General features: G+C 37.6%; 3 protein-coding genes across 3 annotated transcripts; 1 reads left to right on the top strand and 2 right to left on the bottom strand.

The window, feature by feature from the left end:
• Positions 1 to 23,442: 23,442 nt before the first annotated feature.
• LOC113316269 (NAC domain-containing protein 67-like) lies at positions 23,443 to 24,762 on the bottom strand. Its single transcript, XM_026564484.1, has 2 exons — positions 24,441 to 24,762; positions 23,443 to 24,230 (listed from the first exon to the last, which is right to left on the bottom strand). Exons 1-2 carry the CDS (start codon positions 24,760 to 24,762, stop codon positions 23,443 to 23,445), a joined length of 1,110 nt encoding a protein of 369 aa, XP_026420269.1.
• A 32,033-nt stretch (positions 24,763 to 56,795) lies between these two features.
• LOC113316268 (F-box protein DOR-like) lies at positions 56,796 to 57,368 on the top strand. The gene has a single exon (XM_026564483.1). The coding sequence runs from the start codon at positions 56,796 to 56,798 to the stop codon at positions 57,366 to 57,368; it is 573 nt and encodes a 190-aa protein (XP_026420268.1).
• Positions 57,369 to 58,960: 1,592 nt separating this feature from the next.
• On the bottom strand, positions 58,961 to 59,854 carry LOC113316267 (F-box/kelch-repeat protein At3g06240-like). The gene has a single exon (XM_026564482.1). It carries the CDS (start codon positions 59,852 to 59,854, stop codon positions 58,961 to 58,963), a length of 894 nt encoding a protein of 297 aa, XP_026420267.1.
• Positions 59,855 to 72,089: the final 12,235 nt, after the last annotated feature.

The following is a 72,089-nucleotide window of genomic DNA, read 5'->3' as shown; positions in this document are numbered from 1 at the left end:
GCGAATATACTAAAGAAGAAGTTGGAAGGACACAATAAAGGATGGTGCGAACAGATCCACAATGTCTTATGGGCGTATCGAACAACACGAAGATAAGAAACGTGGATGGCACCATTCTGTTTAACGTATGGGGTAGAAGTTGTTTTACCAACTGAAGTCATCATACCAACAACAAAGAAAAAATCATGTGATAAGAATCTAAACACAAATCTGATACTAGCAAAGTTGGATGACTTGGAGGAAACTAGAGAGGCTGCTTTGCGACACATGGAGAACTATCACAAAACATTGACAAGGGCATACAACAAGCGTGTCAAACCAAGGGAATTTCAACCAGGAGAGCTGGTATTAAGAGAAATACCATGTTATCAAAAGGGAGGAGATGTAAAGCTGGAGGAGAAGTGGGACGGCCCATATATAATGATACAGGTGTATTCGTACTCCTTTAGGGAACTTAGTTAACCTGAAGCTAAGTTGAGGGAAAAATCCTACCCTAGGTAGGAATCCTTGTTTAGGCAGAATTCCTAGTTATGGAAGAGTTTATTTTTAGGCAATAATCTTAGTTTAGGAAATAGATTCCTAATAGAAATCCTTGGTCGGCTGAGTACGATGAAGGTTATAAATAGAGGGATTTGGCTAACAGCTAAGGACACATAATACTAGGCACAGAAAACCTAGCAAACAGTTTAAGGTTAGTCCACTGTTTAGAGAAGATTGTGAGCGTAACAAAGAGAGAATTGTAATCGATTTCTTGTCCATAATCTAGAGAAGATATTTTCTTCGAAATTACTACTTGTGTTCTGTTTTATAAGTTACTCGTCTATTATTATTCTGAATTCCGCCTTTATAGTAACAATTACCAAGGTATAAAGATCATACGTATCAAGTTGGCATTACGAGCAACGTTAGTTTCTAGGGTAAATCCCGTGGTTTATGGTTTTCACTAGATCACTCTACATAAATCTTGGTGAGGTACTCAAGAAGCTAGAAGACGTTAAGAAAACAAGGGGATCAAAGATGACAAAGTAAAATGATGATCCTAAGCAAAGAGAAGCACAAACTATCGAAGAAAAAGTGGCTACGCTGCAAACAGACATGAAGTCGATTCAAACCACCCTTGCAGAATTGAATGAATTTATTCGTTCTCATACACCCAAGCCGAAGGCAAAGAAAATGATTATATCTTCACCTGTAACTTCGGAATATGAGGATGAGGAAGAAGAAGAAGAAGAAGAAAAGTGATTTTCTTAAAAGTCCTACATCAACTAAACCTCATGGTAAGAGTCTGAAAATTGATTTTTGTGTTGATATTCCACTTTACGATGGAAGTGTCGATGTAGAAAAATTGGATGACTAGATTGAACGTCTAGATTCGTATTTTTATTTCTTTGAATATGGTTCAAAGGAAAAAATTGAGTTCGCGGCATTGAAGCTAAAAAAGCATGCTCTAACCTGGTGGAAATCTTATCAAAGAAAAAACCTAGATAAGGGGAGGATTGTCGTGGAAAAGATTCAAGGAAGTTGTAAGGAAACAGTTTTATCCGGTTGGGTACCTTGAGGAGAGATGGTTCAAGTGGTACAACTTGAAGTAGACTTACAACCAAACCGTGCAACAATATATTTCGGAATTTAAAAATCAAGCTATGGTTTTGGATTTATACTTGAAAGATCATGTTATCTATATGAAGTGTATTTCCGGGTTCTATGAGTACATACGGAAGGAGTTGAAGATGTTTTCGGTGGATACTATCTCCGAAGCAAGTATAAAATCCAATGCCACTGAAAGAAGGCTTAAGAAATCTCATTTAAAGGGAAATACTACGGTGAAATCTGTAGGTACCACTGTGAAAGGAGGTGAAATGAGCAAAGAAGAAGGGAAGTCTAGTGAGAAGGAAAGTTTGACTTGCACTCATTGCAAGCAAACAGGTCACGTAGTCGACAAGTGTTGGGTTAAGAACCCTCATCTAAAGCCTAAAGGGTTGCAGAGGAAAGAAGCCAAGAAGGCAGCACTAGTCGCTCAAAATCCAAAAGAAGTCCACAGACTAATGGAACCCAATTCAAAGATTTCTCTTATGACAGGGAAAAAGAAAGTCCTTCAAAAGATGATCTTAGGGAGAGACTATTCACAGTGAAGATGCAAGTCAAAACATCACAAGTTGATGTTGTTAATGACCCGGGAAGTTAGAAGAACTTACTTTCAAATTCTTTGGTGCAGAAGTTAGGATTGAATACTATCAAACATCCAAGACCATACCCTTTAGGATGGCTTCAAAAGGAAGGAGGCTTACAAGTTTTACAGCAGTGCATGTTCAAATTTTCTCTAGATGAGTCATATACTGACGAAGTTACATGCGACGTAGTTCCTTTGGATGGCTGCCAGGTAGTACTAGGTAGTCCTTACCTATGGGATAGAGATGCAACTCTACATAGGAGGGAACAAAAGTATACCTTTACCAAAGATAGGGAAAGTTTTGTGATTCGGGCTATAGATTCTCCTCTTGAGGGAGCAAGCTTAATCACAGCCACTCAGGCTAAGCGTGTAGCTGCATATTTTCTGACTACTACACCCAAGTAAGATTAAAGACTAAAAACTACTTAAACATACAAGATTCATCATGAACAAGATGTAAATAGCATGAAATGTAAAGATTGACACAAGCATATAACGTGGTTCGGCCATGAAGACCTACGTCCACGGAGAAGAAGATGTTTTCTTATTGATTGTAAGGTCTTATCCTTGAAAGTGTTACTGATCTCTTCTTGATTTCTCACTTTCTCTCGATCTAAATCTCTCTCAGAAATTCTCTGTAGAAAACCATCTAAGATTACATAAGTTGTCCATCTCCTGGTACATGGACTGGTATATATAGACAAAATAAACTCGTGGTCGCTTGATCGTCCAAGTTGGGTGAGATGTCATCCTTCGTCCTGGCTCCCTAGGACTCTTTCTACACCGTCCCTCGCGATGGAATACTTGGTTCTCCCTTGGATCGTGCCGCCATTCTGTGGAGAACCTCGTGCTCCATCGCCTCTGGGTCGTAGTATAGATCGTCCGAGTCTTCTGTCACGATGCCCAACTACCCAAGTCCTGTTCTTATCCTTCATTAAATGCGGACTTGATTTTTAGACTTGACCGTCTGAGCAGATTAGACCTTTATACACACGCGTCATTCATGTGACGCTTGTGCAGTTGCCTCGATTGAGACAAATCCTTCTCTCAACGAATGATTCGGCGCTTCAACCTCATCATCTCATCATATATTCACCCCTTGGGATGTTGACACGTGGTCGTCGGGTATTTTACCCACAGATTTTTCTCATTTTCTTTGCAACTTTCCGAAGGCGTGATGGGAAGAAAACTGTGTAACTGTCCCACCTTTCTCGACACGTGTGTACCTGTCAGCTCGTTTTAAGATATCTATTGGTTCTCTCATATTTTCTGGGAACAAGATGTCTTTTCTTTTGTACTTTTCCTCCAGAATTCTTATCGTCTAGTTTGTCGTGCCTTTGACCTTCTTGGGTTCGGGAGATCTAGTTAGTTTTCCAAAGATTTCCTCTTCTATTTAAGAAGGGCCCTTTTGTGACGAGGGTATGGTCTCCTTTTTTTCTTCATTCTTTTCTCAGATGTATGCTAAATTTTTTCCTCCTCGTCCTCCATGGGAACATGGTAGTTATTCATGTATTTTTTTACCATGATGGTATGTCCTCTCATTCATGTATTGTTTCATTTTTCCTTGATCCTGTTCTAGATCATAACCGATGTCTTCTCGGAGAGACATATCTCTTCGCATGACATTTTTAGTCTCATCTGTTCGGCAAGTGTCTGCGCCTCCTGTTATGGGATCTCATATTTATCAATGATTTTCCTTTTACGAGCAAGCTTCGAAACACTCCGTGTGTTGTGTTTCTTCTTACGACTGGCCTTGGGAACACTGTACGATATTTGGAGGTGCTAGGGTGTAAAATACTATTTCTGTTTTCAAACGTATGTATATATACCCTGCCCTTGTTTTATACCGTATCACCAGAGGCTTGTCATATATTTAAAGCGGTGGGAAATCGATTGGCGGATTGCTCCAGTCCAGAGTATGTGCGAAGATAAGGGTTGTTTGTGCCCCTGCTCGTGGATGTATCTTCGGACGAGGAACTAGTAGGTGAGTAACCCGCTTCTCCAAGTGAGGCGCGAGCGTGATGCTCTTGTCCGAAGGCATTGTGTAATTTTTAGCTCTGTACTGTTCAAAGTTGGTTTATTTGATTGCTTTGTGCAAGTTTTGTGGCTCAGAGGAGTGGACATATGTAATGTTGGTCCAATCATGGATGTCAAACCGAAGGAGTGATCAGTTCCTGTATTTGGATGAGGCACCGCTTATAGTATTGGAAGTTTATACATAGGATCTTTTCCTTCACGCTTTCTCATACATATATTATATATTGTTTTTTTTTTGTTTTTGGTTCCCTGTTTGGGGATAGATTTCCCCCATATGGATTGGAGGTTGATACCTCGGTCGAGTGATACTTGACCCGTCCAGGGGCAGGTATCTCGATTCTGGATATCTCATGTTGTGGAGGACATCACCCGATTCCGTGATCGTGGTGGCATTACCTAGGTCTGTGTCCGTGTCGGGTAGCTTAGGTAAAGTACCTGCATCATTCTGTGCAGAATGAAAGGTGTGGCTAGCACCGTGCCATAATGGTGTATACGCTTTTGTGGTATGCACGTATGGGATGAAGTAATAATCAACAAAAAACAAAAAAGGGGAAAACAAATGAAAAAGAATAAAAGTAAATCAAAGCGGAAAAGAAAAATTAGCCCAAAAGGAGTAGTTTTATTATTTGTCAAAAGAGAGAGCTTGTTAGGCTCTGAGTACATTCTAGGAAGGTTCTATGACTTGTGTACAAGTAGGGATCGTGCCCCATTCTAGGACCGTCGGACGGTCTTCCTAAGCATTGTAAGCTTTTAGGTATTTGATGTTCCATGGGCGTTCAAGTTCTTCTCCATTGGATTTGAGCAATCTGTATGCTCCATTCCCTGCCTTAGATAGGACTGTTAGTGGGCCTTCCCATGCGGGTGCAAATTTGCGTTCCTCGTGTTGGTAGGGTGGAATCTCGCGCCAGATTGTATCTTCCCATGCGGGTGCAAATTTGCGTTCCTCATGGTCTCTTATGTGTCTTAAAGCTGAGGCCTCCACCCATTTAGTGAAGTAGTTTGTGGCCACGATTAAATACTTCCTTTTTCCAGTACTGACTCTTAGGGATCCGAGAATATCCACCCCCCATTTGGCGAATGGCCAAGGACTCAGGACGAACTTTAAGTCCATTGAAGGTGCATGTCTTCTTTTGCCAATTTTTTGGCACTCTATGCAAGTTTTTCCATTTGTTTCGAGTCGTCGTTCATGCGAGGCCAAAAATACCCCTGTAGTCTCACTTTGTGAGCGAGGGATCGTCCTCCACTATGGTTTCCTTCCAAGGGGATGGAGGGGAGTAAAACCCTTTCAATTCTGACATTGGTAGCGTCAGGGCTGACTGTCATAGAATCTATGAATGCTAAGGCATCAGCATATCTGTTGTTGATTCGATTTAAGTGGAGGAACGTGATGTTTGGTATCTGCTCGATATAGTGCTTAGCGAGTTGAAGGTATCGCTGCAAACATGGATCCGAGGCTTGGTACGTTCCATTGATCTGTCGGATAATGAGTTGTGAATCGCTTGTGAGACGTACATTATGGATGCCCAGCGCGATGATTACTCGGAATGCATGTATTACTTCCTCGTATTCGATTATATTGTTAGTGGCAGGGAACTCGAGCCTTAAGTTATAGACGATCCTTCGACAGGTTGGGGTTGTAAAAACCATTCCGATACCTGAACCTTCCGAGTTACACGATCCATCGATGAAGACTTCACATCGGTTGGGGTCCTCGAATTAAAGTAGTTCGGGAGGATCCTCTAACTTGTCTTTCAGCCCCGGGATTTCCTCGATCTCGTCAGTATTGTCCATCGAGAAGTCCGCTAAGAAATCTGCGACTACCTGGGTCTTAATTGTTGTATGGGCTTGGTATTTGACACCGAATTGTTTGATTTGCCACCCCCCACCCACTTGGAGATTCTACCTGCTCTGTCGGCATGGTCTAGTACGGATTCTATGGGGGCTTTAGTGATGACTATTACAGTGTGTGCATGAAAATAAGTGCGCAGCTTCTGTGTTGCGTAGACCAGAGATAACACTATTTTCTTGATCTTTGAATAGTTTTTCTCAGCTGACATCAGAGTTTTGCTGATGAAATAAATTGCTTGCTCCACATCTTCATCTATGTGAGTGGGTACTGCACTAATCGAAGTATTAGTTGCTGATAGGTAGATGTAGAGGTTTACTCCTAAGTTGGGCTTTTGGAGAATTGACAAGGTTGCCAGATGTTCCTTGATTTTTTGAAAGGCTTCCTCACAAGCACTAGTCCAAGAAAACTTTTCACCCTTTTTTAAGGTGTTGAAGAAATCTCTGCACTTGTCAGAGGATCGGGAAATGAATCTTCCCAAGGCCGCCAGCCGGCCATTCAGTCTTTGTACATCCTTGACCATGGCCGGGGAAGGCATTTCCAATATGGCCCGTACCTTCTCAGGGTCAACCTCGATTCCTCGTTTGTGACCAAGTATCCCAAGAACTTGCCTGAGGTTACTCCGAAGGCACATTTTGCGGGATTGATCTTCATGTTAAATTTTCTCATTTGTGTGAAGATTTCCCTGAGATCATGTGCATGATCTTTTAGGAGCTTGCTCTTAACAAGCATATCGTCCACGTATACTTCTAGGGTTTTGTGTATCCAACCGTCAAATATTTTTTCCACCATTCTTTGGTAGGTGGCCCCTGCATTTCTTAATCCAAATGGAATCTTGGTATAGCAGTATAGGACGCGAGGGGTGAAGAAAGCGATATTCTCTTGATATTCCTCGGCGAGGGGGATCTGGTTATAACCAGAGTATCCGTACGTCAGAGACATCAATCCGTATGCTGAGGTTGCTTCTACATGTTGGTCGATACTAGGGAGTGGGAAGTTGTCCTTGGGGAAAGCTTTATTAAGGTCGCTAAAGTCGATGCAGATCCTTACTTCCCCATTTTTCTTTGGTACAATCACCATGTTAGATATCCATGTTGAGTAATGGACTTCTCGTATCACCCCTAAAGCTTCCATTTTCTTTAGCTCTTTATGGATGGCTTCATGGTATTCTGGTGCCACTTTTCTCATTTTTTTCCGCATGGGTTTGTGCTTTGGGTCAATTTTTAGGTGATGACAGCACACTTCGGGGTCTATTCCTGGCATATCTTCCATACGCCACGCGAAGACATCGGAATATTCCCTTAGAACCTGTATTAGTTTCTCTTCTTCTTCCTTGCTGAGGAGTGTCCTTATTTTCACCATACCCGGGTTTTCGGGTGTTCTGATGTTGACCTCCTTAGTTGGCTTCGAGGACGAGAAATTTGATTTTAATTCCCCTATATGGGAGAGGTTTTGTATTGGTCCCATGGGTGAGTCCGATAGGGGGTTATTTTCTATTGCGAGTTTGTTGCCTGATGGTCTCGTCTCATTCGTTCGAGCAATGTAAGCATCGATTTCGACCTGATTTTTGGCAATTTTAGCTCGTTTCTTTTTTGCTGTGGCAGAGTTTATTTTGTTCTCTTCGTATTGAACTTTCGTCTCGTAATAGTATTTTGCTTCGGCGGGATCTCCAACGATCTCTGCCACTCCATCAGGCGTAGGAAATCTCAGCCTTTGATGGTATGTCGAGGCTAATCCTTTGATTCCGTGGATCCAGGATCGTCCCACGATGGCTGTGTAAGGTGATAGTACATTTACCACGCAGAAGGTGGTTAGAGTGAGGATCTTTCCTACCCGAATTTCTAACGTTACCTCACCCTTTGGGCGGGTTGATGATCCGTTGAAGCCAAATATGTTATAAGTGGCGGGTACGAGACATTCATCTTTGAGGCCCATTTGTTTAAATGTTTCATAGAACAAGATCTATACAGAACTGCCGACATCGATCAGGATTCTGGGCATCTCCCATGGTAGTGCTTTGTTTTTTATATCATCGCCCTCGTGCTCGGGGAGTGCGATGGCCATCGTGACCACTAGTGGGTCATTATGGTTTTATCCTCCTTCTGGTGCTTCTGAGGCTGAAAAGGTAATGGGAAGTTTCATCCATTCCTCCAATTGGGGTTCTCTTGCTGTACTGAAAACTTTATCTCCGTTGAACTTTCGTTTGTGAAGTCGTCCAGTAGTATTTACGTCTCGTACGAAGGTGGATATCGCCGAATGTGATATGGTGTTACAGTATAAGTACCGTACCTCGTGGTGGATCTCCACACGATGTATGGGTACCCCAGTGGTCGGTGTCATACAGTAAGTCCTAAGGTGCTCAGCTGCATCTCTTATTCCTTTGAACGGGGGTGTGAACATCGGTAGGGAGTATTTCCTTGGGAATGACAATATTAATAGATTTTCGAATAAGGGAGATTGTCCCGCTTCTCTCATGACTACTGCCAACTTCTTGTTCTCCTGCTTCCCTATAGCTTCTCTATACATTGCCTCGAGTCGGTTGACCCGGGTTTGGAGTTCGTCCTCATCTCGCCTGGTTTCAGCCTTCTTTCTTCTTCCCAGAGCTCTCTCAGGCGAGAAAGATGGTTCATGGGGGAGATGCCTTGATCTCCCTGAGTCATCGTTCGATTGTTCAATGTACACTAGTACAAAAATGGGCTTATGTATGAATCGAAAAATTAAAACCGAAAATTGATTTTACAGAAGAATTGAGTTTGGAGTTTCTTGAATCTAAGAATTTCCGAATTGAGAATCCTTTCTTGAATTGAGTTTGAATCTGAGAATTTATAGGGTTTCATTTTTTTTCTTCTTCTTCGAAGGTTTTCTCATTTTGAGATTCCTATCCGGATTTGATTTTAAGAAAAAGGGAAATTACTGAAAAATGAAAATGAGAGGCGATGGTAAAGGTAATGGTACTGAGAGGCGAAGGTTTCTATGGTATTGAGAAGTTGTAGTTAAGCTTCCTCTTTTGGGGTTTCGAGTAGATTGAGAGGCGAAGGTTGCGAGAGACCCACTAATAGAAGTTATAAAACAGACCCACCACACTAGATAATGGCTACTGGCTAGTTAGGGACTCAAACCGACAACATCGTGTGTTTGGGAATGCTTTATGGTGTGGCAGCAGTTTTGTATCAGAACTGTCACTATAAATGGAAGTGTGGCGTTAACCATAGAACAATTATCTATATGATTACACTTCGGTAACAGTTTTTGTATTGAACAGTTGCAGTAGCTTGAGCATCGTAACAATTTATAACTGTTATCATACATCATTGTACAGTAACATATTTATGAAAAAACTGTCACTGCATAATTATTTAGTAACAGTTTAAAAACTGTCACCATTGTTCAGTACTATTGGTATGAGTTTTGGTAAGAAACTGTTACCTATACCTAGGAGGAATATCTTTTGTAACAGTTAAATCGCGTGAACTGTTACCAAAGCCTATATTTGTACTAGTGGTATGACAAGATTTAGAGCGAGCTAACCTCGAGCTCTACCCTCGCTTTGGGTTTGTGGCTGCGAGATTCTTGGTCTTGTTTCGTTTGTGTTTGGGATCAGCATCTGATGACCCTTCGGATAGGCTAGCCTCATGGTCAGGCACGCCTCTACTTCCCATAGGAAATTGATCCGTTGTTTCCTTGTTCGAGGTGTCAGGGATGTTAATTCGTTCGTCGTCTTGCAGATGCTCGAAAGGGTTTTCTTCCTCCGGGACTTCTTCAATGGTGGTGAGTGGTACCTTCTTTTTTACTTTGCGTTTTAGCCTGCGGTTTCTCCGTTCTAGCTTTCTATTGCGCCTTTCTAAGTTCATCATTCTCTTATCCTGTGCCTCTTGGGTACTCAGGATGGCTGCAATTGCAGCATTAGCATCGGCGAGGTCTGAAGGGTTGTCCTTCTTGACCTCACCATTTGCTGCTTTTCTCGGAAAGCAGCTCAACCCTCCTGTCTGAGTAAGACGAATATCGTCATGCTTCTCTAAGGGGTTTCCCTCGCCTTCAGATCTAGAATTATCAGTTAGTCCTTCTCGATATTTTTCATCGGGTTGTTCCTCGCCTGGGATCAGAGACTCGCTTGGCTCCATATCGTCGAGTCTTTCTGTTTGGGCTCCACCATTTTCTCCTTGGCTCGCACGAGTATATCGTCGCGTTACCATTACCTTCCCTGCAACATATGAAATAATACTTAATTTGTATTTTCTTTTAGAAAAGTGGGACCCTATATTTGCAGGTCACATGCAATTACTAAATCATAGTTCAGACTGGACAGTTTAGTACATGAAGACCTTGTAGTAGATTTTGGAGACATGTGAAAATGTCAAAACATCCATGTTTGCATGAGGTGTTGATGTTGGAGAAAAGGTATTTTTCCAGTCCCCTCTTTTCGAGGAAATATCTCCTTCAACACGCCATACCCCTATAGGGAAAGAATCTAATTATGACGATTGAGTACGTTTTCCCATTCTAGGAAATATATCTCATCATCTTTTAACTTATGATTTCAAATAAAATTTTGAGTTTGATGACTGATTATATACTCATTAACCCCTCCCCTTGAATTAAATTTAAATTTTTAAGAAGGAGATTCCAAGATTATGGTGAGTTTGATGAAGAACATCATGAAAAGTTCGTCTTTTTCAACTCTCATAAGGTGATTTCTTCCTTATATATCTTACTGACTAGCATCTCTTCCCAGCTCTTTCATGGAGGAGATCGTTTGAGTACAGAAGTGTTTAAAACTTCATATCTACTCCGATCTACAACTCTCCTGAGCTACTTGAGGAAGACTCTAAAAATCTTGAAAATAACAAGGAATCTTAAAGAAAAATAGTGGAAAAAATGCAGATATGTTGATCTTGAGGTTCTTCTAGACTTCTTAGATCGTGAAGATCATTTTTGAGTCCGAGCTCTACTCATTCGTCTCAACAGAAATATACTTTGTAGTGTGAAAACACTTCTCTTACAGAGATTATGAAAATAATATAGAGTTGTTTTTAGGGAGGTAGATTAGATCTTCATACCTCCCTGTTTCTAGCGCCAAAATGTAGCTGCGTATTTTCTGACTACTACACCCAAGTAAGATTAAAGACTAAAAACTACTTAAACATACAAGATTCATCATGAACAAGATGTAAATAGCATGAAATGTAAAGATTGACACAAGCATATAACGTGGTTCGGCCATGAAGACCTACGTCCACGGAGAAGAAGATGTTTTCTTATTGATTATAAGGTCTTACCCTTGAAAGTGTTACAGATCTTTTCTAGATTTCTCACTTTATCTCGATCTAAATCTCTCTCAAGAATTATCTATAGAAAACCATCTAAGATTACATAAGTTGTCCATCTCCTGGTACATGGACTGGTATTTATAGACAAAATAAACTCGTGGTCGCTTGATCATCCGAGTTGGGTGAGCTGTCATACTTCGTCCTGGCTCCCTCGGACTCGTTCTACACCGTCCCTCGCGATGGCATACTTGGTTCTCTCTTGGATCGTGTCGCCCTTCTGTGGAGAACCTCGTGCTCCATCGCCTCTGGGTCGTAGTATAGATCGTCCGAGTCTTCTAGCACGATGCCCAACTACCCAAGTCCTGTTCTTATCCTTCATTAAATGCGTACTTGCTTTTTAGACTTGACCGTCTGAGCAGATAAGACCTTTATACACACGCGTCATTCATGTGGTGTTTGTGCAGTTGCCTCGACTGAGACAAATCCTTCTCTCAACGAATGATTCGGTGCTTCAACCTCATCATCTCATCATATATTCACCCCTTGGGATGTTGACACGTGGCCGTCGGGTATTTTACCCACACAAAGTTCATTCTCCTTGTAATCCGTTCTCTTGAGGAGAAGTCGAGTATAATTTGTTTAGCAGCCTTGTCTGCACAACAAGAAGATGACCTAGAAAGGTTGAAGTACAAGGATTTATTTTCGGATGTCACGGGATTACCACCAAAGAGGAGTTTGGAGCATGAGATCATGTTGACCGGGAGGGTTCTCTACCTAATGTAGGTATTTATCGCACGACCGTAGAGGAATCCAATGATATCAAGAAACAAGTCCAGGAACTTCTAGAATTAGGAATGATAGTGCCAAGTACTTCACTTTGTGGATCAGCGGTATTGTTGGTACCACAGAAAGATGGAGGCTGGAGTATGTGTATTGATTATAGAGCATTAAACAAGATCACAATCAAGAATCGTTACCCTCTACCTAGGATATGCGACATGATGGATCGGTTGGAAAAAGCTCGAGTCTTTACAAAATTGGATTTCAAATTCGGATACCACCAGATGAGAGTTCGAGAAGATGATACATGGAAGACTTCTTTCAAAACCAAACAAGGCTTGTTAGAATGGTTGGTGATGCCTTTTGGTTTGTGTAATGATCCAGAGACGTTTATGCGTTTGATGAATGATTTGTTACGACCTTTTATAGAAGATTTTGTGATTGTTTACTTGGATGATATCCTAATATACAGCAGAACTTGGGAAGCGAATCTTTTTCACGTTGAGAAGGTGTTTAAAGTGTTAATGAAGGACAACTGAAGTTGAACGTAAAGAAGTGTGAGTTTGGGAAGGAGGAGTTAGTATATCTCAGATTCATTGTTGTGGTGTACAACGGAAGATTGATCCAAGGAAGGTTGAAGTGATCACTAAGTGGCCTCGACCTAGTACCGTAACTGAAATCAGGAGTTTCTTAGGGGCTTGCACCTACTTGCGTAAGTTTATCCGGCATTTTTCGAATATTGTAGGACCATTACATGGTTTGAAAGGAGCTAAGGCCAAGTTGGAATGGCAGCAAACCCATGAAGACGCTTTTCAGTTACTAAAAAGGAATATTTCAGAAGCACTAGTGTAGGCATTGCCTAACTTACAGGGTACTTTTGAAGTTGAGACCGGCGCTTCTAACTATGCATTGGGAGGAGAGTTGTTACAATATGGTAAACCAGTGGAGTACCATTCAGAATTTTTCTCAGGTGCTATTAAAAACTACGCACCTTATGACAAATAATTTTATGCTTTATATTAATGTATCAAGCATTGGCGAGTGTATCTTTTAGGTAAAGAAGTAGTGGTACATTCAGATCACAAACCATTGGAGTATCTACATGCACAGACAAAACTACAACAAGCCCGGTACATGAAGTCGATGTCTTACTTGATGGCTTTCAATATTCTCATCAGGTACGAGAAGGGAGTAACAAAGAAGTTTCCATATATGTTATCTCGACATCCAATTCAAGCATTATTGGTGGCCATGAGAATTCAGTCAATTGTTTCTCAAGAGTATGCAGAGTCATACACATCCAGCAAAGACTTCAAGAAGGTGCACTAGTAGAAAAATGATGATCCGTAACATTTAAAAACTGTTACTGTATTATTTCCGTAACAGTTTTAGTTTTTTCTGCGGTGTTACTAAAGCCCCTGTTACGGAAAGTTTATAAAACATGTTACGGAAAGGCTATTGAAAAATGACTCATAAATTCTAAAACTATTACTGTTGGTTTTCAGTAACACTTTATAAAATATATGTTACTGAATAATTTCTACTGTAACTATTTTACATAAAACTGTTACCATTAGCAGTTTATTGTAACATGTTTGGGAACAAACTGTTGCCATTGTTTGAGTAACCGTAACAATTTTTATTGAAACTGTCATAAAAACTGACAGTTTTTACTGACTACCATCACCTCCACCACTAGCACCACCACTACCTCCAACCACCAGCACTGGCACAACCATCAACACTAGCATCTTCACAACCGTCACCACCATGTCCACCGCGTACACTACCATGAGTTGGTATTCTTGGACATGAAATATAAATTCTATAAAAGTACACTTCACAAGATTCGACCTTGAGACCTATTGCATTAATTATAACTCTTGAACCACTCTTCCATGTTTTCCTTTTGTTTAATGTTATCCAAATAAAATATTTACTCTCATTAGATAGTAAACTATACCTCCACCACCTTCGTCGTCACACCACGCAACTACAACACAATTTATATTTTTAATATTCCTACATATTTTTACAACTTGTTTATTATTTTGTATTATATTTGATTTTTCTCAAACCTTAGGTAACCATCAGTACGAGCCATGCTAGTTCTTGTGCTTAGAACTAAATCAAGATGTTAAATTAATGTCAGTCCATAAGTAGTTATTTTTTTGAACCCGATACCCAAAAACTAGTTATACAAATAAATAATTTACAGAAATGTCCTGATAATGTCAACTATGGTAACATATTAAACATGTTGCAGTAACATAGATATATAGTAACATTTAGTTTAAAAATCGTTACGATAATGCTAACTATGGTGACATATTAAATATGTTAAGGTAACATAGGTATATATTAACAGTTGGTTTAAAGAACTGTAATGGTAATGTCGACATACGAAATATGTTAAAATAACATGGGTATATAGTAACACTTACTATAAAAACAGTTACAGTATACAACCTGGATGACATTATGTAACAGTTCTTACGAAAAGTGTTACTGTTATTTAACTATCTAGCATTTAGTAACAGGCATTTTACGAACTGTTACTTTATAAAAGTTTGAACTGTTACTAAATGTCACTTTTCTACTAGTGGTGTTAGAAGGTGTAAAGAGTGGTCTGAAAAACGAGTATGAACTCCGAGATGGATTGTTATACAAAGGTCAGTTACTTTGCATACCAGAAGATGGATATCGTTTACATTGGTTGAGAGAGGCACACACTTCCCGAGTTGCTGGACACTTTGGGATGAACAAAAAATCTACTTAACCTCCGACGTTATGTCTTTTGGATGAAGATGCAAGATGATGTGGCTAAGTTGGTTAGAGGGTGTAAGTTGTGCAGCACATCTAAACCTTCCAACAGAAAACGTGGGCTATATCTCCCATTACCAGTACCATCAAGGCCTTGGGAAAGTATTTCTATGGATTTTCTTGGTGGGTTACCGAAGAACAAGTCTGGTCATGATTATTTGTTCGTTGTGGTCGACCGATTCAGCAAGATGATCGCATTAATTCCATGTACAAAGACGGTAACGGGAGCCGGTGCAGCAAAGCTCTTCTTTGAGCATGTGTGGAAGCATTTTGGTTTACCTACTTCGATTATTTCTGATAGGGATAGTCGGTTCCTTAGTCATTTTTGGGATTCTTTATGGAAGATGATGGACACTAGCTAGGTTGAAGAAGAGTACAACTTTTCATCCACAAACAGACGGACAAATAGAAGTGGTCAACAGGACTATGGTTCACATGTTAAGGGGATATAATTCTAAGCATCTTAAAACTTGGGATGAGAGTTTACCATATCTACAGTTTGCTTTCAATAGAGCAGTTCACAGTTCTTCAGGAAAATCTCCTTTCGAGACGTGCTATGGTTACTTACCACCTAGCCCTTTTGATCTAGTATTTTCTAGTGACAACTCTATGGGGGGGAAGGAAGGAAGTGAATGACAAAAGGCAAAAAAGTTCTTGGAGAAGATATCTCAGATTCATGCAACTGTTGAAGCACAATTAATGAAGTCACATGCCAGATACAAAGTAAAGCATGACAAGCATCTTGTGCCTTGTAATTTCGGTGTTGGTGACTTGGTATGGTTAAATTTAGGTAAGGAACTACTGAAGGGGGAAGGTACGAAGTTGAAGCCATTGAGGTATGGACAATTTCGTATCCTCGACCAGATTGGGGACAATGTGTTTCGCCTGGATCTGCCACCTTATCTAGGAATGTATTTGGTTATAAATGATGAATACTTGAAGTTGTTTGAACCACCATTACTTGATGATGACGACGACAACACTATGATCTTACCACGAGTAGAAGACTTATGGTTTGATAGAGAAGAATCACTCAAGGAAGACTGCATATTCAAGCGAAGAGTGACTAAAACACGACAAAGAGAGAAGGAAGCTTTCCTAATTGGATGTAAAGGTCAAGTACCTTGCAAGGACAAGTGGTTTAACAAATAAAAAGGTACTCTCGAGTTCACTAACCTTCATTTTTAACTCTCACAGGAGTTCAAGTTCTTAAAAGGGGGACCCATGATACAGGTGTATCCATACTCCTTTAAGTAACTTAGTTAAACTCAAGCTAAGTTGAGGGAAGAATCCTACTCTAGGATGGAATCCTTGTTTAGGCAGAATTCCTAGTTAGGGAAGAGTTTTGTTTTAGGAAATACTCTTAGTTTAGGAAATAGATTCCTAATAGAAATCCTTGGTCGGCTGAGTACGATGAAGGTTATAAATAGAGGGCTTTGTCTAACAACTAAGGACACAAAATACTAGGCACAGAAAACCTAGCAAACAGTTTAAGGTTAATCTACTGTTTAGAGAAGATTGTGAGCATAACAAAGAGAGAATTGTAATCGTTTTTTTGTTCATAATCTAGAGAAGATATTTTCTTCGAAATTACTACTTGTGTTCTATTTTCTAAGTTTCTCGTCTATTAATATTCTGAATTCCGCCTTTATAGTAATAGCTACCAAGGTACAAAGATCATACGTATCATATAAGCAAGCGAATTGTACGAAATGGAGCGTACGAGTTAATGGACAAGGATGGAAAGGATGTCGAGAGAAAGCTCGATCATCCATGGAATAGATTGTACCTTAAAAAGTATTATCCATAGGAGGTTTAATAGAGTAGTTATCCGAAAGAAGAAGAGAGAAGCTAATAATGTATGCGCGAAGTTATGAATAAAAAGAAAATATTTGCTCCCTTCAAAACAAGGATCTATACAAATACAAATAGAAGAAAAAGGCAACAATAAGACCTCAAAATAAGACCCCAATAGGGGGCAATAAAATTTAAAACCTCTAACTAGGGAGGCTGGGTAACCAATTGTGGCGTGCACCCTAGTTCACACTTGTGCAAGAGGAAAAATAAATGAGCCCTAACGCGCGTCATAATTAAGAGAAAACCTAGTAATGCATGGATCAGGCGAAAGCCGTACCAACCCTGGGATATGAGTCATGGAAGGTGGGGGCGAAATAAAATCCTATCTGGTAGAGACTCCTTAGTCGAAAGGCTAAGGTACTAAGTTTTCTATTATGGAGTGTAGAAACTCGACCAGGGCTCCGCGGTACATGGTTGAGATAAGGGTGATGGGGGCGTCTGGAGCGTACCTCGCTGCTCTTAGCAAGTCCTGACAATGATACACTTGGTCCTCAAGAAACCCCACTTAGGGTGTGGTCTCGAAACCATAAGCCACATAGGTTAATGGATAAGAGACCAAGAAATCCACTGGTTGTTGCATCACTGGATGGGAGGATCCCACCCCAACCCGGTAGGGGTACGTCTCCTTGAAGGGGCAACCAGGGGGGAGATAAGGACGACACCCTCCACTAGGAGCTGAATTGTGTCAAAGACGTTAATATCACAAGGCTTTTACTCATGTGAGTAAGTAGACTTATTGTATTAATGCACATTCACATATCCTTCAGAGGCAATAATACGAACGATGATAAGATAGGGTCAAGGGGTCAATCCACGAATACGTAAAGACGTCCTGCGACTCTATCGCATGGCCAAAACGATATCCTGAGGCAAAGATTATCCCTATCATCAGGAGAGGATGATTAAGACCTCTACTTAGGGAGGCTCAATAAGACCTCACTATCAAACACCAAGAGACCTAAATAAATGCCCATGTCATAAAAATCTTTGTTTTATAAAAAGGGTTATATTCGCATGAATAAAGTTACAACATATTCGCTTATATATTATATCTTAAACCCGCATGAATAAAGTTTTATATCATATAATTGGTATCATCTATTCGAACAAGTAATATCCTATATTCGCAGAAGTATTATCCTATATTCACACAATTAATATTCTGTATCCTTTAAAGTTTTAAATCAATGAAAAGTTCATTATCCACCGTACTCATAATAGAGGCAAATAGGGGAATTACAGAAAGAAAGTATTATTCGCATGATTAGAAAATAACCTTGTATAGAAACAAACCAGGGAGAAAGTATTGCTCGAATACTTAGAAAATAATTTGTAGAGTTGTATGCTTAGAAATTAACCTTTAGAAACAAATTTGTTTTTCCTAAATGTGCAGCAAAAAACAAAAAAGAAGCGAGGTCCAAACGAGTTCAAACACATGGAAATAGAATGAAGCTAAGGGTCATTCAGAGGAATTTTATCATGTGGATGAATGGCTTCAATCTCTTCAGCAGTAGGAGAGCTTGGAATAGAGGCCTTCGCAGAAGGTTCAACATGGGGAATATCTTGGCTTTCAGCTTGAGGAATAACATCAGTGTTTGATACATCAATAAGATTACCGCCAACACCATTACCTTCAGGATGATCTTCAAGATGAGGGATTTCCTCATCACAACTGACATAATCATAGTCACTATCAGGCTGTGGAATAGATTCATTATCAGAAATGTCAAGAGATTCAATTTCCTCCAGAGGCAGCGAATTGGAAATACATATCCCATCAGCATAAGCCTTAGCCTGAAGATGAGCCTCACGTGCGACGTCCTTCTAGGAATTCTTCACATAAACCTTCATCAGCTGCTCAATATATATTTGCCTCCTCTCTTCCCTATCACGAGAAGATGAAAGCATAGAGGCAAGATCCCTAACATCCTTGCGAGATTTTGCCAAGTCAGACCTCAACTTTTGGACAAGGAGTTGATTGTCCTTGTCGGAAACTTCAGAAAAAAAATACTAGAATTATCTTAGAAATCACAAAGACGTGCGAAGGAAACAACATTTGAAAGAAGATGAAAATACAATTAAAGGTAGTCAGCTTGGTGCGACTACCTTCCGTTTGGGAAAGATAATACTGAGAAAGGGCCACAAACTACTACTTCTCATAACCTCCAAGTGCTTATCATAATCATAACCTATCAAGCCTTTATGACGCAAGCGAATTTTATTATCATCTTTAACAAGAGAGGCGTGTTTCTTTTTCAAGATACCATGCGAGCTTTCCAACCGAGTGTGATGTTCGCGAAGCTTCTTCATCTCGACAGTCATTTTCACCTTGTTATTTATAATCTTGTCATTTTCTAAGGACATTCTCCTTATATCCCTGTCATATTGGTTTCCCAAAGAATGAAGAGATTCCTCTTGCTCAGTACAGGTACGACGAAGGGCGAGATATTGCTGGCTATAGTTCGCCTTTTCCTTCAAAAGGGATTGATTCTCTCCCATTAGGGTACGATTTTTCTCTGATAGAGTTTGATTACTTAAGTCAGTATCATATAAAATCCCAGAAATATGGGATATTTGGGATTCAGGGAGTCAAACTGAGCACTAAGGCCATGATTTTCATTATTCAAGTTATCGATTTGATCTACTAAATACGAGCGATCACTAAGCAATAGATTCAGCTGATGTCGCATCTCTTTATTCTCTGCAGTAACATCCTCGGAAGAATGTTGAAACTCATGTCTCTCCATAACTCTCTTTTGGAAAAAATCTATATGTTCACACGAACAGAGGCAAAGAAGGGAAAAGGTACCAGCGAATAAATAGAAAGAGCAAGATGTAATGGAGTCACAAAACGAATAAAGGGATGTGTAGAATATACCTCTACGCTCTTGATTTTTATTGCGAAGTTTCTCGGCTGTAATCTCCCCAACGTGAACATCGGCTCTCAATTGGGCATTCTGATGAGTAAGTTCACGAACCGTAGAGCTGGATTCTGCAAAACCGTCGGCTTGAATAAACCGGCGAGGGGATTCCAAACGATCGAAGGAAACATTCATGGATGAATCCATTTGAGCGAAGATCTCGCTCCTATCCGATTTATCCAAAGAAGAATTACCCAACCGTTTGATGAGATAATCCCATAAACGAAGTTGAGATGGGTCATTGGAGGATGAGTGTGCGAGCTGAACAATATCAAGAAGATTCCTAGTCCTGAACCAGCATCATCGAAGACGCCAACCATAGGAGTGGCAGATTTCGCTTGAGAATGACCAGCTGTGCGAAGAGGAGAAGTAGTCAGAACAGTGCTTGTGGAAGAAATAGCAGCAACAACATCTTAAAGAGAGGAGACGGAATGATCCAAAAATATGGGAGTAGCCGAAGGAGTAGTAATATGAATGTTTAGCATGGATGCAACAACTTCTTCAGTAGTAGAAGTTATGGCATGAGTCACCGACGCTAATTCCAGAGACGTAGAAATTGTTGGTGGAAAAGAAAAGATAGGTGGCAAGGTTGGAAGAATAAGATCCTTACAGGGATTCTCATACGGAGAAAGAGATGACGAGCCGGCAGGGATGTTCGTTGGAGAATAGATGAGAGACGATGAAGGTGTGGTATTAGTTGCCTGATAGGAAGTGGCCAAACTTGCCAGAACAACAAGAACAGTCTCACCAGAGGGCACTTGCTGAGAAGAGCTAGATCTCTTTTTAAAACTCGGGAGGCCCATGCGAGTATTAAGATTAGGAGATTGCTTACTCTTTTTGTGCTTCTTCTCTTTCTCTTTCGCATCAACTTGCGAATTACAATGCAGATAAGAAACAGAGGAAGAAAATATTGTTTAAAAGGAATAAGGTGTTTCTTACTACCTTGTCATGCGAAGGCTTCCTCTTGAGAGACTTGTCACTTTCGCGCCTCAAAGAAGGGTTAGGGTTTGGAACGATAAAACGAGTTCCCGCGGAAGCGGTTTTGCTGCAACAATACCAGTAGGGGAATTATGAATAACAACACCAGAAATAACAGTGGATGGTAAACAGCAGCAGATCAACAATGACGGCTCACGATTACAGACAATACCAAAAATAAGACGTACCCAACAAAAAGCATAACAAAAGAAAAAAGACGAACCTGTGAGGAGTATCCATTGAGTTAAAATAAGGATTTGAAGGAGACGAAAATTCGAAAAGAGTTTGTGAAGAAGAGGAACTAAGAAGAAAGTCTCTCTCTCTTTTTGAAGAGGGGTTAAATAAGGAAGAAGACAACCGTCTATATCAAGTAAAAAGGGATGACGTGTCAGTAAAAATTGCAAGGATGAGGACGTGTAGACGGTTACATGGAAAAACCGGAAGTTTGTCGGTTGAAAAAGAAGATGAAGGGTTAACAAAATGCGACAAATCGCATAAAGGGTGCGAAGAAGGTGATGAAAATAGTTCACTCATCGCTATTTCCAAAATAAAGATCGATAAGAGAAGAGGCAAAATGTAGGGGTTAAATATCGCACACATGAATAATCGTGCGAGACAACTGAATTACTAAGGAGCGAACAGAGTTCGCACATAGCATATCTTAAATGACGGAATCAATGGCGTCACAAAGTCATGAGCAAAGTGTGAGAGCTATACGAAGTCCAAGACTATGTGCGAGAAGACATAGTATACAGGAGCGAGCAACTCGCATGCTAGTTCCGAAAATAGGGGCTTTATTAGCTGTCCTCCACTATGTAAAATCCCTATATATAAGACCAACTATCCTTGTGGTAGGGAGAGATCTTTTTGAGAGTGGAGATAGAATTTTAGGAGAGAGAAAGTTATTTGTTTCCCAAATTAGGGTTCTATCTATCATCTTTGTATTGATTTCTACAGTTAATAAAACTATTTCTTAGTGTTCTTCATAATGTTTTCTTAGTTTGATACATAGATTATTTAAGAGATGTAGGAATAGGATTTTCTACTACTACACATCCGCCGAGGTAATTAATTTATCGGTGAAACGATGTATTAGCTTACTGGATTTTTTTAAAATTCATACACCATAGTTTTCAATCTAAATATGTTTTGTGGATATTCACCGAAAGACTATGTTGAATTCAGCCATTTGGTGTAGTTTATCGTTTTAGCTTTTTCACAATACAACGAGTGACCCAAAAATCTAAGGATAAAGTTTTTACTGTTCGATTTTTAAATTTAGAATAGAGAGCATTCAAATGAAATCATTAAACCTCAATCTTTCCTGTAACCCTCTCTCCACAGTTTTATTTGCGAAAGAAGACTATATAAAAAACAATAAAATGATCTTCAGAACTTTTATGGATATCAAAATTTGGAGAAAGTCTAAAACGACAAAATTTTTAATCAACTTATGAAGCTGGAATAAGTATTATGGGCTTTGAAAAATTTATTCTGCAAACTCATAGTTCTAAAATATTTTATTTGGTTCCAAGATCACGAGCATAATTATATTTATTAGATTTTTTTTGTAAAATAAATTTTAAAACAAGAACCCAATATATTATAAGCGACAAAAAAACCCGTGCGCGTAGCACGAGTGAAAAACTAGTTTTTTTAATATGACAACATCACCAGAAAAGACAATAGAAGTAAACCAACTGTGATACGGCGAAGTAAGCTTATTTTAGTGAACCTGGAGTCCTGTATCATCTTGCTAGAAGATTTGCATTGGATGATATTTATGTATGTGGATGATTTTTTATTTTTTTCCCTTTCTTTGCTGAAGTGTTTTCACTTTTTCATTCGTTTTCAAGGACCTAACTGTCAGAGTGTTTTTTGTACTCCGTTGTAGCTAGCTGTGACTTAAAAATAATAGTCCTTTGAAAAGAAATAAAAAAGCGGTTCCATGACATTCTTGCTCCGAAATGACAATAGTTACCACGAAAATACTACAAGCGCCGGAAAGTAGTGGGAGAATGTAAACCGCAGTTAAGGACGAAATACCCAATTTTCTTGCAAGGGAAATATGAAGAGCCGATGGTGGGAACTGACAAGAGTAGGCGGTCTTCTCTGAGAACGAACCATTTGCAGAGAGTTTCCTTTCCTTAACCTATGTGGCTATGTCCTCACCCAATGCCATTGGGCCAGTAGAAGAAGAGGGTAGTGTTGAGATACTCTGTTTAGCATACATATATCTGTCTGCTTAAAGAACTTGTAGCCTAGTGTTGATTGCTAAACCCGTAAACTGGTGTCATTGCCCCCTTGGTTCAGCTTTGAGCAAAGGTTGAACCTGACGCTAAAAAACGTTTGTTCAACGACTATATTCTGTGAGGAAAATGACTACTTTAGTATACTCACAACAGTTGAAGATGGAAAACAAATTCTACTCGATGATCTTTATTGGAAGAGCAATATATACCTTAACCCTATTGCCAATGCTAAACCGTATCAAACTTAATTATATGTCTAGAGCAGATGAAAAGCAAAGTTCTACAAATGCTGCAACCTTTTGTTCAACGACTAAATTATGGATGAAAATGACTACTTTAGTTGCAAGATCCTTTTAGACGCAGGCACAATAGGTTTAGAAACATGCAATTTAAGCACAATTGGATAAAAAAAAAATTCATTCAAGTACATACTTAATCTTACATCAATAAATACGTTCATCCAGTTCAACCAATTAATACTAGCCAGCTACATCCAATATTTTATCAAAAATTAAAACAAAACCCCTAAATCGGGTAAAAGATCATAATTATCTAAACCAGAGAAAAGTTCTTCATCAGATATTACCCACGACTCGTTTTGTGGCTGCGCAGCTTCTGAAGAAATTGTTCCTAATATGTTCTTAGTACCCTCTTGATTATGATCTGGAGCAGCAGTGTTATCCCCGCCAATAGCTCCGAAACTACCAGCTCCCACTGGTCCAACAGCTGACAAGAGTGAGTCTGAGTCAAAGAAAAAATCCAAGTTGGGGACGCCGCAGTCGACAGGATCACCACTCGACTGTAATTGCTGTGTCTGATCAGTTGGAAGCACGGCATCCTGGATTACTGGCACTGGTCCTTCATCTTCAAACAAAATACATGTATTATTCATGAACCAGTCTTGGAATTGCGCATCATTCATTTCCGGTTCTGCTTGACCATGAACTGGCAGTTGATTATCTTCAAGGGCTGGTACTTCTGGTACCGCATCATGAACTTCAAAATCATCGTTACCTACTAATTCACTGTTGTTGACCTCATAATTACTGCATGATGATGCTGTCTGTGATGCTGATGATTTTGAGAATTTGTTGTTGTTTTTTTTCCTCGTGATCTTAACAATAGCATAATCTGAAATTTTATCATCTTTCTCGACCGAATACTCTTCCATGTTCCAAGTAACATATCCATCGCTTGTTAATGTTAAATACTTCCTTTTCTGACCCTTAACAGCATTGTCAGTAAGTGACAATTTCCTCTTCTCTACTTTATACGGTGGGTATCCATAGATTTCTTTACCTGTAACACCGAAAACACAGATCATGATTAGGCTTCAAAAAGATACGTAGGTTTGTTTGGTTTTTGCATGGGGATTTATTATACCAACATATTTCAAGAAAATATTCCAAGCCGACATGCATGCATGCAACCAAGAATCAAACCCTAAAAAATAAAGTAAAACTATTAATACCAAGAATCAAGATTTGATGGAATTTTATGATATATTACCTCCATTATCCCCAGTCCACGTTCCGCCTCCGGCTGTTCTACTAATTCGAGAACCATTCTCCCATCTTTTCTTCAACTTAGTAAAGAAATACAACGAACTATCACAGTTTTCATCATAATAGGCATATCTTCTATAATATTTTTTACCCTCTTGGAACGTCTCCTCCAAATCCTGTGGCGCTTCTCCATAAATTTCTGTAGTTTCATAAATATGATCACTTGGAAGAGGTTTGCTTTCAATCTTGGGAATCAAATAGTGTTTTATGATCACTTCATCGCTTGGATTGAAGCGATAACCAGGTGGTGCAAATTTAGTACTCATTCTTTCTTTCTCTCTCGATCGCTAATTGAATGAACCAAGAATAAGAAAACAAACTTATCAATCTCTTCTTCGCTCAATCACAATGTCATATGGTGCCGCTGAGGTCCATATTTATATGGAATCACGAATATATACTGAATCCTTCTAGGATATTAGTTTGCTGTTTAGACCATCTTCCTAAACATGTCGAGTACTTTGGGTTCGTCGGTGGAGGGGGGTGCTAACCGTGACCAAGGCAAATCCATATCGGAAAAACAGTTTCACGGGCCAAATCCATAGTCCAGTCCAATACGTGGTATTTCTTTTAGCCAAATCGAAACTGGGTTAGGTCCACAAAACCTAACTGCTCATTGGCATCTCAAAAGAATCCACAGTAGTTCATATATATTTGCCGATGAACCGCGCGCCGTCACTCCTATTTAAGTTCAGATGTATATGTCAACTTCAATAACCATCTTTTGACAGTCTAATTGCCGATCGATATGCCAGTAACATTAACATGATGAAAAAGCCTTCATGTATCAGTCTAGTGGGTATTGCGTCGACATCACTAAGCCTTCATGTATAAACTAAGCTTGATTATCTGACTTTGTTTAGAACTAGTTACCAGAACTCACTAGTAATCCTCGGGAATTTTCGCTTGCGTGGTTGTAGAGTTTATACTTACGAGTGTTCAGATCTTCAGCTGTAAACATAATCCGTGTATTATAGTTTAGTACTTTTTTCCTAATGCTAATAATGGTACTGGGTATGATGTTAGTTTTTAACCTAGAAAAGATAACTTGAAAATAGGTAAATTCCTGCCGGTATGAAGCTTTGGATACTGTAAGTAAATTGCGGACATGGTGTTTATTGCTTATGAATTTTGTTGAGTTATTGAATGAGTTGTGATTAATCAAATGGTCAAAAGAGGATGTGATTAAGAATATTTCTTTTGGCTAATCAACTACACGTTGGTTATTTGTTCGGTCCGTTTTTGATACGTAATCTAGTCGATGTTCCGCTTTGGGTTGTGGGGCTGTTAGTATGGCGTAAAAGCAGTAGCGCTATCCTCTGGTCTGGTGTGACGCAGGTGCAAGTAAATAAAAGTATGATAAGTGTAAATGAAAATTGAGCTGGTTGGACTTACCGATACCTGGATACCCTAATCATCTTTGAGTAGAATCTCCGTCTTAACAAATGCGAGAAGAATGCCAAACACTAGAAATATAAAGAGTCTAAAACATGCCGCACCGTCAAACAAGTGCAAATGGTCTGTTTCAATGAAGGGATATCTAATAAGTTAGCTAATGGTTCAACCAAAAGGACCCGTACTGGCGGAAGCTCAAGGTGTTAGGCTCAAGGTGTTATGCAACCAATATTGACAAATACAAACCGAGGCTCGATGAACGGGAAACCTTTGTTGGATCACCAAATTGCTTGAATCTCTCAACTACATTGCGCTGAAGTATATGACATCTGCAGCATGTCGGATGATTTCTTTTCAATATTTACGGCCTTCCTAAAAAAATTAAACATGTCAGAAAATATGTACAATGGTACTTCATAACAATTGCAAGAAATTAAATGATGCACATAAATGCCAAATATATGCAGCAGAGATTTAGCTCGGAAGCAGGTAATCAGTATTCTCCTTCCAATCGAGCAAAAATAAATAAATAAGGGAAATCTCCTTTCCTTCCACGTGTCTATTAATTCGAAAATAGGTCATTTGTCCAAATATTTTTAAAACATGCTTCTAATGAACGAGTAGATATTAGTATGGGTGAAATGGACACCAAAAAAATAGCAAGGATGAAACTAAATTCATCCTGGCTTAAACTTAAAAAATAGCCAGGATGAAACTGAACGTTTCCTCATGTAAATTAAAAATAAGAAAAAATATTTGAAAATGGATAGGATGAAACTGTTTACATCCTGGCTATTTTAACATCTTTGTCCATTTAAACAGTATCAAAATCTAGATGTCTTTTTCACCCAGAAATTGTTGATTTTGATCTTTTTAACCAATTTTCTGTCTACTAATTGCTTTAGAATTTGGGTTTTGTTTCCCTGAATATTTTCGAAACAGCAAATTCATACTTGGAGTGGTGAGACAGCACAAACACAACAAGTACAAGGGTTAGTAGATGGGATTACATGTAAACAGCATATTTTACAAGCTAAATGGATTTTTCACTTTTTCTAGTATGGCGAGAAAAACAGTTGATTTGATTCACCTGTCTGTAGTCCTTGCAAATTTAGTCATCTGTGCAAATATATGTTTAGATACTTATTTGTGATTGTTGTCAGAACGCATCCTAGCCGTTACTCCTATGTATGTCTGTGAGTTAATCTGTCCAGTGTTGTAATGCCATCTGTATCTTGACAGCTGATCCAAGTGTCTTTATCTTCTTTTTTACAGCAAAAGGGCAAATTTAAATTAAAAAATTTTGAGCCAACAAATAGCGACACCAAAACACACAAATTACACAGATGAGTTTACTACTAGATCCCAATTACAAATCAGGTTAGACAAAGTAAAACCTGAAAACATATCAGAGGCTAACCCCCAATTGAACAACAAACACTTTATGTCCGCAATCACTTGATTCACATCTTTCACAAGGTTATTATAAAGCCTAGCATTGCGTTCTTTCCAAATGCACCACCAAATAGCAAAGGAGAGTAAACTCCATATCTTCCTAATCATATTTTTGGATCTCTTTACCTTTTAATCGCTCCATTCCCAGAGATTAGACTTAACATTATCAGAAAGGACCCATTTGATATTAAAACTATTAAGAAAATAGCTCCATACCTCAAAGACGTAACTACAATGAATGAATAAATTCTCATTTGTCTCCACCATCTGATCACAAAAGAGGCAGTTGGAATCTTGAACCATTTCGGCTGCATAAAGCTTATCCAGGGTTGGAGCTCCACTGTAACATAATGTCCAAACTAAAAAGGAAACCTTTAGAGGTACTTTTGAGTTCCAAAGCTGCTTATCCGGGAACGTTAGCAAGCCTTATGTCTCAAGAGCCGAGTATGCACTAGCCACAGAAAAGTTGTCACCATATCTCCATTTCCTTGAATCTTCATTACCTGATACAGACGGTTCACCAATGAGCTGTAGAATATTCGCTACCTCGAGCACCTCCCGTTCATTCAAATGTCTAGAGAAATGTAAGTTCCATGCACCCTCTGGCGAAATCATTTCACTAATCATTGCATCTTTTCTTCTTGACAGGTGATAAATATCAGGGAAAGATGTTTTCAGTGTCTGCCCTCCAACCCACTCATCATCCCAAAAATGAATACTTGTTCCATTGTCTAAAGTCAATATGGAGCCAGACTTTACAAATTCTCTGGATTTCATAATTCCTTTCCACAAGCTGCGACAAATAAACGTATTAGTCAAGTGAGGGAATAAAGCATCATATGCACCACCAAATTTCTGATTTATTATCCTTGTCCATAGAGCATGTCTTTCAGACCCATATCGCCAGACCCATTTAGCATGTAATGCTTTATTCACTAATTTCAACTTTTTGATACCTATTCCACCTCTACATTTTGGAAGAGAAACTTTAGACCAAGAAATCCAACTTCTTTTCCTAGTAGAATTACAGGAACCCGAAAGAAATTTGCGAATAATTCTTTCAATATCCATAGCAACAGCAACTGGCATTTGAAACATAGCTAAATAGTAAACTGGTAAGCTAGACAGTACACTCTGAATCAATATCAATCTCTGACCCTTGGATAAGTACGTCTTATTCCAACCCGCTAATTTCTGATGAAAACGTTGAATTATCTCATTCCAAACAGACTTGCACTTTGATTTGCTGAAATCCAGAAATAAGTCCATCATCCGCCGCTTTTTTAATCATCAAATACAATACCTCAGCCACCAAAATGAACAGGAAAGGTGAAATCGGATCCCCTGCCTAATACCTTTCTGACTTTTAAAAAGTTCAGTTGCTTCACCTTTCAACAAAACAGCAAACCTAGGGGTTGTGATACACCAATTTATCCAACTTCTCCACTTGGAACCAAAACCAAATTTCTGAAGGGTTAAATCAACACAATTCCAATTCACGTTGTCAAACTCTTTCTCGAAATCCACTTTACAAATCAAACCAGGGTCTTGCTGTCTAATTTTGGAATCGATGAGCTCCGAAGCTATTAGAATACTGTCTGAATTTGCCTTCCATGAATGAAAGCGCCCTAAAAATCAGAAATAATACTGGGGAGAACTAACTTCATTCTTTCAGCTAACATTTTGGAGATTATTTTATAGATACTACCAATTAAACTAATAGGTCTATAATTACGTAAAGACACTGCACCAGCGCATTTGGGAATCAAAGTAAGATTAGTACAGTTCAATCTCCAATCAATCATGCTAGACAATTCAAACTCATTAATCACCATCATTAGATCAGATTTAATCACCTCCCACGCGTGCTTATAAAACTCCATTGTGAAACCGTCTGGACCCGGGCTTTTATTTGTGCCAAAATAAAAAATCAATGATTTTACTTCATCTTCAGAGAAAGGCCTTTCTAAATGCATACTGTCCGCAACAGAAATAGTAGGCATAGTGAGCTGCTCAAAGTCAGGTCTATTCCTATGAGACTCAGAAAACAAAGAAGAATAAAAATCCTTTGTTTCTTTTGCAATCAAAGTTTTATCAAAACATAAAGCATCAGCAATTTTAAGGCAGTTAATGCTATTAAGTTTATATTTAAAACTAGCAATTTGATGTAGATATGCTGAGTTCCTTTCTCCATCTTTTGCCCATCTCTCTTTCGCCCTTTGAGCTGCTCTTCTAGCAATATTTAAAGCAATAGAGGAATGCTTAATTTTAGCTTGTTCCCTTTCAACAATATCTTCATCAGAGAGCCCTAAAACTTCCTCAAGGTTATAAAGCATATCTATTGTAAGCTCCAAATTATCCAGTTGAGCATGCAGATTACCAAAAGTATCTTTTTGCCATTTTTTCACAAAAAATTTCAAAGCTTGAAGCTTTTTGGAAAAGATATAACTAGGTTTACCTGAGAAGACAATATTGTCCCACCAAATCTTAAGACTCTCTAGGAAATCAGGATGATGAAGAATGAAATTATCAAGCCTAAATGGAGATTTTAACTTGTCACCGGAATTGCAGCATAAAAGAATAGGTTTATGGTCTGATATAGGCCTTCTAAGCCTAATTTTCATAGGCACAAGGCAATTCTCAAGAAAATCATAACTCAGTAGAAATCTGTCTAACCTGACCAGAAGTGGTGGTTGCTGCGAATTAGTCCAGGTGAATCTTCCTCCTGCCATGGGTAAGTCAACCAGAGAGAAACTGTTTACAAAGGACTTGAACAATCTTCTGTTTCTCATAGCTCCACCAGGTACATTTCTTTCATCCGGCGAGAGAATTGCGTTAAAATCTCCACCAATATTAGCCATGGGTCTTCAAACAAAATTCGAATATCCCTTAGTTCTTGCCAAAATTGGTTGTAATAACCTGAATCAGAAGCACCATACACCGAAGTAAAAACCCAGACAAAATTATCAGCAACATTGCGAAATTTTATTGAGACAGAGAAAGCCCCAATGAGATAGTCTTCCATGATTAGAATTCCTTCTTTCCACATCACGATTATTCCACCAGAAGCACCTTCCGAAGGTAAAAACACATAGTCGCACCTGTTACTACCCCATATGGATCTGATTAAACTATCGTCCACCAATTCTTTCTTCGTCTCTTGAATTGTACAAATAGTTGGGTTGTTCTTCAAAATTGCGTTTCTAACAGCAACAATTTTAGGGTCTTCACCCAACCCCCTAATATTCCAACTAAGAATTTTATGATCCATTTACCTCTCACAGTTGCCCTTGAAGCTAATGGATTGAAACTAGATTCCAAATCAAAATTTTCACCATCAGCAGCACAATTCACGGCCTCAATTTGCTCATCCTCCAAAACATTACATGGAAGTCCCTGTAATTCAATCTCTGTATCAATCTTCCCGAGACCATCATCGTCTTCGTTTAGGGGGATTTCCATATCAGTAGTTTGTTTCGAATCTCTCTCCATCAACTCTTTACAAATCAAACCCGAATTAGGATGATTTGTGGAAATACCTAGATTTTTATTGAAACGAATTTGGTGGTTTATTTTCTCTTGCAACTCAGGATCGATTGCACTATTCTCAGATAGAATATCAGGACTTACCGATGTAGGAGAAGAAAACAAAGAAAGATTTGATTCGGGGATTGAAAAATATCCAACTGACTAGAACCAGCAACGTGGTCAGTCTCGGATTCAAACACCCCACCCTCCTTTGATTTGACGGGTATTGATTAGCCGGACAATGGGCTGGAGTAACCAAATTATGACCCGTAGCTTTACCCGTATATTTTTTACGAACTGTAACCCAAGGGATACTCACCTCTCCATTCTGATTTGAAATGTCCAGTTGGTTACTCCTTAGCTGAATCTCAGACACCCTTTTCCAAACTTTCTTTAAATTTTTTACCGCTGAATTCGAATTTGAAGAATAATTCGAATTTAAACTGAGCTTATTTTCCGGCGACAGTTTCGAGTTTGAAAAATTAGAGTCCTGAGAATCATCCAAAAACTCTTTTCCATTTGAATGAATTGACCAAGGAGATTTGGTTGACTCACTCTCCTCTCTGATCACCACCTTTGATTTGAGCTTGGGTAACTTATGCTGATCATGATGTGATGGATATAATTGTTTTTGATCTTGGAGCCACTCGATGCTTAACCAGACGCCATTAAAATTAATCGCAGCTGGGATTTTACCCCATGGAGAACAAACAACAATTGCTCAGCAGTCACTTTAATCAAACAACAACAATTCAGCTTGCTAAAAGAACGAGTAGCAGAATGTAACTCCACCACCTTACCCCATGGAGAACAAATATTCTGAAATGTTTTAAAATTCCAGAGATCAAAAGACAAACCCCGAATACTAATCCAATGCACATTTTCCGTACTTTTGGCTTGATTAATAAAAGCATCATCGTTCCTCCAATGACGAAGAATAAGTCTTGATTTACCTATCTTGATCGATCTATTTATCTTAAAATAATCAAAAAGATGGCTAAATTCTTAAAAGTGCCACTCTTGGAAATGGGTTTCCAAAAGTGCCACCCTAAATCCAAACCTACCAAAAATGCCACTATATGACATTTATGCCCCTGATAGTAGAGGACCCTTAGTTGTTTAATATTATTTCCAATTTTCAAAACTTAAAATAAGTGTTTTTTCGGGTGGTTTTCGGTGCAAGGTCTTGATGAAAAGGTCAGGACTCTTTACCGGACCCAAACATTTTTTAAACAAATCTTATTATATGAATTGAAAATTTAGAAATCACTTTTTTTAATGGTATTTAAGTATTTAGGGTCCCCTAAAGGGGGTCTGGACTCCGAACAGGACCTTTTTGGACCCAACTCTAGTCTTCTAATAGAAATAAAAATATTAAAATAAGATAATTTTTGTTAATATTTTATTGTCAAGGTCCAGGACCTTTTACTGCACCCTTTACTAGACTCTTGGTTTAGTAATAAAATAATCTTGTAAAGGGAGTTAAATAAGGTTTTTAGGGTCGGGACCATGGGCTTGTTGGGTCTGGATCATGTCACTCCGGACTAAGGACCTTCGAACTCGACCACCTAGGCGCCATGTAGGTGACAAGTAGGATGAACGAAGTGAGAACCTTTTTCTACTAGGGTCATGACCCACGCTGTCGGGACCCTAACGCTTCACCTTCACCTTCCTTACATCCCGTTACAGGGTGAGGACCTTCACATTACTTCACCCCTTGCACCTCGTTACACAGTACAACCGTTGTCATATGTGTTTTATTAAAAATAATTCTTTTAATATAATATTATAAAAGCCTTTTGTTATTGGTCAATATAAGCGGTCCTTTTCTATTGGTTAACTTGGGCGACACCTTTCAATTGGTTAATTTGTGCGGCAGCTTCCAATAATTCTTTACCCTCATTCCCTCACTTTTCTTCTTCCTGCTCTTTCATCTTCTTGAGGTTCTACTGCTCTATCAGGGACACCTCTTCTTATTATTCTATTTTTCTTCTTCTTATTTCACCATATTATACATTTCTTGTCCTTTTTATTGTGTTCGTATCATGGCAGCTGCTACACCATGAAAGCTAGGGTTTTATATTTTACTAAGCATCCAACTGAGATAGAGAAGGAAGGATCTATATAGTGTTCAATATGTGAGTTTAACTTTTAACTCTTTCAAATTCGATATTAAATTTTGGTTAATTTCAATTTCAAACTCAAAGTTAGGGGTTTTAAATATGTACATTGGGAATTTAAATCCATGTTTATTTATATAGTTCACGATGAAATAAGGTATGGGTTATCTTTAATTTTGTGGTTTGGTTACTTAATTTATGTAGGGTTTATGATACAGGATGATCTTAATTTTGGCCTCTGTTTATTTAGGATGTGTTAACCGTGGCTAAATTTTTTTATGGTTAGGTTACAGGAAAATAGTTAGTTGAAATAGGCATGCGATCTAGTAGATCATCAGTATTTGTAATCAAGGGTTTAGTTGTGTGATTTAAATGTTCATTTAGGAATTGATTGGTAATTCACTTTTTGCTTAAGAAGTTTATATTGTATATAACTGATAGTATGTTTTGTAAAATGCAGTTGCTTTTAGAACCCTAAATTGCCGTCGCCATAATGATAAGAAAAGCTTCTCTCATCCACTACAATGGTGAATGGGTGCACAAAGAAGGTAACGATGACTACAAAGGTATGACACATCTTGCAGGGGTACCTGATAAGCACACTTTTGAGGATGTGAAGAAGAGAGCAATGGATGTTTTAGGTTTCGTGCACAAACCTTGTTTGATGTCTATGGCCTCATAGATGTCCCGGGAACCTCATTTAAGCAAAGGATTAAGATTGTTAATGAAGAAGTGTTGATTTTTTATGTTTGCCAAACATGTGGAGTCCCAAGCTTTTACACAATCAAATATGGAGAAGAAGTAAAAGTAGATATTCCTCCCGTGACTCCCAAAACAACTACTGGAGATTACAGCGGATCCAAGATGCTTCCCCACACTCCCTTTACCCCTCTTAACAATCTCACGTCGTGTTCCAGTGAGTATTATTAGTCCAAGAATGAAACCATCAAGGGAGATGGTGGTGTTAAAGGTACGTTTATTTGTCCCTCTTATTATTGTACTTTTATATTATGTTTTTCCTGACCAAATAGTCACACTAATGTTGAACGTTTTGTTTTTTCAGCAAGTACTAGTGGTCCAAAGGATAAGAGATGTCTTGAACCAATAATGACTCCATCAGCCAAGAAACTCCGCTGTCTTCATGATGCACGAACAACTCCAGCGCCGGTTTTGGATATTCCTAAACCCCCGAAGGATATGAAGTACAATGATCTACGTGTGGGTAACACTTTTAAAAGAAAGGGGGAGCTGAAACTTATACTTGCAATAGAAAAAGTAGAAAGAAATTTTGAGTATAAATCTTTTAAATCCAACAGCCATAGGTTTATTTCCAAATGCAAAGACAAGACATGCGAGTGGCGTCTGCGAGCAGTTCCCTTAGATTCTTGTGGGTGGTGGAAACTGACAGTTGCAAACAATGTGCATTCTTGTGAAAGAAACAAAAGGACTGACCCTGAATTAAGAACCAAAGCGGCCGCTACTGGAATTGCAGAGCTTTTCAAGCACAAATTCAAAGAACTAGATGCGTCCTTTACGCCCAAACAACTGGTTAAGGACATAAAAAGGGATTATGGAGTGGTTATCAATTACCGGCAGGGATACAACGCTTTCAAGCGTGGTATTGAGATGATCAAAGGTAGCCCCGATGAATCGAACCAACACCTCGTTGGTTATAGTCACATGCTTGGTGCTCGTAACAAGGGTACTGTTACCGAGATTGTAACTGATTCAGATGATTCTTTTCTATATTATTTTTTTGCTTTTGGAGTATGTATTGAAGGATTCAAAAACTGTTTCAGACCCGCATTTGCGATTGATGGTACACATCTTACAGGGCCACGCCAAGGAGTTCTATTGTCATCCGTTGGAATGGATCCCGACGAGTCGATCTATCCTATTGTTTTTGCTGTTGTTGATTCAGAGAATAATGAATCTTGGGAATTGTTTATTAGAAAGTTAGTCGGAGTACTTGGCGATAAGTATGCTATGAATGAAGACGTTGTTGTGGCAACAGACAGGCACCCATCGATCGGTAGAGCCATAAGGTTGGCATTTCCTTGTGCTAATCAAGTATACTGCATCCACCATCTTTCAGGTATTTAACAAGACTTTATACACACGAGTTTTGTGTTTAAATAGATTTGATGTTAGTTATTTGAATGGATACAACGTTAACCTTGATTTGTGTTTAGTGTAACTTATCAGACTGTAGGTCTTTATATGTGCGTATCTAGATAGAGTTATGAAGTCAATGACAATAGCATCATATTGCATATAATGTACTTGGTACGGATTTAGGTCCATGACAGTAGTACCAGGGCCGGCCCTGAGTTTTTGCTACCCCGAAGCCTGAGAAAAATTGTTTCCCCATTAGAGTGTCTCGTTCTCATTGGTCGTTTAATCTGATGGGGATTTGTATTGCATATCCAAGGCGTAATTTGACATCAAATAGGGATGATTTAACACTTCAAAATTCAATATTTTCAAAGCACTAACATGCCATACAGTTCAATAATCCCAACCTATCAGATACTACATGGGAAACTAAATTAAATCCCTTGTACATTACCTGCAAATTCAACTCTTTCATCTGAGAAAGAAGTGTTATATTTGCATCAAGTAAAATATGTTTGCGTACTTGAAGTTCAACTAGTTTTAATTGTTCATCAAGTAAACCATGATAGGACACTTGAAGATAGTTACCATGGAAATTAAATCTTAAAAGGATTCACACAAAAAGTATATGTTTAACTGCATGATTGGTGGACTCAAAATGAAGACATCATTAGGATTTCGGAATTGGTTTTCTAAAGTAGCATGAGACAGCATTAGCAGCAAGCAACAAGTCTATCAAAAGTAGGATAACAAATTGATAAAAATTGAGAGTATTAACAACTAATAGAAAATAGTTCATGATTTTAATTACCTATATACTATATAAATGATGATAATCTATGATATTTTTAGAGTGATTTCAATCACCATCAAATTAGATTGGGAGTTGTTGAGTGTTCAAGAACAGGAATGAAGAAAGAGTGCCCTTAGGATAAAACGATGTATGAAATATTTTTGATTTTTTGTCTTCTTTTTTTTTGATAGTTACTAAATATTTATCGTGAACCACTAAAATCTATTCTCTATTTGCATCATGCCCCTTAATCTCTTAGAAATATGTCCAATAATGGCCACATATATATGTACAGTCCAAAAAAGTTTTGTTGTCCACCCTGTTGTATGATACATTTCATATATATATATATATATATATATATATATATATATATATATATATATGCATGCTTCATGTTGTACTTATAGGTCAGTCCTGTAATGTTTGACCTTGCAAAAAATATCAAACAGACCTACCACAGCACCGCGGATTCGGTGGCATTTACAAGAGCTGCAAAAGCGTTTAGCAATGATGAGTATGAACTTGCTATGAGAGACCTAGGTTTAGTGAGCCCCACTGCTTTAAAATCTATAGTGGATATTGGACCGGAAATGTGGGTCAGGGTGAAGGCTAGAACAGGTCGTTTTACTCTCATGAGTACAAATGCCTGTGAAACTTTCAATTCAAGAATAGCTGATCTTAAAGGTATTTCAATCTTCCATTTAGTCGATTACATTCGCAGGTTCCTTATGGAATGGTTCTGCGAACGTAGACAACTAGCTCGTGATCGGAAAGATCCTTTGAGTCAACATGCACGGGATATAATCAAAGAACGGTGGGTTGTGGAAAAAAGGTTTGTGGCTTGCCATGTCGATGGGGAGGAATATGAAGTGGACGAGGGTGACTATGAAGAGAAGCACACCGTCTATCTTGAACGAAGGTCTTGCACGTGCAAAGTGTTTGACTATCAACATCTTCTGTGTCCCCACGTACTTGCAGTGTATGAGACATATAAGATAAAAGAAGAAGGCCTTTGTGGGGAATATTATAAAACATCGGTTTGGAGATCTATGTATGAACCTAAAATCTATGATGTGCTGATCCCAGAAACTTGGGATGTCCCAGCGGAGGTGGCATAACGGGTGGTGCTTCCTCCAAAAACTACACCGGAAGTTGGTCGTCGGAGAGCATCAAGAGGAAAAGGTATGTCATTGAAAAACTTAGAAATAAAAGAGCTTGTTCAAGGTGTCACCAGACAGATGCTAACAGCAAACGTTGTCCCAAGGCTTAGAATTTGAGTGATTTTGGTTGCTGACGTTGCTTACCTTGTTATGTTTGTTTGAAATAGTTTAGGCGGCATCATTAGTAGAGTGGTTTTAGTCATATTTTCATCCTCAGGGTAAATTATTTTTCTCATACTGGATATCAAACCTTAAATTTCGTAAAATAGGTCTTCTGTAATTGAATTTAGGAATTACCCTTTGAAAAGGAATTCCTTAGTTTTCTTATGTTTATTAATTGTAAGTTCTACTGGCATGTTTCATGTGAACTGATTACAAGAATCAAAAATCATTTACTACCATGTTGTTTTGGTGATTGGTATCTAGGTGATGCATTCTTTTAAACATGCTAATTTTCATTTACTTTTCTAATTGAAACAACAAAAATTTTATAGCCATAAGTAGAACAACCTAGAAGTAAAAACCGTTCCATCGTACCTAATAAAAAGGTATTCAAATATAAAATAAACTAATCAGACATTATCTTAAACCATTTTTCATCACTTTTCTTTTCAAGTTCTGCGTTCTTGTGCCTTCGGATATCGCTCTTCATTGCACCATTCATCAGCTTAACAAGGGAAAGATCTTGAAACAAACTCTGTCCAAAATTCTCTTCCTTGATCCCTACGCCGCTGCCATGATAAGGAATGATACATGATTCCGGGACTGAGATCCTTAACCTGTTGCATTCTTCACGTAACTGGCGATCCTCCTCTACTAACTCAAACCACTCCTTACAAACGGGGAAAAACGAGACAAACTATTGCCTTTGACTAATAAATTAAAGAGAGTCCAGATGGTCATTGTGGCGGTCGGTAGTTTATTTTAAGTCAAAGCAGGTGGGAGTGTGGGAGTTGGGAAGTAAATGCTTATTCAAATTTCAAAGCAAATGGGTGAGTCATTTAACATAACAAAGAAAATAAAATTATAAACAAAAGGAAAATCAAACAACTTAGATATGAGTGAGGTAGGAAGATGCTTTCTCAGTCTACAATTTTATACATACATATATATATATATATATGACATCTAACCCTTAGGAGTGATTCCTTACAATTTAAACTATCCACTTCGATCACATAGGTTCAAGATTAGAGAGCAAGTCATGTTTGAAAAAATGTTTTTCTAAAATTCCTTGAAAAAGAAGACGTCAAAGCAACCAACAAACCAACAACCTACCAAAACCAGCGGATGAGGGTTCCTCAAGTATGTCTTTAACAAATCTGGATACTTCTGCCAATGGGGTTATGTCCTGTGAGGAATGGTATGACGCGATTGAAGAAGGTCGTAGATTAAGAAAGGAAACAACTGAGTTGGGTTTTCCAGTTACGCCGTTTCCACCTCTTGGAGATCTATTACACCATACATACAATGATCTGGTCAAATGTGTTAATTCTATAAGAGCTGAGAATAACACACTTAATAAGAGATTGATTAATCGGAAGAAGTATTCTGCTCTACATGGGACTAATATGTAACTGGAGTGGTAGTAAAATCAATCATTTTCTCTTGCAGTATTATGGTAAAAAAAAGTTTATTTAGAGAAATGCTATGTATGAGTGGCAATTTAGTATACCTTTTATCTTATGTTCAGTTTACTTGGTAGTAACTGAAGTTGTTGTGCAAGTGCAATGCAGCAAGATAGTACTTCAGAGTATAAATTTACGAACAATATCGCAGTTCTCCAAACAACCCATTAGATTACGACGATAGTTATCAGTTTAATATCTAACACCATTAATAGCCTTTAATATCCATTGCTACTTTGTTTCTCTCCCTTTGTATTCAGTGAGATTCATACTGCACAACTGCGACAAACAAAACCATCAGCTTGGGTTTGATCCAGAACAAAACTGTCAAAATACATCCCGAATCAGACGAACATACATTTTCATAAAATATAGAAAGGTATTTATCTACCATAATTCAACTTATTCAACATAGTTTTCAAAGAAAACTAATGCATACATAATGTTCAAAATGTTATCATCTCAAAGGGGGTCAAACACCCATCAAAATTATATTTAGATATCCCTTTGTTAGCAGAAAAACCATAGTATCTTTTCTATAATTCATATATTGGTCAACCCCTAACTATATGTTGGGCACTCAACAATCATCACACAATAAGTATATATAGCAATAAGGTATATATACTTCCAATAAGGAAGTATATACAACAGGAAACCGGCCACTAGTTAGTAGTTACAAAGTTCCTTCCAATAGGGTAACAAGAGGATTACACAGTCCTAGCGACTGCCCCTTTTTGCTACGTAAGCATCTACATACTCAGCGGGTTGAGACACTGACGGGGTCATTTAACCCTTAAGTGGAGTTCAGGATCACCAGGCATTAAATCGCTATTATAAAGAGTCACATAAAGAACTCTTAAGGAGTTTCAAATTCTTTCCTTACATTCTCAACCTGCAAAAACAACAAAAAAAAAATATATATATATCATCAACACCAATCCACAACTTCTATATCAATTTCTCAGCTTCAGTTGAAGTCCTTACATTCACTAGCTTCAAATTGGAGTCCTTCAATTTCTTCTCAGCTTCAGTTGGGCGTGTTTCCATGTTCCTAACTTAGTTCTCTATTCATCTTCAAATTCATTTTCTTTTTCATTTTCTTTCTTTAGATTCTCAACCTGCAAAAACAACAACAAAAAAAAAAAAAAAAATCACACCAATACATAACTTCCATATCAAATTAAAGTTCAATTCATTCAATTTAAGTAACTAACCTAACAACAAACTGATAAATCCCATATTAAAACCTAACTCCATGCATCTGCATAAAAATACCAAAAAAAAAAATTGGTTAAAATCAACAAGCCAAACCTAACATCATTATTATACAAAAGGTAAAAGTCACCTAAATCGAATAAAATCAAGTATACCCGATATGAACTGCGACTAAAGATGTTGAGATCTACCTGTAGAAGATCTGAACTGCAACTTCAGTTGTTCCATCTACCGGAAACCAACCAGAAAAAATAATTGTTAAACCCCATTAAGAAAATCGACCAGTAAGAAATCAACAAGAGAAAAAAAAAATTAAATAAAAACCCTAACTGTACCTGCTGATTTTGTAAAATCAAACATAAGTGTTGCACAATTGAGAGATGTTGAAGGTTAATAATCATAATGAATTTTAATGAGGTTTTGTCATATAGGGCTTAAATGGTTGGTAATGGTGGAGTTCAAAGAGAGGAGGAGATATTTTGTCTAGTCTAGTTCTCGTTTGCAAATGAACTGATGAAGAGAGAGAGGATACAACAGGTAAAAGTGATAATTAGGGTTATGGTTTGCTTATATTTGTGGCAACGGTTGTAATTACTGTGAATCTTTAGGGAAAATTCGCGACATTCAGGTTTCTCCCTAAATCGATGGCCAATAACCATCTATTGTGTCTCATACGGATTAAGTATCAAATGGTTCACATAAACCTATTTTGTTCATACAGATCATGAAGTTTGTGTTTATTTTCTAAATTGTGTTTCTTTGTGTTTCTTTGCTAAACTCAATTCGTGTTTTCGGGGTATTAACAACCTTCATTATGACCAAGTATATTAATAAATGTCGTGTATATTTTAGTCCACGTCTAGATATGGGTCATATTTCACATTGTCAGATTTCGAATTAATAGAGATGAAATATATCATATTTCAACATTTCGGGTTCAAAGATTACTAGAGTTAAAACAGAGGTTCTCATTTCGATGAACTGAATATGAAATATATCGCATTTCGACATCTCGGGTTCAAAGATTACTAGAGTTAGACACGAGTTCTCATTCGGATGAACTGAAGATGGATTATATGAGTTCTTATCATCTCGGTTTCGTATATTACACGAGTGAGACTGGAGTCTCTCACTCGGATGAACCGAGGATGGATCATATGAGTTCTTATCATCCCGGTTTCGTATATTACATGAGTTAGACCCGAGTCTCTCACTCGGATGAACTGAGGATGGATTATGAGTTCTTACCATCCCGGGTTCGTATATTACATGATGTAGACCCGAGTCTCTCACTCGGATGAACTGAGGATGGATTATGAGTTCTTATCATCCCGGGTTCGTATATTACACGAGTTAGACCCTAGTCTCTGACGTAGCGGTAACGATAAGAAATAGCCTTGAATATGCAAGGTGTGTTTTGAATCCACAGAACACTGTTCTGAATCCATGGAACAAGGTATAATCTCAAGAGATTTGTGTTGTTAATCCATAAGAACAACAAATAGAACTTGATCATAGTCAGGTGATAAGAATCTATACTCAAAGAAACGCTCTACTTCATTCAACCAATCAAGGAATTCTTCTATGTGTAACTGGCCATTAAAAGGTGGAAGATCAACTCTCATCTTGAAACAACAAATAGAACACATGAAAATACACAAAACAGAAAACTAGTTCCTTTTAAAATAACAATCATCAATAACGTTTTACAAATCAGGATCCTAAGATTAAATAATAGTAGGTAGTTATAGGAAGTTAACACACACATTAGACACACAAGATAAGAAACTGAAAATAGAAACTGAAAATAACTATTAGATATTTTCTGAAAGTTGTAACTTTCAGGTGTGACTAAGGGTGCACAGGAACCGAGCCGGACCGAACCGGAACCGGTGGAACCGTACCTGGTTTTGGACCGAACCGAGGTACAAGGTACAGGTACTGGTCCCAAAAATAGGAACCGAGGTCTGGGAGGTACAGGTACACGGTCCAATACAAATACCGTGCTGTACTGGACCGAAAGTCCCGAATTATATAAATCGTTAGATTTGGGGGATAAGGATCAGTATTAGCCATTAGATTAAAGGGGATATATAAACTAAGGGTTAGCCGGTTAGGGTTTCAGTTTCCTACTTCCCTTTCTTTCTTCTTCTGTTCTTCGCCTCTGGCGATTCTGAAAGTTTTGACAGATGAAATTAAATTATGAGATCGTGAGGGTTGAGCAGAGATCAAGGCATATTTGAGGATGAAGATTAGGGTTTCTAATTCGGGAGTTTAATTTGAGAAATTGAAGGGTTAGGGTTCATGTGTTCTTCCCCAACTTGAGATAAGGGTTTTAGAAGAATTGTTAACGATACCGAGTATCTGTTGCACGCAGAATCAATGGGTTGTTGTTTAAATTGATGTTCAGAAGCTGTTGATGTTAGGTTGAAGAGTTAGGGTTTCACAAGAGGAACTCAAATGAGATTTAGAAGTTGAATTTAAGGTTCTACATGGATTATTAGAGACTGGGTTTGGTCGAATTGAAGAGTTTGAATGCATGTTATAAACTTGAATTGGAAATTCAGCTTTTCAGAGGATTCTAACGCTTGGGTAAGATTCCTTTTTCGATTAAGTTTAGTATTTTTGTTTCAATTGGTAGATTATTCATTATCTTGAGTGTATATGAATGTATGTGAATCTGTGAGTTATAGTTAAGATAGTTGTTTGGTATAACTGGCTCTAGTTGTCAGAGTTGGAGATGATTGAATTGGTTAAGTGTTTGAGAAGTTGAATTGTATTAGGTTTAGTGATTTATTGGATTGCTGGAGGTAATGAAATTGTTGACCTGAGTTATAGTTCGGGAAGAAGAGGAGTTGAGTATGCAGCTGAACTTTAGTTCCAGGGATGGTGGTGCAGATTATGTGAATGGAGCTGTAATTTCTTAGAGTTGCAGTGAGGTTTAGATTAATGGAATAAACTAGTGTTGGGATGATGTTGTTAGTGATGCAGAAATGGAGATAGTGGGATAAAATAGTTAAGCTGAAACTACAGGTGGAGTTGTAAGTTGATGAAGGTGATGGCTTGGGTATCTTTGGAGTGAAATGGTGATGAACTGATGAAGTGTTACATGTTTGAGTAATGGAGTTTTAGGTGGTGCAGGTTTGATTAAATCCAGAGTTTTAATGAAAATGATGTTGCTGCTGGAAAAGTACCGACCGGTACCGGTCCCGTACCGAAACCGTACATGTACCGAATGGTACCGGAACCGAGGTACACGGTACCGGTCCAAAATCTGGGAACCGACCTCTGGGAGGTACAGGTACTCGGCCTCGGCGAGAACCGAGCCGAACCGTACCGTGTGCACCCTTAGGTGTGATTATCCTTGTTATGCATCAGTCTCTCACTCGGATGAACTGAGGATGGATTATACGAGTTCTTATCGTCCCGGGTTCTTATATTCTTGAAAATACACAAACAGAAACCCAGTTATCCTCCCATATATTGACTTTCATTCCATCACCTATTTCCCAAATACTGTTTTGTTCAACTAAAATTATTCCTTTGTAGATACATTTCCACATCCAAGAGCTAGAGGAAAGGATTTTATTTTTAAAAGCAGAGTTTCTCTGTGTTTTATTTTTTCTATTATGCTTTCAAACAGTGTTATTTTGGTTTTATCTACAAATAGAGGTGTTCCTAGATAAGAATCTTTCAGGGCTCACTGGAACAGAAGGTGAAATTAAGGATTCAAGAGAATCCCTCCAAATAGGCGAAGAGAAAGATAGTCTTCTTGAAAAGAGATATTATTATCAGATAAAGATGGGGAATCAGTATTTGGTACCGGGTATGGAGATTCCGACCCGGATCCAACTTCAAGAGTAGTCTCGAGACCCGCATAAGCTTAGTTTTGTGTTTTTTTTTTTTTTTTTTTGAAAAGACTACCGGGGAAGGGATAGAAAGCCACAATTAATTTTGACAAATCAATATAGAACTAGGTTGCATGCAAAACATATAATTCTGCCGCACGTCCTAGGTTAATTAAGACTGAGAGACTAGGAAGAAGTAGAGGAAGCTCAGAAAGCAAAAGAAGGAGACAAATCAGCAAAAAAAGATTATAGGATCCTGAGATGATCTCTCTCAGGATAGAGATAGAGACAAACTAAGCATGTTGAAAAGAAAAAGAGATTATAGGATATGCATGATGAAAATATGATTTACTATTAGGGAATGATTCGGAGAATTACTAACTAGGTTCTGTTGTATATTTTACTACCTATGTATTCTATATTGTTTTTAAACTTTAGGATTTTTTATACACATTTTTCCTACCTGTGTATTCTTAGTTTTTAAATTTCAAGTCACCCAAACCAGTGATCTTTAGCTGACACTAAGCTGCTAACTCCCTTCAAAGAACATGGAGTAGATAAAATATCTAAGCATCAATTTTTAGAAGCAGACACGTTTGAAAGCAGAGACAAGCCTCTACACATACATAACTGAAGGATCATAACATGATCAACAAAATATAAACAGATATATCCAGGGTATAAGAGTCTATCGCCACTAACTTAGATTTAGAACTCCAGCTGACATCTTTTTCAACTATACACATCCAAAAAACAGGGACCAACATGTTGGCTAGGAATTATACTACAAGATCATATGATTACAGGTTACTATTCACCACTTGTGCCATTCACCTCTATGAATTTTTTCTTGAATAGCTGCACCGCAAGTTCGCAGATAACGAGTAGCGAAATCAGGTTCGACTTCACAAACATGAATCTTCCTGACCATATGCTCGATAAACTTGGAAGCAAATACCCCACAAGAGTTACTGCATAAATAGTATATGGATCAATTCTCCAAATATAAGGTTAAAAATAGATTTCAAGTAAGACTCACGTATCATTTTACTTAGGGGTTTTTAAGTCATATCTACACCACCATGGATCGCGGTTGTATGCTTTATCCAAATAATCACGAATTTGACCGACTTCCGGGTGAATTTTGCTTGAGCGATTATTAGGATTCGGTCTAAGAGAATCATAAATTATAATTATATTCTCCTTTACTTGAATGGAGACTGCAATCCAGTGAATATTTTCAATAAAAACTACACTATATACGACATCAACCTTATCCCAAGAGGGTAAATGCTCACTAGGTGGTGAACCACGGCGTCCTGCTAACCCTAATCTCAATCTGTCAACTTAGGCAAAATCACCATTCGCAAAATGTCATCTCAGTCACAATGTATTCATGAAATAATATAAATAAGTAGAAAATATCCAATCTATTCTGCACAAAAACTTACCGGTAAGTGACTTTCAAAGTATGACCAGGTACCAGTGGATTTGTTAGAAGGATAAGACTTGTGCAAAAGCACCAATGCACTGTCAATAATCTGCAGGAAGACCAATAAACATAAAACTTCTCACAACCCAAATGATGTTCTCATTATAGATTTAATCGTCAATATCAAATGATGCAATCTGACTCACATTACCGCATAACCAACCAGTTGAACGTAGTAGTAGTTTATACTCAGAGAAAGACAATAATTATGTACCATCACCATTATAGTTATCTCCATGTTCCTTGACACTGTGGTAAATTAAGATCCATTACAAGGAAACACCATGATTTGTTATTTTTCACATATACAACAACACAGAGAAACAAAAGGGTATACTAGGGAGGAGAAACAAGACACAGAAACAAAAGGGTATGTTAGGGATGAGGCTAACCCGAGGTTTATGAATCTGTTTACATCATCTATATCCTGCTTCGTTATTCGCTGATCCAATGTGTCTTCTTCAAAATAATTCATGATAACAGGCTCTTTGCTTGTCGTAACCTTTTTTGTGTTCTTTTTCGCCACTTTCCCTGTAGGAGTATACGGGGGCAACAGGGAAGGTGCAGGGTTTATTTTCCTCCTAGCCCTTCCCTAACCTTTTGTAACATCATCAAAAAGAACGATAATGGGTGCAGAAGGTCCAATGCAGGGTTTATTTTTCTGACGCTTTCTTTTTTTCCCCGTTGAGTTGTTACAAATGTTTTCTACCTACATATCCGACACAGTCAAAAAGTCATACCACGATAGTTTTGTGAAAAAGGTACAAAATATATACGTGCTAATGTAGCAACAAAACTAGAGATGCAACAAATACTTACAACAGCTCGACTCACATCAACTTCCTTATTTGGAGGATTGTACGGATATGGTGGATTTAATTCAATATTGTTGGATCTATTTCCAGGAGTCACATTTGGCTTCTGCATTGCTGCACCATCAAAATATCCTTCTTCGTTATGTCCTCCAGGTGGAGTCCCCTGTTCAAACAACATAAATATCATTTCAATAAAACTTCATTATCATAATAGATGTGACATTCTATCTATCTTAATACAATAAATTTCCAATTAACTCACTGTTTTCGTCTTTGAAAATGCATTGTGCATCTGGGTTCCACCAATCTTATCCTTTATTGATTTGATCTAAGCAGTTAAACACTCCACATGATTCAACATTTTTTTATGGCTATTACTTACCTGGACACCTAACTCCTCCAACGGACCCTTCACTGCACTTTTAAATACCTCAATTTCACCAATCACCGTCATTTTCAAATCCTCCGTATGACCAATCATTGCATTTTTCACAAAAGACTCGAAAGAAGCAATGACTGAAGTTGATATCCTATAACAAAGAACATCAGGTTGGGATCTAGGATGTGCCACACGTGCTTCTTCCTCATCCTTCTCAAACAGATCTTTTTTCTCCACCACATTTTCATTCCCTAACAAATCTTCTTCGTCCTCTTTATCATCCATGCTGCTCTCCTCTGGAACCTGTTGATCCACAAAAACATTTTCAGACTCTAACATATTTTCTTCCTCACCCTTCTCAAGCAGATCTTCGTTCTCCACCACATTTTCATTCTTTAACGAAACTTCTTCTTCGTCATCTACCAAGGGACCTTCACATAACCCCAACATTACCAAACTCTTTGCATCTTCTTTATGCCACATAATGTTATCGCACACTTCACCCTGTAATTTTATAAAGTCACTCGACCAAATTAATAATGTAGCAAACAAAAAAATAAAGTAACTAAGGTAGTTATTACTTCATGCCTTTGACTCCTCCAAAATCGTAAGTAGAGGCTCATGATGTATTACTAAATCGAATGTAACACTATGCATATGGGGGCGCCAATTTTCAAAAATATTCTTGCTTCCAAACTTATCAAGAACTTTCAGCAACACTTCCAGACCCCAAACCTTGGTGAAAAAATGAAAACCTTTAAAATAACAATCACAAAAAATTAGACAACTAGAAAATATCAACCCAACTGATTCTTACCACCATGACCTGGGCCATTCCTTGACTCTTGTAAGTCACCTCACTTCCAACAGGCTTGTTAGCGTTAATCTGATAATCTAAGGAAGAATTGCTATTATCAATAGTTCGTCTGAACGCTATTTCAGCCCAATGATAAGAGTTGAAGTCGACGAGGTTATCTACCAGGTACCAGTGATCATGCTCAACTACTTTTTCATCTCCCTTTCCCAGGACATACCTGTGGACAACATATAGTAACGACAAATTCACCTTGTCATCAGCTTCCAGTGGGACTTTGAAAATTTCACATTCAGCATTAGAGTTGCTTGATTGGTGACATTCACGCGATCTTTTTTCCTCCTCCTCCTTTTTGCTTGATCGGTGACATTTCCTCGATTTTTTTTGTCCTCCTTTTTGCTACATGTCTTCGATTTTTTTTCGTCGTCGTCGTCCTCCTCCTCCACTTTTCCAAAAGGTAATAATTTCAAACGTTTTCCAGTTACTGGTTTTCCTTCATCGGGGAAATGCTTCATCTTAAGGCAGGGCTTCGTGGCGGGACGAGAAAAATTATGGTCCGACTTCCTAAAACTAAGCCCCGAAATCAATGCGAACTCTTTCTTTCAGAAGGAGAGTTACTTTCCACGGTTACCCTTATCACCTTCATCACCCGTGGAGATCTGACTAGCCAATAAAAAATGAAACAAGGCACTAGACCACGTTTGCATTGGCAGGTGCAGTAAGGGGCCAATTGTAGTTGACATAAATTTCTCTTGGTCGGCAGGAGACAACAGGTTACGCACCCACTTCAAAACCTTCGGGCTCAAGTATGTCACTACAAGAAAACGTGGCTTTGGTGACGATAGTTTTTGCGGCGAAGAATATTTCATTTCTGAAGCTTAGTTATTGTGACCAAATTAATTTTTGTCACTGTTGTTCGGTTTTCAGCAACGGGACTCGGGTTTCGTCACTCATAAGTTTTTAGTGACCTTATTGGTGACGATTTCTTAAGGACGTCACATAACACTTTCAACGACTCGCTATAGGTGATGAAACTTTTTGCGCCGCTAAATTCTTTTTGCAACGAAGAAATTGATTTTTATGACACAATATTTTACCACTGAAAGTGACTTTTCTTGTAGTGTGTTTTTACCTTGCACGTATAAGCCCGGTACCTGACAGGGTGAACAAACATCCTACAACATAGAAATAAATAGTTACACCAATTACAACATACAAGTTCTTAGAATTAAGTATTTGAGAGCGGCAAGAAACAACATTGAAAAAGATAAATAGTCGTACATTCCAACTAATCCAATAACCACCTGTATTCAAGTTGTAAAAGTGACTCAAGGAATGACCGGTTTAGTTTCCGTTTACAAGTGGCTTATATCAAATAAACCTAGAAAGAACAGCGCAGCAACATGGAAAAAATAGGATTCGCATAGAGGCATCTCACTTTCTTTTATATATAAATAACTAAACTATTGTTATTGTTCAAATTTAACTTCATAAAATAGTGCGCAGATAGGCAGTAGCTTGGGTTCTAGGCTATTTTAGCATACATTTCAGCATTTGACAGGGAATGATCAATGGTGGCACAATTACACTATACCATACAATCATCTATTAGAAAAAGTAGATTCAAAACTATATCTAAAAGTAAGTATCAGATATTCGAGCTTTACTGATTATTATACTCAGGAAATATCTTATGTGAATCTCCAGCAATAAATAAATAAAAAAAGGTGACCAGACACAACACATAAAATAAATGGTTAGCCTTAACGGGCTAAATGTCACCTATCTACCTTTCAACACCATCTGCAGATACCACTCTTTTGTCCTCAACAGTGGCATCCAACACTGTTTCATCCACATGAACAGCAGATTTCACTTTTGGAGAACACTTTTTCTTCTTCGCTCCTGCACCCATAACTTGGAACCTAAAAAACTAATATAGTCGAGATTAGTAATAACATAGTAGTAATTCATATTCTTTAGCTACTCAAAGTACACTCCGGACACAAAGTTATAGTGATTAAGAAAAACCAAGTTCATATCTACCTAAAACTATGTGCTCATCATGACACTATTATGACATTATAAAAAATTCGCAAGTGAGGTTATTAGATTAGTTTGAAACTAAAACTTGTGCAAAAAAAAAGCTTCCAAAACTTCCATCATACATTGAAGATCATCCATTGGAAGTGTACAATAATACGTATGAGAGTTTTTTGAAACAATATATCAAGTACCATATGATATCAAAGCCTAAAATGGTAAACCCATGAATGAAATTGTATCAAACAAACACCATCATACCATCAGTGTAAATTTTACCACTATCATGTAACCGGGGAAAGCCTTACTGACAGTTCCCTTACGGATTGATACCACAAATTGCAGGAAAAGCAATTACAACATCAATGAAAATTTACAGTGGATTACCAACTTATCTGAGCTGGTATACATTTAATTTTAAATATATATGATTCTTATTGTCTGATAAATTCTTGACTCAATAAGAATTTTCAAAAAATTACATGATATATATATATATATCCAATGTTTTTAGGTTGACGTAGATGATAAATTTATCAAAGAAAAAGGTAATAACAAGGGAAAGAAAAAGGCCACCAATTATGCTAAGAAAAATAATCTATTCGATGAAGATGGAATCATACAGCAAATCTAATTTACAAAACAATGGGAACAAATTCGACCTCTTGTTAGCGGGTTGGGATGAGAATATGCAGGTAAAAGGAATACACTACTCAGTAGTCTAGTGTAACTTAATTGGGATTTTGGTTCTATCTTAATTATATGCTGATTGGGTTAATATTTTGTAATTTAAGCCGAGAAATGTCCATATTTAGAGCTAGCAGTGGTTAAATAGTTATTCATACAACATGTTACAACCATCCACAAATTCATGATTTAGAGCTATTGTTGAATTTAAAACAATGAAGCTTTTGGTGGCCATGACAAAGCATAGGAAAACAAGGAAGAGTACTAATTATGTAATGAATGACAAGAGTTTTACCTGCACTTAAACTTAGGTGGACCACGCCAATGCTCTGAACTAGGATTCAAGTAACAACTCCAACTATCTCTGAGCACAGGATCCACAAGTACTTTAGATGTTTAGTATCCGATAACCCATTCCTCAAAAAGACATAACACAAACAAGAATTAGAGAGAAACCCAAAATAATACACCCATCTTTAAAACAAATAAATAAAAATTTCTCATTAACAACAAGCTACAGTGATGAAAGTATGAAACCTAATTTAACAAAAAAAAAAACAAAATCTATTCTGAAAAACCTAAGAAATCAAAATCAAAACTGAAGCTACATACTATTTTTCATGGAATAAATCGCAAAAATTTTCATTTGTCTCAGTTCTAAATACTCTGACGACGATAAACAGAAAAAATGAGATTTTAAAACCTAAATCATACTTTTTTTTTTCTCAGTTACCCTAAATCGTAAGTGAAGTTAATGAAAATACTTGTTTCATAATCTAGTAAACATCAAAATTTCTCAATCCATTGCTCTGCTCTTCATTTCTCTTTTACAAACCGCACTAAGTTCTTATCTACCTACAATAACGAAATCGATTAAACTTTCATTTCATACATACCCAAAATTGAATCCTCAATTCAAATTGATAACCAATAATTCTAAACCCTAAATCATACCTCTTTTTTTTCTTCTTTTTTTCTGCTGCTCGTTCTCGTTTTGAAGTTGGGTTGATATGTTTTTATCCTGCACTCTTTAGGATCTCCCTTTATCAAAATCTTATTCCCTGATCTCTTCTTCCCTAATCTTTTCTGGACGGAGAACTGCTGAAAAAGAAGAAAGAAAAGAAGAAAAGAAGAAAATGATAACGAAGTCAATTTTTTTTTGACGGAATTAACAAGAGGACGGAGATAACGAAAATTTGTTGAGTTAGTAGCTGACTGTGTCGGCTTTTTTTTGCTGAGGTGGCAGCTGACTCAGTCCAGAGGGTCTGGACCTCTTCTAAATAAGGGTATAAATGTATATAAAACCACAAATTTTACTCCTTTACAATCATCACCGCCACCACCACCAAGAAATCAAACAGCAAATACTCCTCCACCTCTAATTTCGTTTTTGTTAAACTTGATGGAACAAATTTTTTAGTTTGGAAAGATCAATTATCATCTGTTTTCATTGGATCTAATCTTTATGGATTTGTTGATGATACTATTCAACCACAACCTCCGTTTCTATATCAGAATAATCTGCAAATTGTCAATCCTTTGTATATGGATTGGAGGTCTATGGATCACTTCCTTGGATCTTGTATCAACGCTACAGTTTTACCTTCGCTGGCTTCAGAATTATTAAGTAAACCTACTGATCGTGAGAAGTGGCTTACCTGAACAAAATCTTCACTCAATAATTTTTTGCATGCAAGTCTCAACTTCGGTCTCTGTTACATTCTATTCGTCGAGGAAATTCTACAGTGTTTGATTTTTTACATCAGATCAAGAATATATCTGATTCATTGGCTGAAATCGGTGAACCCGTTCTTGATGAAAATTTGGTGATACACACGCTCTCTGGTTTAGGAAGAGATTATTCTCATTTTTTCATTACGATGCAGAACCGAGAGACTCCTCTTTGTTTTGCTGAACTCAGATCTCGGTTAATTCATCACGAGCAATGGCTTAAAGAACAATATCAAGATTCTTTCTCTCCTCTTGTTGCCGATCCAACAAATTCTGCATTGTGCCTAAGTTTTCTAATTCTCAGAATTCATTTGGATCTTCTTCAAATTCTTCAGGCACTTCCAACAACAATTTCCCTAGTAAATTTTCTGGCAAGAATTCATCTGGGAATTCTTCGTATTTTTATGTTGGAAATGGTGGTCATTCGTTTAAGAAAGGAGAATTCAATCCTACACAGTAACAATCTACAGAAGAAATACCTTGCCAGATTTGAAATCATACTGGTCATTTTGCAAATAAATGCAGATATCGTTACTCTGCCTCAAAGAATGGAACAACTACTGCCTTGCAGAAAGCTTTTGTTGGAATGTGAATTCCTCCACCTGCTACTTCTATGGCATCAACATCATACACCTTTCCTATTTCTGGTCTTGGTGAAAATAATTCTTATACAGGATATTGGTGCTCCAATGAACATGGACGTGTTTGGATTCCTGATTCAGGTGCTACTAGTCACATGAAAAATGACTCTACCATTTTAACTGCTAAGGAAGAATTTACTGGTGATGAGCAAGTTATGGTGGGTGATGGTAAGTTACTTCCCATTACTCTTACTGGTAATACTCATATCATACCCACTCATAGTTCTAAGTCTTTTTTATTAGATAAAATTCTATATGTTCCCAATATCAAGAACAATCTACTTTCTATAGCCAGATTTCCTACTGATAACGAATGCTCTTTTGAATTTTTCCCATGTGGATATGAAATAAAGTCTATTCACAATACACAATAACTGGCTAGAGGATTGATGCACAACGATCTATATCCTATGAATTCCTGTCTGCATCAACTACTTTCTTCAACAACTAAGCAATTACTTCATTCAACAAATAAGGTGTCCTTCACTTCTTCAGTCTCAGCTTCTTCAGATTTGTGGCATCAAAGATTGGGGCATCCTGCAACTAAGATTGTTCAGCAACTTCAATCCACTGAATCTATTAGAATATCAACTAAGGATTTTCCTATTGTTTGTTCATCTTCTCATCTATGCAAAAGCAAGTGTCAGCCTTTTTCAGTTTCTGCTTCTATATCTTGTAAGCCTTTGGCTTTGGTACATTGTGATATATGGGGTCCTGCACCCATAGTATCTACTCTAGGATATAGATATTACATTTTGTTTCTAGATGATTACAGTAAATTTACTTGGATTTATCCAATAAAGACTAGAACTGATAGTCTTAATTGTTTCAAACTGTTTAAATCATCAACGAAAAATTTGTTGGATTCAAGAATTAAAGAGTTTCAAACTGATGGTGCTTATGAAGTTGTAAAAGGAAATTTTAGAGAATTTTTGGACTCCAATGGGATTTCTGTGAGAATTTCTTGTCCTAATGTGCATCAACAAAATGGAGGAGCTGAAAGGAAGCATAGGAATGTGACTGAAATGGGGAATACATTGTCATTTGCTGCTTCTCTTCCAAAAAGATTCTGGTTTGACAGTTTCTTGACTTCTAATTATTTGATTAATAGAACTCCCACCAATTCTGAAATATAAGTGTCATTATGCAGTTTTATTTTATAAACAACCTAAGTAAACCTTCCTCAAGGTATTTGGATGCTTATGTTTTTCAAATATTGTGCCTACCAGACATGACAAGTTGAGTCCAAAGTTTGTTGCTTGCATTTTTCTTGGATATAGTCCCTCTCATAAGGGCTATAGGTGTTTTGATCCTGTAACTCAGAGAGTCTACACCACAGTTCATGTTGTGTTAAATGAAACAGTGTTTCCATATGCTAATTCCTCAAGAGTTCATACTATGTTGTCTGCTGCTTCATTGCCTTCAAGTGATACTTCTCTTCAACAACTATCTGTAGTGTCTTCATCTACTACATCACCTACTTCTTCTATTGTTAGTTCTTCTGATTCACCAGCAGTTTCAGGTACTTCTATTTTGCAACCCTCTTCAGAATTTTTATTATCCAATGCTCCTACTTCTATTCATAGAAGATCCAAATCTGGTATTTCAAAACCAAAACCTTTAGATTCAAATTTTTTAGCTCATGTTCATGTTAAACATCCCATTCCACAAGCATTTACTGCTATTTTGGATTCTTTAGATGAACCTAAAACCTTTAAACAAGCTGCAAAAAGAACAGTTTGGGTTCAAGCTATGAAAAATGAGTACACTGCTTTATTTGAGAATGACACTTGGAGAGAAGTTCCTTATGAACCTTGGATGAATGTTCTTGGGTGTAAATGTGTTTATAAGAGCAAATTCAAGGCTGATGGCACCATTGAAAGAAACAAAGCTAGGCTAGTAGCTCAAGGGTACTCTCAAGTGGATGGCATAGATTATACAGAGAAATTTAGCCCTGTGGTAAAATCTAGTACTATTAGAGTTGTATTAAGCCTTGCTTTACATCATAACTGGTCTATGATACAACTTGATGTATCAAATGATTTTCTGCATAGAGATTTGACTGAAGATGTCTACATGATGAAACCCCAGGATTTGTGTCTCAAGAGAATCCTTCTTATGTTTGTCATTTGTAGAAGTCTCTATATGGACTTAAACAAGCCCCTAGGGCATGGTTTGATAAATTCAGCAATTTTTACTTGCTCATGACTTTACTCAATCTTTGTGTGATCATTCCATGTTCTATCATAGCAAGTCAAGTGTGAAGATGATATTGCTGGTGTATGTTGATGATATCATCTTAGTTGGGAATTCTGATTCTGCCATATCTTCATTTATTGCAACTTTACAATCAGCTTTTTATATGAAGGATCTCGGTCAGCTCTCTTATTTTTTTGGGCATAGAAGCAACTCTAGATACTTCTACACACACTCTTCTTCTTACTCAGAATAAGTATTCCCTGGAGCTTCTCAAAAGGTTTGATATGATTGATTCTAAGCCTTGTAGGACTCCGGTTGCTTCAGGCAGAAGGGCTTCTTTGTTTGATGGTATTTTATTGGATGATCTTGTTTTGTATACAAGTATAGTGGGAGCTTTGCAATATCTTACTCTTGCACGGCCTAATATTAGTTTTGTTGTAAATTATGTGTCTCAATTCATGCATCAACCCACATATGTTCACTTACAGCTTGTTAAGCGTATTTTAAGATATATCAAAGGGTATTTGGGTATTGGTCTTTCTTTGAATGGTAAGAATTGTTCTACTATTACTGCTTATAGTGACAGTGATTGGGTCGGCTGCCCTGATTCCAGGAAGTCTACTGTCGGTTATTGTGTTTATCTTGGTGACAATTTGGTGGCATGGTCTTCAAAGAAACAACCGACAGTTTCTCAATCTTCTACTGAAGATGAATATAAAGCATTAGTTGTGGCTTCTTCTGAGGTGCGCTGGGTCTCTTATTATCTTGGATGAGTTGGTGTTCTTCTTTAAACTCCTTGTGTGGTCTATTGTGATAATATGGGCGCATGGAGCTTAGCCAATAATCCAGTATGTCATGCCAGAACCAAGCATATTGAAGTTGATTACCATACAGTTCGTAGCCTGGTAATGATTGGTTTTCTGCAGGTTAAGTATATTCCTAATTTAGAACAAACTGCTGATCTTTTTACAAAGGGCTTGTCTAAACATTTGTTTCTCAGACTCAGAGCAAAACTTTTGCACTGTCAGACTGCACAGTTTGAGGGGGGCTGTGACGGCTGTCAGAACACAGCCTAGCCGTTACTCCTATGTATGTCTGTATGAGTTAATCTGTCCAGCGTTGTAATGCCATATGTATCTTGACAGCTCATCTAACTGTCTTTATCAGAACAGTCTGTTGTTCTGTTTTCTTTGTACTGATGCTTGTCTATAAAAGCATCCTTCCCTTTCTTGTTTTCTTTAACGTGAATCAATACAACTTCATCGTTCTTACAATTGTATTACACTACTAGCGCTAATGACATTGATTAAGAATGTAGACTAGGTGCGTCCTTACTATCAACTAACTCATAGTCACAAAACTTGTTTTACTACACGATTCAAGCTCTTCATAAGATGGTGCTCTAGGTGAAGGGTACTCTTATTTTCTGCTGGCATCATTGACGTACGTAATCTTTCTTTTGTTTGAATAGGGACTGATTTTGCAGAAACCACACTCTAAAATTGCATACCTTAGTACTTATCTTTTCATAATTGTTCAACCATTCTCCCAGTAATTAAAACACTATTTTATTGCATTTGATTTGAAATGAGCCTGTACATCATCGACGCGGCATTTATGCGCATCCATAAGAGTACTCTTCTTCTATATATAGCAACAAGTTCCTTTATTTAGAGGTAGAAGGCAGCTCAATCAATTTCCGAAACAGGGGTTAGCAGGGGCATTGCTCTCGTGTCAATAGGCATCAGCCTTGAGCATCATAATAGTTATCATTGTTAACATGAGTTGAGAGCAAAAAGTGTCAAATGGAATGTATTAGAATGATAATAATAGATTAACAAAAATGATGAAGTATTCAATATTGATTTTAATGCTTACAGAAGTGGAAGGTATTTAAATTCTGATACTTATTACATTCATGGGATACAACACGCGTGTTTTGGACTTCTATGGGTTCTTAGTTGTCCCGAATTATGGACGTTTTAAGATTGATTACATACCATTTTGGTATGCATATGCCACAGCCACGTATTTTACCTACCACAGCAGTTACCACCACCATTCTCACCATTATGCACCGCCACTGCTTATATATATATATATCACTTGATATTGCATACACCATCACCACGCACACCACCACGGCACAACCACCACGGCACAACCTTTTAATCCCTACGCTTTCTCAAACCCTAAGAATTGCTGTTATTCTCTATAAACATTACAAGAGTTTCAATGGCGTTTTGCAAGATTCTTCCTATGGAGATCACATTAGACATTTTCGGTCGAGTACCAAATGAATCCGTTCTTGACTGCAAATTAGTATGCACCAGTTGGAATAATCTTCTTCGTCATCCATCATTCTCCCGGATGTACTTGTATATCTTTATTCATCCTTCTAATTTTGGTGCTCATTCCGGTAAGTTGGGTTTTCTTGCTTTGACATTTATGAATGATTCTTTTTGGTATTTTGAATATAATGAGAACCATGATCAGTCTACACCACCCATTCAAAGGATTACAAGGATTAATTTCACCCCACCATTCACGAGAGTTAAATATCTTAGCTCGTGCAATGGATTGATCTTTCTTGCCAGATACCCATATTTAGAAGCAGCATCTCTTTGTATTTGTAACCCCAGTACCAAAGAACATGTTTTGATTCCTGAAATTGAGAGAGATTGGGATACTAATGATGATCAGTATATCTGTGGGAGAGATTGGGATATTGATGATGATCAGTATATCTGTTGGAGTCATTCATGGATGTTGGAAATACTAATTTGTAATCTAAACTGGTTTGACTAGTGTGAATGAAGTTTAGTCTTTGAAAGGTAGGAATAGTCTAGAACTGGCTAGTGTTAGCAAAGACAAGAAGAGTCTGTAGTTTGAACAAGTTATTGGGTTAGGAAAAATCTAGACACTGAATTCTCTAGAATTGTAGGCGGTCAAAAGTTTATCCAAAAGCTAGATAAAAATCAGAAAATAACTCTAGACAGAACTGGAGTTTGTACTGTCGGTTGAATATAGCCTTAAATAGGCAAGTCTATCATCGTTTGTAACTGAGCAAAAACAACAATATAATCAGAGAGTTTAAGTTTAATCTTGCTCCAACACTAGTAAAGAGCTAGGAGCTCTGTATGAGCAACACTAAATCTATGCTCATGCATCTCCACAGTTCCAAACATCCAAAAGTTCATCAATGGACCAGCGGATTTGGTTACGTGTCCTCATTAAATGAATATAAAGTTGTAAGAATAATGTTGATGTTGAAAACCGGGATTTATAATGTCTTTATATACACTCTAGGAAGTGGCAACGGATGGAGAAACTTTGGAAAGTTTAATCTTGGATCCAATGTATATTTGACGGAGTGTTTCTTCGCTAATGGAGCTCTTTATTGGCTGGATCGGGGATTGGATCGATGTGATCGCTACCTTCGATTTGGCGGAAGAAAAGTTTCTGGAACATCTTTCACTACCTTCGCTGCCACCATACACTAATTCCAATTATAAGAGCATAGGGGTTGTTGATGGGTTTTTGTTTTTTGCTATGCATCTAGTTGTCGAAGAATCTGGATATTATCAAATATGGCTATTAAAAAACAAGGATGATTTTCATGGCATGAGGGAGTGGGAGGAACGACAATCATTTGTTTGGAGTAAAGAGTTTAGGGTTGACGACAGCAGCGAATTGTTAGCCGTTACAAAGAGTGAAGGTGCTTTAACTTACAATGATAATGATATCAGTATTTACGACACAAAAGCTTCAACCTCGAAAAGGCTTGTGGTATATAAAGAAAGTTTTCGTAAAATAATCCCTCACAAAATCACCTTTTTCGCTGAAAGAATTAGGGGAAAAGGATGCAAAGATAACGGAGTCAAATTTTCTACCAGGTGCGGCAGGATAGAGGTTGGATACTAACTTATTAACTGGGGATGTAATCTTGGTTGAGTTTCATTTTGAATTTTGTGTGATCCTAAATGTTATGGACGTTGTCTTAGCTAGTGAGTGATATGTGTCTTCTTATATCATCTTGACAATTTTATGAGAGTGTTTTACTTTGTTAACTTTGCATTTTGTTAGTGGCTTGATCTTAGTTGAATCGCAGAGCATATATAATGTATGCTTTACAGTAGTACTTACCACGGAGTATATTTTTGTCTTATCTTCGTTTACACTTTAATGAATGGTAACTTCTCTGAAGTTTGTGTTCTATGATGACCAAAATTAATTATCAAGGTACCTTACAGAAACATTGATTGACCTCTTTGTGGAACCCGTCTTTACAGAAACAAAAAAGATATATAGAAACATCAGCACTGTATTGTTCAATTATATTTCTAAGCATATAAGCAATCGCCATTCCTGATGTTCACCATACATCTTTTGAAATCAAATCAAGCTACCTCAGAAATTTGTTTAGCTTCTACTAATTCACACGAATTGAGTGAAACTAGACTTCCAACAAAAATAATGGGATAAAAATGTTTTGGTTTGTAGGGGATATCCAAGGTCATTAGTTCTCCATTTATTAGGTCATAAGAGACCAAAACAGCCTCACCTGAATCTTCATCATTTATTGTATTCACATATCCATGGAATAAAATCTTGTGATTATTCTCGAGATAATGCAGGGGCCATAGTGAATCAAATAAAGTTTCATCTGTCGAAATGCTGAAAAATTTTCTCCAAGAATCTGCAACTCCATAATCTTTCATCACCCATAGATCGATGTTGCTCTTACATGTAGCATTAACTGATAGGTAAAGGTTCTCTCTCAAGACACCCACTTCCATATCTTGAAACAAGTACAGTTTATCGTTCAGATAGCAAGGGGGTAGTTGGATCTCTTTGTTTCTCCCTTCAACTATATCGAATGAAAATATAACTTTAGTGTATCCTATCCAGTGAATAATCCCATTTAAAGGCGTCAGACATATATTGTAGGGACTTATATCATAAGGTATGAATCCAGTACTTTCCCATGAATTTGAACCCAATCGACAAACCCAAACTTCAGAACAAGCACTGTCATTGACCACTATTAAGAACAACTTGTAATCATCAATTTTCCAATCGTAGCAAACCCCATAATTGGAAAAGGAGTCATATAATTGGTTACTACTTGATGTTGGTGTCGACACATTCCTGTATTCTCCAGTTAATGGATTCCACAAGCAGATCTTATGGAGTGTATCCCCATTACAAGTACCGGTTAATAAGCAGCCGATTAGGCCATCGCATGAAACTTTTATAAATGTATCATCTGGGAGTTTAGTTTCCACAACCATATGGTAAGGTGGGGATGTTAATCAAAATTTATGGAATAGCAAGCATCCTTATCCCCATAATCAGAATCCGTATAGGATTCAAGTAAAACACTAAACTTGTTGTTTTCAATAGCATGATGAAGGTGCTTCTAAATAAATATAGGGTTTTTGAACAATTCATACCAGTTTTTGCATACACACCTGAAACGTGAGATTGATTTGATTGGTAACTTTAAGAATATATCGATGATAATGTCTTTGGGAAGGCTCGCCATTGTCTTTTTCTTTATTCCCAGTTTCCTTCTTTTTATAATTTCTTAGATCTTGCAAAAAGAAGGTAGTAGCTTGTCCGTGCGCGCACACACAGCTATATATATCTATAGTATAAAATGAAGTGTTGTGTGTGTAGCCTGATAAATCCGACCATCGATTTCGTCATCCCACGACGTGGATCGATTCGTTATATGTTCTACATAGACGTCCGTCGGATTGTTGGGTTTCCTGATTTGACTATGCTTCCATAATAAGATGTCTTGACCATTATATATCCGGAAAAAAATACCACGTTAACTACGTTTCCTAATAAAAATATGGGAGAGGGATATATTCAAATTTCCTTATCTGACTACGTTTTTAGAGATACTTACGTTTTATCTACAAGGGAAAACAAAAAAACAAAAAAGGAAACCAATGCGAAAAATTTCGCAAACTTTTTTTTCAAACAAAATGTAGACAGCCGTAGGACATTAGCACAATATCACAGTATCTATATATGTACTAGGTATCAAGTTAAACTAACTAAGTCATGGTAAGGTAAAGTAAGGAATTGGAGAAATTTTTTGGGCAGGAAGCTTCACCCGGATGCAACCTGGTACTTCATTCTCTTCCTTTCGCAGCAAATTAAGACAAAGCAAAAAGAAAATGTTACCAAATAGACACGAACTCAAAAACACGAATAACACCCCATGAAATCATCTCTTGCAAATTAAATACCCAATGACATAATTTAATTTGCAATTTAAAGAAAGCACGAGGAGCAAGTATAAAACCTTGCCCAAAAACATAAAAAATGAAGAACCTAAAAGTTTGACTCGGTCAATCATACCTTTGAGGATGCAAATGTACAAATTGCTTTTTTTTGGAAAAGATAAAATTCATTGAAGAAAGTGCTGAGAAAGCACTAAAAACTTACAACAACAGCATGCTAAAACTAAAAAGACACATAAAAGTTTTTCCCTATTACAAGATACCATCCATTATCGTTTAAAAGCCCGCCAATCATGGATGAAATCTGCAAACTTGAAATGCTTAAAGGAAATATGAACACTTGCCCAACTGAATAGAGAAGCTTTCACCTGAAGGATAATCCGCTCCACTGATTTTTCTTTGTTACGGAAGATTCTTTCGTTCCTTTCTTTCCAAATTTGTTGCCATAAAGCAAAAGGCAGGCAAAATTTTAGGAATTCAATAGGTTCAATGTTGAGTTTCAACTGCCATGAGATAAGAAATTGCTGAATGGAGACAAACTTGTACAACAAAATGGACAAACAAACTCGGTGTAGTTTACTAATATTCTATGTACAATTTTAGAACCATGTATAGAAATATTAGATTCATGCATATTACAAATTATCCTTGGGACAGATCCAAACATTGACTTTGGCCAATCTGCCGTTTGGACCGTTAGTTCGCGAAATGTACATCCGTCCGTTGTATATATGACGGGGATTTTATTATTTTGGACGTTCAGGATTGATGCCACGATATAAGAATATATGACTTTTAAGTAATAATAAGGTTGTTATAAAAAGAAGTGATGTCTGTCTTGGGTAATAGGCGGCCCTTGATTTCGGCAATCCGACGGCTAAGAAAGATAGTTGGCGAGATTTCCATCCATCCGTCCGTTATAGACATGTAATTTTGAGAGATATTTACGTCCGTCGGTTCGTGAGATGATCTTCTTTTAATATTTTGTTTTAGACGACAGGGATTATGCCCCGGCCCGGTGCAAAACGAGACTCAACATTTCCTTATGCGACTCGAATCAACATTTCCTAATGCGTGTCGGTTTCGTTGAAAGTTTTCATGCACTAACTATAAATAACCTTTTTTATTTTACCAAAAATAAAAAACAAATATTAATTTGAAGACTCTATTAGATTTTACCTAATCACGACTTATTTTATTGCGGATATCATATTTCCCTTTAAATTTTCTACGGCCCCGTCCCTATCCGGCTATTGTGACCCGTCTAATTGAACACGCTATTGTGACCCGACACGGTATAATATGACACGACCAACTAAATATCAGGACCGTTGTGGTATTGACCGGATTAACTAAATATACTCCCGTCTATTATAGATGGACTAAAATATGGGAAGACACTGGCCGACCGACCAAACAATAAACAGAACTCTAAAAGGTTGATCCCGGGCCGTAGGCCGGGGTGACACCTAGTCTATATTATAAAAAGATGTGCTGTGTGTGTGTCCTTACAAATCCGACCATCGAATTCATCATCCCACGATGGAGATCGATCGGTTATATGTCTTATATAGACGTATTATGCTTAAGATTAGCTACTTCCTAAACACCCCAAGATCTTCACACAGAAAAACAGAAAACTAGTGCGGAATTAAACAAGAACACAAAGAATTATAGTGGTTCGGCAATGTGCCTACTCCACTACAGCAACAAACTTCTTTATTGAAACTTAGAGAATAGACTTCTTCGCACACATCTACAATTCATACTGAGATACAATAACCAAAGGGTTACACTCTTAGTTATAGGCCTAGGAATAATCTAGAATTGCCTAGAAATAGAAGTCCTAAATAGAGAACTATTTCCTAATGTAACTTAGAAAACAGATTCCTAAAATACTTGATGAGGTGCAAAACTGTTTTAGGGAAATCAGTGTGATCTTTGCTAAAACAGGGTGTTTCCTAAATCAAGCCAATAACTAACAATTCTCCACCTTGGCAAGATTTCTAGGACAACTTCACTATTCTCTAATTTCTCCACCTTGGCATGAAATCTGACATTCCATTTCCTTCAAACTTTGCTGCTTTCACTCATCCTTAGATGCTTCACTTCTTCACTCATCATAAGATGCTTCACTCCCTTTTTTGGGCTTCACATGTGCTTGACAGCACCGCTACACCCTAAGGTGTCTTCAAATATGCACAATGCTGATCAAGTTTAGACAATGTCTAAACTTTTCACCTGTCACCACTTTGGTGAGCATATCTGCTGGATTGTTGGCGGTTCCAACCTTTTCCAGCTGAATTTCACCTTCTTCAACAATTTCCCGTATTTTATGATATCGTACATTGATGTGATTTGTTCGAGCGTGATAAACTTGGTTCTTAGCTAGGTGTATTGCACTTTGACTGTCACAATACACGCTTACTTTCTCTTGTTGAATTCCCAACTCCTCAAACAAACCTTTCATCCAAACGGCTTCCCTTATACCTTATACAGCAGCCATATATTCAACTTCGATTGTCGATAATGCTATTGTTGGTTGTAAGGTTGACCTCCAACTAATTGGTCCACTCGCAGCTGTAAAAGCATACCCCATAGTGGATCGAAACTTATACAAATCACCAGCGTAATAGGAATCACAATATCCGACTACTTTGAAAGCAGTTCTCTCATTTCGTGAGAACTTCAATCCAACATCTACGGTACCTTGAATATACCGCAGAATCCACTTCACATCCTGCCAGTGCTCCTTCCCTGGATTATGCATATATCTACTAACCACACTAAGAGCTTGTGAAATATCAGGACTAGTACATACCATTGCATACATAAGGCTTCCAACAACACTTGCCTAAGGTATTTCAGCCATTAACCTCTGTTCCTCCACTGTTTTTGGTGACTGTTCATCATTCAACTTAAAGTGTTGAGCTAGAGGTTGTGTTACCGCTTTAGAATTGTCATCTAAACCAAAACGCTTCAATACCCTTTTCAAATAAGACTTTTGAGAAAGACTAATAGTGCCTGATTTCCTATCTCTCTCAATTTCCATACCCAAAATTTTCCTTGCTTCACCGAGGTCTTTCATCTCAAATTCACTACTCAACTGATTTTCCAATCGTTGAATCTCCACCTCACTTTTAGACGCAATAAGCATGTCATCTACGTATAAAAGTAGGTAGATAAATGATTCATCTCTGAGCTTTTTGAAGTACACACAAGAGTCATAGTTGCTGCTTGTGTACGTTTATGTCTTCATAAACTTGTCGAATCGTTTGTACCACTGCCTTGGAGACTGCTTCAATCCATACAACGATCTCTTCAAGTTACATACCCAATCTTCTTTACCTGCTACTTCAAACCCCTTAGGTTGCTTCATATAAATCGTCTCCTCCAAGTCACCGTGTAAGCAAGGAGGTTTCACATCAAGTTGTACAAGATCGAGATCAAACTGCGCCACCAAAGCAAGTAAAATTCTAATGGAAGTATGCTTTACCACTGGAGAAAACACTTCATTATAGTCAATCCCTTCCCTTTGCGCGTAGCCCTTAACTACCAACCTTGCTTTGTATCTTACATTGCTTGCACTTGGAGATCCTTCCTTCTTTGTATATACCTACTTGCATCCAATTGTCATTTCTCCTTTAGGTAGCTCCACCAGCTCCCAAGTTCCATTCTTGTCAAGAGAATCCATCTCCTCACTCATGGATTTCTCCCATTCCACCTTTTCAACTGTCTTGACAGCTTGTTTATGGGTGGAAGGAATTTCTTCTTCTACAATCGGTAATGCAACAATATCCGCAAACCGTTCTGGTTGGCGAGTATTTCTTTTTTCTTTCCTATGAGCAATACTATCAAAATATGTAGCTTCTTCCGGTACCTCAGATTGTGTTTCTTCTACTTGTACCTCTTGTTCCGGTTCTTGGGTTGAACCATTAGTTGTTCCCAATTCTAAGTCTTCGTCAGATCCTTCATATTCTAAATTCTCGTCTATGTGGACAGACTTCGCTGGTTTCTCATTCATTTCAAACACTGCCATTTGCCGACTTACTTCATTCGTTTCAGATGATTCATTCTTCCACATTGCAGTCTCATTAAAGGTAACATCCCTACTTATCACGACCTTCTTCGACTCGGGACACCACAACTTGTATCCTTTTACTCCTGATTGGAAACCTACGAAAATAACTTTCTTGGCTCTAGGATCAATTTTTCCTTCCCTCACATGGTAAGAAGCGGGAAAACCAAATACGTGTAACATATTGTAATTTGAAACTGGTTTACCATACCATACTTCCATCGGTGTTTTACCTTCTAGTGTCGTTGTTGGCAACCGATTCACTAGGTGACACGCATATTCCACAGCTGCAACCCAAATCTGTTTGCCTAATCCAACATTAGACAACATACATCGTACTTTCTCCAGTAATGTACGATTCATGCGCTCCGCCACCCCGTTCTGTTGTGGAGTCTCCTTTACTTTGAAATGACGCTCATTGCCTTCATCTTCACAGATTTGCAGGAACGGATCAGATTTATACTCACCACCATTGTCTGATCTTAAGGCCTTCACTTTTCTGCCGGTCTTCATCTCGACCTTCTTCTTCCACTTCAAAAATATTCCCAAAACTTCATCCTTTCTTCTCATGGTGTACACCCATACTCTTCTGTTGAAGTCATCTATAAAGAAGACAAAATATCTTCTACCTTTCAAGGATGCAGTCCTTGAAGGTCCCCATACATCTGTGTGAACATAGTCTAGAATTCCCTTTGTGGTGCTTTTACCGGTCATAAACTTCGTTCTAGTTTTCTTCCCCTTCACACAATATTCACAAAATCCCAACTTGCTGCATGATTTTGTGTCTTTCAACAAGCCTTGCGAAGTCAGCTTTTGCAAAGACTTTTCTCCGGTATGCCCTAAACGCATATGCCATAGTTTGGTAGTGTCCGACTCAACACTATCCGATACTGCTGCAATTCCTTCACTCATACTTGTGTTTCCTTGCAGAAAATACAAGTTCCCATGTTTCAAACCTTTCATAACAACTAGGCCATTGGAATACACTTTCAAAACTCCACCTTTCAATGCCACCTCGTACCCTCGGGAGTCAAGGTCACCTACTGAGATCAAATTTTTCTTCAATTCTGGTACATAACGAACATCTTCAAGCTCTTGAACAACACCATCATTCATCTTCAAACGAATCTTCCCAATCCCTTCAACTTTACAGGTATTATTATTACCCATAAACCCCATTGGTTCATCAAACTTTTCAAACTTAACGAACCAGTCCTTCCTAGGACACATATGGTAGGAAGCTGCGCAATCCATAATCCACTCAGTTGTATCTGCAACTAGTGCGGATTCATGAACAGTCATCGAGAACTTGTCATACTCATCGTCTTCAACAGCACCAGACTTGATTTCAGCAACGTTTGCATCCAAACTCTTCTTCTTGTCCTTGTTCTTTGCTTTAGGACAGTCCTTCTTCCAATGTCCAGTCTGATGACAGAAGGAACATTCATCATATGCTGGGATCTTTGATTTGGACTTTGATTTGAACCTTGATTTACCTGAATTCTTCTTGTCAGACTTCCCTCTGACTGTCAAGGCTTCACTAGTCGATTCCCTGTTCAAATCTATATCCATTTGCCTAATATCATAGCTTATAAGTGCAGCAGCCACATCATCAAACTTGAGTGTTTTATCCTCTATCTTATTCGATAAACTATCAATGGAAGTCTCATATGAATCAGGTAGAGATGCCAAAAAACAACAAGTTTTGGTTTCATCTTCGAGTTTCACATCAATATTAAGTGCATCAGCAATTAATCTATTGTACTCAGCAAGGTGTTCTACCATAGAGGTACCTGGTTTTTTGTTGAATCTGAAAAGTCTTCTCTGCATCATGATTCGGTTTGAAACGTTTTTCACGACGTACTTGTCTTCCAGATTCTTCCATAGCTTGAAAGCTACATTCTCATTCATCACTTCATACTTTATATCCTTCGTAAGGCACAAACGGATTGTGCTACAAGCCTGACGATTCATCTTTGTCCATTCAGCGTCCGTAGTTTCTGGTGCAGCAGGTTTTGCTTCTAATAGAGCATTTCTCTAGGTCGTCCTGACTTAAAGCATCACAAACTTCACATTGCCACATGGTAAAATTTTTCTTACCATCAAACTTCTCTACTTCAAACTTTGCGTTCGACATCGACTTCGACATATTCTCCTTCAAATTCTGACTTCAAACAAGCTAATTCTACACGAAACCCTAGAACTGGCTCTGATACCAGTTTGTTATGCTTAAGATTATCTACTTCCTAGACACCCTAAGATCTTCACACAGAAAACAGAAAACTAGTGCGAAATTAAACAAGAACACAGAGAGTTATAGTGGTTCGGCAATGTGCCTACTCCACTGCAGCAATAAACTTCTTTATTGAAACTTAGAGATTAGAATTCTTCACACACCTCTACAATTCAGACTGAGATACAATAACCAAAGGGTTACACTCTTATTTATAGGCCTAGGAATAATGTAGAATTGCCTAGAAATAAAAGTCCTAAACAGAGAACTATTTCCTAATGTAACTTAGAAAACAGATTCCTGAAATACTTGAGGAGGTGCAAAACTGTTTTAGGGAAATCAGTTTGATCTTTGCTAAAACAGGGTGTTTCCTAAATCAAGCCAATAACTAACAAGACGTCCGTCCGATCCCTTGGCTTCCTAATAAAAATATGATTCTAAAGATTATTTAACGGCGTCGGATCCTTGGATTTCTTAATTTGACTGCAACGTCGGCTTTCCTAATTTGACTAAGTTTCCGTTAATATAGGCTAACACTAAGTAGATGTATTTATAGAACAGAAGAGCATCATTCTTTAACGGTTTCACCAACAGATGGTCTTCTATCTATAGTTCTTCCCCTCCATTAACGACTTCTAATTCTTAACTTCGTCTCTCTATATCATAATAATACTGAGTTTTAATACTAAGTTATTATTATGGATGATTTAAAGGATGGATACGGTGAAATAAAAGAAAACAGAGCTGATGATTTAAAAAAAAAATTGGTCTAAAGAGGAAAGGAGAAGAAAGAAAACCTAATAGAGGAAGATGAGTGAATTGGGTAAGAGGTTTTATGTTTGATGCAACCAAATATCTCCTTACTAATACATCTTCACGGAAAACATATGGCTAAGGGTCTGTTTGGATTATGTTTGGTGGATGACCCTCCATGAAGATTATTCGTATACACCAGATATACTCTGGTCCATCGAACGTTCAATCATCCAATAAGCATAATGATTTGTGCCATAACATTCTCAAGAAAATTTAAGTTAGCCTCAACTAATCTAAAAGTTATTTTTAAAAAAATAAATAAAATAAAAAACATGATAAAGATTTATGTGCGAGATTTAAGTGTCACATCCCCGACCAACAAAACATTAGGGAATGTTTAAGGGCCACGGTCGGGGCTGTAAGCCCCGGCTAATTTGACCTGACCAACAAAATACTATAGTATCCTTAAGGGGCTATTTTGACCCGATCAACAAAATACTATGGTATCCTCAATGGATCACGACCGGGGCTGTAAGCCCCGACTAATTTGACACAACCACAAATACTAGGGACGCAAGTCCGAACTAACTTATAAACTCGATGTTTGACCGTTATAATCTAATTAGTTTTGCGAATGACTAAAAGAGATTTTGGTAGAATACTGACCAGCCGATCAAACAACAAAACGAAAACGAAAAAGGTTGAGCCCGGCCGTAGGCCGGGGTGATACCTAGTATATATATATAGATATAGAGAGATGGAGAGTGTCCAAAATAGCTTACAAACAACGCGACTAGAACAAAGCAACGCAACTCTGACACGAAAACAAGCAATAAGCCAAAATAATCTTGCGCATTACTTCTATAGGTTTACCTGTTATATAGTTGATTGATTTTAGGAAACAGCAAGTATTTCCTAAATCAATTTCTGACACCTACTCAAACTTGTTTTAGGAATCTTATTTCTAGTTTTATTTGGAAGTTGTTCTCTATTGACTTCAATTGCTAGGCAGGATTTATAACCCTTTGGTTTTGGCATCAATTTAATTCTGAGAGGTGTGAGAAAATCTTTGAAGCTCCAATAAAAAGAAAGAGACCCGATTTTCTTCTTGGTTTTCTTCAAACGTCTTTTACAGGAAAAATCCATCATGGAACAGCAGCAGCAGCGAAAGCTAAGTGTGAGCTACTGCCTATCATCTGTTTTTTCCTTCAATTTGATGCTGTCAGGATTTCAGTTTCAGTTGCATGCTTGAGTTTTGTGTCTGAATGCCCTTATTTTACAACAGCTTGTGCAGGAGGAACCTCCCATAAATTTTGATCAGCCCACATGGGAGCTTCGGGTGGCTGAGAAGACAAGGTAAATCATCGTTCTCATTATTAAGAATTTACCTCATTTGCCTATATTTATCCATTTTGGGTTTCTATCAGTTGCCCAATCTAATCATCCGTGCCCATGTCACTTTTTATGTTTTCTTAACAGGGGGGCTCGTCTTAATTGCAAGAAGGTTGCCAAATTGAGGTATTGTTTGCAAATATGTTATGAACTTTTTTCGAACATAGGTGCTTATTAATTACTACTTGGAAGTTTACATTGTTTGTCATCTAATGTTAGTTTCTTGGAACAGTGAGATTGGTACTATACCGTACCATCTGATTCCAACACGGTCTTATTGGCTAAGTATGGTTATTGATGATTGGGGAAGTACTGATGATGAAATTAAAGCTTCCATAGCTTCCAATCAGCTGCATCTATTTCGAATTGAAGTTTGTGGTTGGCATAAGGGATACGGGGTTATTTTACGTGACAGTATGAGGAACCCGATAATTGTTATATCCAAAGTTCCTGATGAATATGTTTCCCCCTTTTATCACGAGTTGCAAGGAGTGTCTCTGGGTTTGAAGCTCGCACTGAAATATAAATTTTATCATTTTAAGGTTAACTCCATCTCTGAAGAAGTTGCTGGGTACGTTATGCAGAGTTGGCAATGGAAATATGCATGTGGTTGTCCAGAAAGAGATAATCCCGAGAACCCAAATGAGAAAAAGTATTATTGTGTTAAATGTTCCAAGAGTAGATTAAATCAAGTTGGTGAAGGGAAGAACGCAGACAAAATTTTACCACTCATTGATGAAATCTTCTATGATGCTTTGGAGTTGGAACGCCAAGGAGATTTTCCATGCTTTCGTCTGTCTACTACTAAATCATCAAGAGCTCAAGCTGTTTGGCATCTGGCAAACTTGGGAATAGACCAGGAGCTGAGATTAGATGAAATTGACGAGGATGAAGAAATAGCAGAGATACTCTATAAAGAAGTTTATGGTCACGGATCCATGGAGGAGCTGATGTTGCAGCAGAAGATGGAGAAAGAAGAACGGCAGCTGAAGGAAGATCTGTATCGGGCTAGGACGATGACAGCCGAAGAATTGGGCACGGAGGATCTGTTGGAAAATTGTCACCCATATGAGGAGTCTTGGAGAGTTGAGGTGATCAACAAACAGCCTTTTATATTGTCAGAGGAGGCATTGAAGATGATAGCCAAATTTGAAATCCAACTTATATAGGCTGGAGATTTTACTTAGTTCGTGTCTGTCTTTAATGAAACTATCACCGGCCAGCCAAGCAGTCAGTCCGGTTTTAAACCGAAAAATACTCGGTCCGGTCGAACTATCAGTTTTCTGTCGGTTAAGTCACCGTGAACCTAAAAATAGAAAAAAAAAAGTGAAAATTTATGGAGAATCCAAGTTTGGTTCCTCTCTCTTTCATAAACTCATCATTAAGATGGTATATACGTGTAGTCCAAAATAGAAAAAACAATGGTTAAAAATAATAATTTTAGATTAGATTTATATTAGATGAGCTAAACTAACCCTAATTAGTTATATATTATTAATGATATATATTTTAGGAAAAACTCACTTGATAATCGGTCCAATTAATAAGTGATTTTTCCTATGATCTGTTTAGTTTGTTTAAAACGGAAAGAAATCCTTTCGGTTTCATTTCTTTCATGGTTTAGTTCCGTATTATCTTCACCAAAAGTCTGTCGCCTACCAAATGGCATATATACCAAAATAAGATTTTTTGAGTATATTATAGTTGTTCAAACTAAAAATTCTCATGAAGATAAAAAGGGAAACCTATATCTTTACTTCTTCCCACTTATACCGTATATACTGCACCGTGATCAATTTTTAGTTTTGCACGAACCAAGAATTTCCCTGGTCTCACAATTATTTCTCTCATCTTATAGCATGTTTACACCAACAGGTGTAATGGGTTTGTGATACGTTTGTATCAAGATCTACCATGGAAAAAAAAACAACCATGATCTGATTTCAAATTTAATGGAATCAATTTTGAACAAAATAATTGATAAGCTCTTTACATCCAAAATCCGTCTGAAAATTTTGGTTATCACATAATTGTGAAAATTGACATTTTCTTGGTAGTGCTAGCGGCAATTATCACATATTGTGAAAATTAGAATTTTCAATGGACTGGAAGTGACAATTGCAATTTTTTCAAGATGTAACCGGTTGCAATAAAATCAGCCATAAAATTCTTCAACTTAATCACGCTTACCATATTTCTGGAAAGCTTTATGTGAAGAAAAATGATGAAAATTAGTGATATACTACCAAAATCTGAAATCTACTGGCCAATGATAATGGTACTTTTCACCGGCTGTTAACTCTGAAAACTAAAGCTTTCACAAATATACAGAAAGTGAAAACTCTCACAAAATGTGAAAATTCAAATTTTCATAACAATGTGAAATTTGAAACTTTCTCAATCCTTTATAGTTGTGCTTATTCTCATTTTCACTGCTTTTCTTACTATCTCTGTGTCTCTTGTTCCTGATTCGAGAACGAACCCCAATAGACAACAACACAAAAGGGTGATAAGATTTAGGTAGAGCATTCACGGGATTAAAATCACAATTAAACTTTTGAAAATCCAAATACGTAGGCATATAGCACCAGTAAATAGCATACTCGCCTTACTGCATGTATCACCATCAATTAGTACACATCAAGTAAATCTAGATTCTAACCTTATAATATAATAATGAAATTGATTCTTGTACAGAACTTAATACCAAGTAAGTGCCTTTATTCATGATATCATGAAGTTGATAATGGTGATAATCGTTTTTTTTCTCTTATGATAATGGAGTTTTTTTTTTCCTGGCGTTTTTAGGG

Source organism: Papaver somniferum, chromosome 10 (assembly GCF_003573695.1).
Source record: "Papaver somniferum cultivar HN1 chromosome 10, ASM357369v1, whole genome shotgun sequence".
In the NCBI taxonomy this organism is placed as follows: Eukaryota; Viridiplantae; Streptophyta; class Magnoliopsida; order Ranunculales; family Papaveraceae; genus Papaver; species Papaver somniferum.
This window is presented reverse-complemented; position numbering and strand designations above follow the sequence as displayed.

Coding starts and splice junctions, on each gene's coding strand:
- LOC113316269 (XM_026564484.1), bottom strand. CDS start 24,762: ATGAGTACTAAATTTGCACCACCTGGTTATCGCTTCAATCCAAGCGAT. Junction 24,231..24,440: donor GTGGACTGGGGATAATGGAG/GTAATATATCAT, acceptor TCGGTGTTACAG/GTAAAGAAATCTATGGATAC.
- LOC113316267 (XM_026564482.1), bottom strand. CDS start 59,854: ATGGTTGTGGAAACTAAACTCCCAGATGATACATTTATAAAAGTTTCA.
- LOC113316268 (XM_026564483.1), top strand. CDS start 56,796: ATGGCGTTTTGCAAGATTCTTCCTATGGAGATCACATTAGACATTTTC.